At 42.1% G+C, this 72,089-nt stretch overlaps 1 long non-coding RNA gene across 1 annotated transcript; it reads right to left on the bottom strand.

Annotated features, from left to right (window-relative positions):
- Window positions 1-42,372: 42,372 nt before the first annotated feature.
- LOC148003737 (uncharacterized) lies at window positions 42,373-69,979 on the bottom strand. The gene is made up of 3 exons (XR_015629135.1): window positions 69,879-69,979; window positions 45,017-45,165; window positions 42,373-44,337 (listed from the first exon to the last, which is right to left on the bottom strand). It is a non-coding gene; the product is annotated as an uncharacterized LOC148003737 (long non-coding RNA).
- Window positions 69,980-72,089: the final 2,110 nt, after the last annotated feature.

Here is a 72,089-nt window from a genome sequence, read left to right as displayed (position 1 = left end):
ATGTGAAGAGAAATTAATAGTTCATCATATGTAAAGAAGAATGACAACCCATCAATTTGTTTTCTATTCTATATACTTTTACTTATTAATTTGGAATTCTATCATCTATTATATGCAATCTTTTTCACAATCCTCACTTCTGACTCATTTCTGACCCCATCCAATCATTTCTGGTTTTGAAAATTATAGGCATCATCTGCCAGAGAGTTGAGTATCTCCTAAATATGTGGAAATCTGCTCTGCAGAACTCAGCCGTCCACTACTGCAACTGAAAAGGCAGATCTCATTCGGGTTCTCTTGGGGAGCTGGGGTGCAACGTGATACCTTAACTCACGCATGTGCTGAGTGTTTGAATTGTGTGAGGTGTTCTGCTCTGTTGGCAGGGAGAAAAATCATGTTCATCATTCAAAGATACCAATTGTCTCAGGAACACCCAGAGTGTAGAACCCGGTGCAGCACTCAGTAGGGACTGATGGCAGCAGTGTGGTCCTTGCCCAGGACCAACCTTTACCATGGATTGGCTCACTCTCCTCCTGTTGGGCCATATTGTGATCTCTTATAAGTCACTATGTTCTTTCATAAATATTCTTTCCTTTTCCTTAAACATCACATCTTGTTACCAATTCTTTTAAAGTATGCATTCCTCGATTTTAAGCACCCACTACCCATTCCTCTTTACCAGCAGGACAAACGGTGTATTGAGAAAGTAAGGGGACCCCATGAATTAAAGGACTAGTGGAGGGACAGGCTGGGAAGCAGACAGCAGTCGATCAAGTATGTAAGAGAGCAAGAACTGATATGTAGCTCCTAACTGGAGCTTGCCTCACCAGGGTCCCAGCCCTGGGATGGGTCAGCGCCAACCACCTTCACCATTTGTCTAGCCAAATCAGGGGCCTACCAGAGGAGGACATCATGTCTTATGGGTGGCCCCACAAAAGTAAGAGAAATGATTCATTAAAAGGACAGGTGCCATCATTTAAAAGAAAATGGCATGGTAGGGACTAGATTCTGGGTCAAACAAAACAAAGCAAAAAAATCCCAAGCAAATGTTTAGATGCAGAGACACAGCATTTAAAACGAATTATATGTAATCCTTTGCAGCTACTCTCGTGTTTCCAATAATGGAAGTCCTGGAAAGAGTTCCACTTTTCATGCTGGTTCAGAAAAAGTTGTTGAGTGAAGTTTTAAAGAGCAAATGGCACAGATGTGTGGGTCAGTGCAAATCTCGTCTACCATGCCTGCTTTGCAAGAGTGTGGAACAGTGGCATGACACGGAAACCCAAACGGGATCCCAGAGGAAAGCATCTCCTGTGCGGCTTGCGGTTGCAGTTAAGTTAGCAGAAATTAAATTTTGTAGTAGCTTACCTGAGGCTACAGAGGGATCATTAGGTTTTCAAAGATTCCATAAATTTTCTAAAAGCACGTCGGTTCCATTTGGAAGGTGGGGGGAACCCAGCATGGGAATATTTTGATCACAGCTGCAGAGCGTGAAACCTGATTTAATGCTCAAAGGCCATTGCACTGGTTTATTGGAAGGGACATTTCACTTTGTGTTGGGAAGTTATAGGAGACAGTGAACGGCCTTTGAGGTGGGTCTGTATCGTTGGAGGTCTGCTCTTCTGGCTGACTGGCCTCTACCATATTGTTTGTTCTGTACTAAAGAGTTCTGGAATGAAACCACATGACAGCTGTTTCCCCCTGAATCTTCTCTGGAAATAAGATATATATCTTTTGTGGCTTTCCCAGCAAAGAAAAAAAAAGCGTTTGAAATAAATAAATACCCCATCTGTTGCCGTCCCTCAGTGTTCTCTAATCTTTGCTGATTTCTCTGTGCTGGGCTCTAACACTGTGTGAGCCTTGGTGGCAAGCAGCTGAGGTGTGGTGGAGCACCCTGGCAGCTCTTCTCTGACACAGTCGTCTCTCCAAGTCTTGTTAGTCGAATGTTATGGTAACACATCCTTTCTGTGTACTGCTTTGAGCAAAGTTCTGAAAGCTGCTGTTTAAGGGACATTGCCAGTCCGTACCCTGCATGGATGCTTTCAGGAGGAAGTGACGTTTAGGTTGACTTGTAGGGACAAATAGGGTTTATTGTGGAGAGAGGGGGCATCAAGGGTGGAAAGAAGAGAATGGTAGTTCCAGCTTATGCTGCAGACTGCAGGGTGGTCTCTTAGGCAGTGTCCTAGGACGTCGTGTATGTGTGGGGTGGGGCAGGGCATGAACATGTGGGTGAATCTATGTGAAGGTGTGTGCATGTGTAGGTGTTTGAGTACACACCTGAATGTTTGTGTGTGAGAGAGATAGGGAGACCATGTATTTTAGGGTTGTATCTTGGATGAGGAGCCTAGCAAAGAATGAGGCTAGAGTGACCGACCAATCTTGTCTGGATCCTTGATGGATACGTGTGATGTCAGTTCTTTGGAAACAGAACACTTTCCATTCACAGCCTCTGCTCCCCACTGAACCACAGGTGTGTGACTAGATTCAAATTTGATTTTTTTAATACAATAACCATGTTCAAGATCAGGCCAGATTCCTCATTCACGAAGAACCCAGAAGCTTGAGTCTACACTACTCAAGGTGAGATTTTCCTTCCTGGTAGTGTGCTCCAGAACCCTGTCTCACACCCCTAAATTTTTCCCTTGCTTAACTGACTGCATTATGGAACTAGGATGGGTTGATTCCTACTTATTTTGATTTATTGCATTTTTTAATATTTTACTTGTAGTGAGCGTTCTCTTAATTTACAAAGAATATGTATGGGATGATTAAATCTATCCATCTTGAAATAACAAAGCACACAGTAAATTAGGTTGTCCTTGACTTATACAGCACCCTTGATTAAATTTTGGGCAGGTTAGTGATCCTGAGGAACAGAAAGGGATGGATCTCTGTGCTTGCTGGTAGCACTGTTAGAGATCGCACCCTAAGCAGCTGGATAGAAATCAACATGCAGCTTTCCCCCTGAGGAGAGAGGGCGAAGCTCAGAGAGCCACCCGGATGTCCCAGGGACACCATGGCTCCACTGATGTCCCTGTCTTTGTTTTCTGCCTTGGCTCCTCACATAGTCCTAAGTTATGTGTCTTGCTACTTTTTCCCGGGTACCTTTGTAAAGCCCCTTAAATTCTTGATGGGACAAGGGAGGTTTTAAATTTTCAAAAGAGAAATAGAATATGAAAAAAGCATAAAATGCACTGTGCACTATACATTTAAGAACTGACTGTTTGGGGGCATCGTGGAGATTTTAGCTTACTTTAAAGTTGAAGGGCCTTGAAGACGGAGGCACATTGCCGGGTCCCCAGGATAGCAGTCCTGTGTGTCCATCACACTCTACTGTGTAGAGTATTTCCTTTTAGGATGTGGGGAAATGTGTTCAAGGATCCCAAAGAAGATACTAGATACAAAAAGGGCTCCTCTCCATTGTTCTATAATTCTACAAGGACCCATTCACAGCTCACTTAGCCCTGAGATCTGGGATTAGCCAACACAATGCCACTGTCACCTGCAGGGAGAGTGAGTCTTGCTCACCACAGCAGCCAGGTGATCCCAGGCAGCTGACTAGCTCATCCAGGCGAGCTGCTTCTCTATGAACCATCAGGCTTTGCTTTTACAGTCAGGCAGGGTCAGAGAGAGGACTCTGGGAGATTAAACCTCTTACAGGGCTTCAGAGCAGCCCTGGAACAGCCATTGGGCATGGATGCTCATTTGTGTTGTGAGGTAGGATAGTTCTTAGGGTGATAAGGCAGAAACACAACCATATGAAGTAATGCTGCTGTGAGACTGGCAGGCCTGACCAGTAATAAGGCAATTAGGCAGGGGCTTCCACTTCCTATGGAGTTAGACCAGGGCTTCTAACTAAACCCTCTTTCTTCTCTTTTCTTTTCCTTTTCCTTCCTTTCTTTTCTTTTCTTTTAAGTGAAAATTGTCACTATGAAAGAAAAATATATGGTCATAGATTTTGGGTTGAAAAACACCAATTTTTGGTATACTTTATTTGAGAATAAGTGCTGTTTGTCGGGGACAGTCACGCACATCTATGTATCTAGCAATGCCTTCGAAACCTGTGTGTGTGCTGTGCTGTGGTAAATGTATGTGCACAATATGTGTGTGTATATATAAAGAATATGTGTGTGATGACATACCTGTTGCGATGGTATCTGCCTTGCGTGTGGTGTGTATGCTACACATACATGTAATGTGTGGTATGAAGTGATAGATTACTTGTATGCTTGTGTGTAATATCTGTGTGGTCTATGGTATGCATGTGGATACTTCACTACAATTGATTACTTTAAAGACAGTGATTTCTTTAAAGACCAAGAGCTAGCGTGTTTGTAACCTCTTTTGTTCCCACCTTCCACTGAGGCTATCCAGGTATGTTCTGGTGACTGTGGTGTGCTCTATTTCAATCTGAGAAGGAACTGAGAATGGCTTAAGATACCACCCTTTGGGATGGGGTGGTGTGATCTGCAAGCAGGCGAGGCAGATGGGGGCAGGCTTGCATCTTCTCCTGGTGTCTTAGAAAGAACAAGCCTCACAAGAGAGAAGAGAACTGACCCTGGAGCTGCAGACAGAGGAGGGCCATAAGCTGTAGGAGTGGGGAACAGATCCGCATCATGGTCAGTGGAGAGCGATGCTGGGACCCTTTATTCTGGTCATGAAGTATCTGAAGCTGTTCTGTTTCTATGCTGCCTTTCGTACAGAAGGTCAAGAGGATGGATAAGAGTCATGCATATTGCCAAAGTCAATTTTACAAGAGATACAAAATAAAATAAAACAGATTACAATATCGTGTATACTACAGGTCAGAGAGTGTGTTGTGTCCAAAGTGTGACCTAGGCATGTTGGTAAAATGCAGGTCCTCACTGGGACCCACATTTGGGCTCAGGTTTTATCATCTGTGTTTCTAATGTGTTCTCAGGATAGGGAGAGGCTGATGGACCATGGACCACTTATGTTTGAGTAAAACAATTTTACTATATTAAAAAATAATCAAAACATTCTTTTCATATATTATTTGGCAGCCTCATAATGCATACTTTGTCCAGTAAGCTGTATCTTTATCTGTTACTGTACAATACTGTTTATTTTGTTTGCAATTATTAAAAACACTATAACGTAAAACCTGTACGGAGCAGTTACCACCTGCTAGGAACTGCCCTACATACCTTATTTGTATTAAATCATGTAATTCTCACAGACACCCTCAGGGTAGCTGTTATTATTATCCCCATTTTACAGAAAAGAACATTGAAAGGAAATGAAGACAATATATTTCTATTGGTCATGTTAGTCTTTACTGTGATTCAAGTCTAACATATAAATCTACTAATAATAATTTTGAAGTAAAACCTAAGGCTTTTGTTCTTTGGGGAAAATCTACTAAACTCTAATTGCCTCTATTTTAAAGATTAAGCACCAACAGCTTTGCCTGATTCAGCCAGAAAATGTATAAAAACTATCTAGCCTTACCTCATCCTACATGTGTGTCACAGGCTGTGAAGAGGGTCTTTCTGAAACAATCTTTACATGTATCTATTGTGTGTGTGGTGGGGGAGGGCATGCATGCTCTGGCTTGAGTATGGCAGTCAGAGGGTAACTGGCAGGAGTTCGTTCTCTCCTCCCCCATCAGACTTGGTAACTAGCACCTTTACCTACGGAACCACCTTGCTGGCCTTAGCAGTGAACTTTCTAATTGATCATTGGACATTATTCTTTCTTACTCAGAAAAAAAAATCCACCAACAAGCATAGAATCAAGTTATTTTCCCACATTAAGCTTCCATGAAATCTGTCTTGTATGATAAATACAACTGCATTCTAACTACAATAATATAAACAAGTTCTGATTTATGGGCCCAAACCATGTTACAGGCTTTATTAAAACAGAAGAACAGCCCTGAAACAGCTTCATTCTGAAGTGAAAACTTAGGTTTTCTTTGGAAAGTCAGTTGTGTTGGATGGTGTTTTGCTGGGGGCAGACACATGAACGAATGTTTTCTTGAAGTGGACACAGGTAAAAGACTAAGGCACACACACATGGAGGAATGCTTCACTGAAGCACACACAGGTGAAGGGATGTTCTGCTAAAGCAAGCACACGAAAGGACAAGTGATGGAGAATTCTTTGCTAAGGATGTGCATGTATTGGTTTGCCTTACGTCGAGTTGTTGAGCTCCACTTGTGCTGATTCCATAGAGAAATGCACCAGAAACTCCTCTGGACTTGGGCCGGTTGACTGAGTAATGTCAGTTGACGAAGACTGACATAGAGTTTTGCTTAGACAGACTTACGTGGTGAGGCAAGACCTGTGGGAGGACACATGATGTTTGAAGGAAGTATAAATAGGACTCAAGGGACAGCAACAGTGGGCTTGCACAGCTAGCTTTGCAACACTTCCTTGGTGTCATGTCTTTGTCTTTGCTGTTCTTCACTTCACTGACAGAGATGCGACAGAGAAGTTCTCCTGATCCCTGATGGCCTTGGTCGCTCCTGCTGACCTGTGCTGATTTGGCAGAGGCCTGGCTGTTTCTGCTGGGTCATGGTGTTTGCCATCCCGACATTACTGAACTGAGCTTGTGATTGATATCTTAACAGTCAGAGACTGAAATCGCTCCAAAGAACAATTCCTAAACAATTCCACTTCCTCCATGTCCTAATAACCTTTCTTTTCCACTCCCTCTGGTGGGTGGTGAGCTAGAAGGGAGGTTTTAAAAACATTTAAGAACCATTATTAAAATTAGGGTTAAGAAAAATTTAACTCAATCTTTTATCAAAAGGCAATTTGCTGTGAATAGGGGTAGATATTCCTTAACACATCAGTGGGGGATCCTAATTACATAGATGAGGTAGGTCACATGGCCAGGCTACTTTCTGAAACAAGCAATAATCCACCTTTTGTCCACTGTCATCTTCTGTTTGAGAGATTTGGAGCAGAGTGTTTGAGTTGATGAAAATAATCAGATTCCTTTGTACTTTTTAATCATGAATCCTTACATATGAATGAAATTAGTGTATATTTCTCATGATCTTCCTCAAACTAATTTTCTCTAGCAAATATAATTTTGGATTGTATCTACTGTCTCACCTCCCACTGTCTTAACCAAGCTGGAAAACAGACACATTCAACTTATATAACTCTATTTTTTATTTACTTTGTGTTCCAAATTCCCCCATACATTTGTCCAGGATAGGTGAAAATTGTGTTATATTAGTTGGCTAAATTTTATTTTAAAAGGTAAAGTGTTTATTAGGTCACATGCTCCCTCTCCTATAATGCTGACTATGGAAGACTACACATGGGTATCTTGTGGTACTCTTTTACCTCTCACTTTCCTTTCTTCTCTCTCTCTCTCTCTCTCTCTCTCTCTCTCTCTCTCTCTCTCTCTCTCTGAAACTGAGTTCAGTCTCATGTAGCCCAGGTTATCCTAGACCCCAACACAAAGCTGACCAAGGTCATTCAATCTCAGGCTTCCTTGTGGGGGTAAAAATTCATCATGGACACCAAGTACTCCAAGCCAAGCCAATCAGAGGCATCGATAGATTATTATATGTCTTTGATGATCTTTAATGAAACAGAAAACTCTTACTTAGGTGAGACAGTAGACAAAAATCTCTGTAGACATGGTGTTTCAAAAGGGAAGCGATGTTTTAAGGTTTTTGTAGATAGAAAAGAAATCTCTAAAACTTATCCAAAGAAGGTTAATACAAATTATTTTTAGAGTTAGATATTTAAAAAACAAATAAACAAACAAACAAGGAACTTGGGAAAGTTCAAGGAAAGGGGAGATTAAGAAAACCCAAGAAGGTAAAAACAGAGACAAATAAAAAGATAAAGAGGTAAATTAAATGAATGGAGACTGAAATAAAAAGTGGGAAGGACTGCACCCAGCCGCCGTGCTCCCACACTGTCTCAGCAGCCATGGGCTCCTAGCTGACCCTCTTTCTGTAGTGCTTGTCTGGAGTTGGGAAGACCTGTGTAGTTGAAGAAGTCCAAAACTAAATCAAGACTTACTATTTGGCTTGGAAGTTCTCCTGGAACAAATCTTCCTGGAACATCAGCAAACCAGCTGGGGAGCAGAGGACATGGTCATAGTCCTTAACTGCTCAAGATTCAAAGCCTTCCACTTTGAACTAACAAAAGAGCAGAGAAACATGACAGTGCAAAGACCCTGTGGTTGGGGTGGAAGAACAGTGAAGATGGTGAGCGTGGCCTTTCCTCAGCGTCAAGCCTCCGTGCTCAGACAGTGAGTGTCCTTTTAACGCCCTGATAGTTAGACTGCACTTGTGTTACTCTGTCCTGTGCACATCTGATCATAATGAGGGAAATGAGCGACCATCTTTAGTATATTATACTCAGTGTCTCAAGTGTAGCCAGATAACTGTCATTCATCTGCCCATTCATTCAGCAAACATGTTCTAAATGCCTGCAATGTGCCAGCTGCTGCTAGAGGAAGTGGGGATTCAATCACCAACAAGAACGACAAAGTCCCTGATTATGAAGTATTTACTATGCAGAAACCCAATGGGAAGATTGCCTTTTTAGCCTGGTACAATCTAATTGATTTATTCTCAGCCAGTCACAAAGCCTTTTCACTTTCTAGAACGTTTCAAAAACTCCTAAGTAGGAAACACTAGTAGGGGAAAAAGAATGATCTTGGAAGAGGACTCAAAGAAACAAACAGAGCAAAAAGCAGGATCCCAGGGGCCCACTGTAGCTAGGAGCACATTCCTTCCACGCAAGAGTCTCTGGCTTTCAGCAGGGACAATTTCCTAGCTATGGACATTTCAAAGGACACAGAAGGCCTTTTAATAGGATTATACTTAAACCTGTTTTAGATTAAATTCTCTGCCTGTTTGACACCCTAGTAACCCGGCCAGATTTGTATTTCTGAGAGACAGAGAGAGAGAGAGAGAGACAGAGACAGAGACAGAGACAGAGACAGAGACAGAGACAGAGAGACAGACAGAGACAGAGACAGAGAGAGACAGAGACAGGCAGAGACAGGCAGAGAAAGACAGACTTTCTTGAAAGAACAAGGAGACAGAAGACCCTGCCTCTCCCACTGAGGTGGGGAGCAAACCCTGAGAAACAGGAAACCTGCCTCTGATGTTATGGTCTGCGATGTTCAAACATATCAGGAACATGGGCAGAGCTACATGCCTCCCATCCCCTCCAGTGTAAAGCCCTATTGGCCATTGTTTCCTAAGGCCAGGGTCAAATCTAATATTTTTGCCTGAACATCGGCAGCAATAAATACTCACCTCTAGGTGACACAATGGTCAAGCATTTGACAGAACTGAACACAGAATTACCGAGAACCTTGCCGCCAGCTTTCAGTGACTAATCTAATGTTCTCTCAGAGTGTGAAGAAGGCTGCTGAAAGGGGAAATAAAAAATGCAAATTTGTGTTTCCACCTGGAGATGGGTGGCGTTAGGCACAGATGCAGGATGGATAAAATGAGAACATGAAGCACTGTTCTTTTAAGATTTGGTGGCCAATTCACTCTGTCTCCAAGCTGGTTAGTATGCAGATAAAGCTGTCATCAGCGTACTAAGCTTTCAGAGAGAGCAAACTCTGAGTCAGGGTCCAGGATCCTAAAAGAGGCCCTAAAATGTATTTCTGTCTTGACTTCTGTCCCACTGGGTTTCAGCATAGTAAATAAGCAAATGACACCATTTCTATCTGAGAGAATATCCTGCAGTGCATAAAGCGTTTTTAAAATGATTTTCTAATGAGCTTAAGTTCATGTTCAGGCCTTAAACTGTCTGCTAGATGACCTGGGAGCAGTAGTACACTAAGGGTTAATCTGCTGTTGGCTGAGACTGCTGACTCACTCCTGGTGGCTTCTGCTCACCTGTTTAGAAACTGACTGTCCCTTGCAGTGGTTTCTGATGTTGACTGCACTTACTGTTAGGAGCTGCTTGTACATTGTCTTATTTCCTGCCAAATTAATTCTGTGAGCCGGAGTTGTTCAAATACAGACTTTAAAACACAGCAGAGTTACTCCTGGAATGTATGACGACACCTGGCGTCCAGTGCTAGATAGGAGAGAGAGGTTTGACCTAAGATCACCCACTCTCCAGATGTGACTCGACTGAATCTGTGGCCCCCAAGGCGACCTTGTCACGTTTTTTTCTGGCTGCTGGTTGACACAGCTCTACAAACACACCACTTTGCTGCCTCCTTTATGCAGTGGGTCATAGCACGGCCTCAAAAGTCCTGGTCCCTTCAGTAATTAACTTCTCTGTTGTAGATCCCTTATCTGCACAATGAGGTCAGTTGCCTGAAGAGCTGCTATAGAAACAAGGCGAGAAGACGTGCAGAAGTGTGTGAGGCAGGGCATGTCGAGCTCTTTGTGTGGCACCCAGGAAAAAGTAAGGGCTCTGTAAAAATGATGGGTGCGATTGTCACATCAAGTCCCTCAACTCTAGTGTGCTAGAGGTTACAAGATGCACCGTTATTGATTACAGGGTCAGGAAAGGAGAAAGTTGCCGCCCTGCACTGTGAGGTCTTGCTTTTGCTACCACATCCTTCAAATTTTATTTTACGTTCATCAAGAAAGGCTTAGATTGAAAAGGGTGCCTCTCGTGGAGCGTCTTCTATCTTTAGGCCCGTGAAGAAAGGCAAGGAGAACTGGGTGTGTATATTTCTAAATTTGAATTCATACTCTGACAGCCTTAATGACTTGGTGTGTGTGAATGTGTGTGAATATGTGTGCACGGGTGCACATGCATGTGTGCGTGGATATATGAAGAGGTTGGAAGTCACCACCGGGTGTCTTCCTCCGTCACTCACCATCCTATGTTTCGAAACAAGGCATATCATTGAACTCACTGATTCGGCATGGCCGGCCGATCAGCAAGCCCCAGGGATCTTCCTGTCTCTGCCTCGCTGTTACTAGGGTTACAGCATCTGCTGCTGCTGCTGCTCTCAGCTTTTTCCTGTTTATGCTAAAGATCTGAACTCAGGTTCTGACGTTTGTATGGCAAGCCCTTTAATAATGGAACCCTGTCTCTGGCCCCATAGATGACTTGACACATCATTGCTGGTGGGTTTCATATAGAGGTTCTCTGGAGAAGCTAGTGCACCTTTGAAGCCACTGACTCCCTTCTCATAAGTTTTCATGCTCGTCTTTCCCAGGTCTTATGAAATGATGCAGCAGTAAGGTTTGCCTCTTGTAGCCACAGAAGAACATTCTTCCTTCACAGTTGAATTGCTCATTGGCTGAATAAACAAAACCAAACCAAACCCCTTTGTTTTGTCATGCTGTAGGAATGATATTATGTATATAAATAACACCCAAAGATGGTATGTCACAACTGATAAAATACAGAATTTTCCCTGTCATTCCTCTCCTTTCTTATATGAATAAAATGATATGTGTCAATCAATATCTCTAGTCAGAAAGAGAAAGTTAGACACTTTCCTACAGAATATAAGTATTGATTTTTATCAGTGTCCACGACAACCTAACACGTACTTTTTATCCACTTACCAAACATCTATTGAAAGTCTGGTCTATGGATATATTTTAGGTAAGGCTTGGAATATAAAGGAGTAAGTCTCAGACACAAAACAAAGCAATAGACCCAGCCCTGGGGAAAGCAAACACTGAAAGCGCTAACTGAAGGACATAGGAATTGTGTGCTGTGCTATCCTGTAGCACGAAGGGTATTTCCATGGGTTCTGCTTGACTGTGAGGCAGAAATATTAAATATTAGTGCTTCAGGGCTGCAAGGAAGGATACAGCGTTGCTGGCACAGGGGACATTTCTCAAAGAAAAGACTATGTTTTCCAATATTTTTTCCAATTTTACTTTAAACCTCCAGTCTTGTTCCTTGCACTGAAAGATTAAAATCACTCTTCTCTCTCTCTCTCTCTCTCTCTCTCTCTCTCTCTCTCTCTCTCTCTCTCTCTTTCTCTCTCTCCCCCCCGCCCCTCTGTTTTCCTCCTGGGAACTGCTTGCTTATACACTTAGAGGAACTTCTTACATAATGTAGATGGCAATCTATAATAATTAAACATTTTTGCAAACAGATTCTCCAATAAGTTTGTTAGTAGCAACTTGCCTATTCTGACAGGTTTTTAACTATTTCCCTAGACAAAATGTCAGTATTTTTCTATTGTAACTGAGTAGATTGGTTTTGAAAGCTTGTTCCACCCTAAGGTGATATTCTGAAACCTTCTGAGGGATTTTCTTCGGAAGCTTTCTTTTTCATGGTTAGATGTAGAGTCCAGATTCGGTTTGGAATATGACATGATGTTAGTGCAGTGTTTCCTGCTCTTCCCATCATGTATGCATTTGAATTTCAAGCGAGCCTCAGGTTTTCTTTTGGCGCTTATAACCTGGTATTAACTCAGGTGACTGTAAGCAGGCCAACTCTCAATGATTCCAGCTAATGAAGAAAGGGTACTATCACGGATGCAACCAAACCTTCTTTTAGATGTTAGACTTGCTTCCAAATAACTTTACTAAATTGTAACAATTTTTGGCTCTCAGAAAGAAACAGAGGAAATAGATCTCTGCTCAGAAATGGGAAAACTTGGAGATAGGACAAATCATCTACCACGTCTGTTCCTCTCTCTCTCTCTCTCTCTCTCTCTCTCTCTCTCTCTCTCTCTCTCTCACACACACACACACACACACACACACACACACACACACACACACACCTTCTCTTTCTCTTTTCCTCTTTTCTTACCTTTTTTATTAGTGTGTGTTTTCCCCCAACTGAAAATATATTCTTCATAGATTCTATTCTCCATCTGGTCAAAAGCAATTGGTGCATGGCATTTGTACTGGTTTTAAGTCAACTTGACACAAGCTAGAGTTAGCTGAAAGGAAGGAAGCTCCATAAGATCCTGCTGTAGGGTATTTTCTTGATTAGTGATTGATGTGGGAGGGCTCAGCCCATGACGGGTGGGTTGCCCCAGGCTTGTGGTCCTGAAAGAAAGCAGGCTGAACAAGCCATGAGGAGCAAGCCAGTAGGCAGCACCCCTCCACAGCCTCTGCATCAGCTCCTGCCTCCAGCTTCCCACCCTGTCTGAGTTCCAGCCCTGGATTTCTCAATGATGGACTACAGAGTGGAAGAGTAAACCAAACAGACTTTCCTTTCCAACTTGCTTTTGGGTTATTTTGGTCATGGTGTTTCTTCAAAGCAATAGAAGTCTAAGAGCACTGCAGACACACATTCCCTCAATTTAATGAGGGAGGCCAGTGTACTCCTAACCACATCTGATAACAGTAAATCTAAGTGAAGGGCCTAATTTACTGCCTAGTAGTTTCTGTTAGTCCTTTACCAAACACTGAGCCACTCATTCCTGGACCCATCTCTGTGACAGGAATCTCTAGTCTTGACCAAGAAGACTGGGTCTTATTCTCAGCTTGACCCATGTTTCAGAAAGTGACAGCAGGAGAAATATGACTAGGGTTGTGACTGCCAAGACAATCATTGAGACAAGTCTCTCCAATCTGTGATTTGTGGCAATCAATAGTCATAAAAGCAACACGAGCATTTACATTTCCCTATTGACTAGATTAGACTTTTTAGACATAAAATGTTCTCTCTCGTTTTTATTATCTTATACTTGCATTAAATTAATTTCCCTAACCTCAATACATAACAATTGATTCAAAGCCAGGGTTTATACCATATGATTTAAAATGAGTTGTTTAACTTCCTCTTGTTGACAATTTGTCATAGTAAAATGAGGCCTTCGACTTTATGATCTTGAAAACTACTGAAAAGACAATCTAAGACCAGAGAGACAGGAGGCAAGGCTCTAATTTGCCAAAATGAATGCTTAGTGGGCAAATGAGTAAACTGTGCCCATAGGGTCATAACCCTCTGCTCTGAATACCCATCTGATTCTGCATGTTTCTTAAAGAAATGGTAAACCCTGGGACCAGAGTCTTCTATGCATGACAACCCAGTTCAAGTTAACTTAATGGACTGAAAAAGAAGGTCATACCAATTCCAGCACCTGCCGGGGGGATATACTGCATTTATGCCAAGGCTACAGGAACCAGGTTCTCAGAAACTGGGGACCTGAAGCTACTGTGGTCTCTGTCCCCTTTGTTCATTGCTATTTCTTCTTCTCTTTGTTTCTGGGACCTCATTATCCTGTGGTAAGGAGTGCAGCTTCCAGAAACTCCAAGTTAGCAGTCATAACCAAAGGTTATATTTTTATCTGGAAGTCCTGGCTATTTATATATATATATATTACATATCATATTGATACATTAGTTACATATTTGTATAATTATAAAATATATTAATATGCAATATATTATACATGTTTTATAACCAGTATATTAGAATGGGAATTGCATGCATTTTTACTCTTGTGGCCAAAAAAAAGTGGGGTAGATATAGAGGAAGTTTCCAGGGAGAGTAAACTAAAATCCACTCTATATTTAACCTGGCAACCCTATGTAGCGAAACTTTCTATGGGGCATAATTAATAAGGACTGTGGTTGCTACATTGTTTCCTCTGAAATGCTCCTTGCATTCCTTGCCTTGTTGCTCACTGTGGTGGACATGAGGACATAGACAATGGTCATCATCACAGACATGTGACTCAGCTTAGAGTGTGGGGAATTCACTATGTTTTTATGGGTTATTTGAGAATTTCCTTCATAATTTTCCTTCTGGTTACCTATTCCATAAGTTCATGAATCTTTAGAGCTTGGTGAGTCTTGTGGCTGTGAACTATGGGTTTCATGGATATCACAGAACCTTGGATTTGAGTAAAGCTTGGAAATTCTGTCTAATCCTCTCATATAATTTATAACCTTAGAAGAACTACAGAATTCCATGCATGGTCATGTCCAGTGTTTAGGGAATTAAAGGAGAAACACAAGAGAAGAAGGAGATGAGGAGGTAGGATTGGAGGGGCAGCGCGAAGCAGCATTACTCTCTGAGGAGCCAGCAAAGCTCTTCAGTGGGAGGGTCAGGAAGTTGTGCTAAGTTTTGTAGAAATATAGAGGAGATGCTGCAAGGGACAGGACCAGAGGGAAGTAGTTTGCTGCACAGCAGTGCATTGAGCCCACAAAGCACTACCAAGGGCTCTCAAAGCGGTAGTGAAGGGAGGCAGGGTGGGAAGGAATGGAGGGCAAGAGTTACTCACTTAAATGGTTCAGAGAAGCAAGTCTGCGGGCATCAGAGATTGACAGTTCATGTTTAACCTCACTCATGACTCCTGCTTCAAGCTTTAACCAGAACCATATCGTCAGTTTCTCTGCTGTCAGGAGCCTGCTCCCAGCACACATACTAATGTTTTTAATGGTATATTCAAATATTCTGAAAGCACTACACAATTAATAAGCACATCATGTTCTTGCCATAGCTTTGAGTGATAGTGCTTCTCACACATCTGTCCTCTTAATGTCTATGTCTACTGTGGGAGTTATAGACACACAGCTGATTCCTCCATGGTGCCCGTTTAAGTGATTTTTAGAAACTCTGCAGTGATCCAAATTCATTATTTCAGCTCGTTTGATTCCCGTTTTGATTACATCTCTGTAATGTCAGTAAAGTGCTGGGTGAGACTTAGCTGGCATTCACTAGCTCCCTTGCAGCTTGTGTCTCCCGTCCACCTGTCGGTGAAATGACCATGGACAGGGGACAGGGCCCAACTGTCAAGTGGTAGCTTAAGGTCCTTCAAAATTGAATATCCTATGGCCAATTAAGACCACAGAAAGAAAAGACCCTCCAACTGGATTTGACCATTGCTGAGTAACTTCCAGTGTTGGGTGTAAGCTAAGAACAGAAGACTTAGGCTTGAATCCAGCTTCTTCCACCACTTTCTAAGCCATAGTCATTTTATGTTGGTGGTGGAAACAAACAGCTGCTCCATCGAGCTGACCTACAGAATGCATAATAAGGCAAGGAGGACACTTAACAGGGGGCTAATGGGGACCCCATGCCTCAGAACCAGGATTGCTAACCACAATTTGCATCACTAACTTAGTCAACACAAGAATTCCAATCCCTCATTCTCTTATATAAGCACTCAGTTATTCATTCAGCACATATGACTTCTGACCAGCCAATATTTGCCTGAGTATGCAATAAAAATAAGCAGAACTCTGGCCAAGGGAATTCCATGGGGCTCTTTTGCTAGTTTACCTCCCTGGCTTCCCCCAATGGGCTTCATTTGCTAGAAAGGGGATCATTTTGGAACAGTTTACATTATGCTATCTTTCAAAGTAACCAGCTCCTGGCTTTAATTAATCTCAGCCCCTGATGTTTGCAAAGGAGGGAGAGTCAGTGAGCTGCTGTATCTATTTCCAGAGCTGATGTGTTTAGTCACTTGTGTGTGAAACTGCCAAAGGCAGGCTGGGTTACTGTCCTGGGGAACATCTGCACAGTGTTTATCATCTTGGCATTTGAGAACTATGTAAATACGTGCAGACCTGTGACAACCTCAGGATTTTATTTCCAAATGTGCCATCAATGAGTAAGAGCACAAATGAACAAAATCAGCCAGACAACTATTTAGGTGGAAAGCTAAGAATGGGAATTACAATCTGTTTCTGAGGGCTCTGGGGCAGGAATCCGTTCTTGTCATTATAAAACAACAAAGCTTCTGGAAGCACAATAATGCGTAAGATCGCTTTAGAACCAGACAACGTGTTCTGTTTTGAAAGTACAGATTCAAGCCTTGCCTGGGATAATTACAGGCAGAAAGAGTTTTCTCGATGAAGTCGTTTCCATGAAAGGACACATACCCATATCAACCGCAGGGGCTAAGTTCCGCCCTTGGCAGAGCTCACGGCCTTCTTAAGCCAGAAATCAGTCCCTTTATTTCCACCACTGCTAACTTGAGATGAATTCAACTCCTGTTGTCTCTGGTGGCTTCGTCTCCTTCCAAACGATCCGATCCTTTGTCTTCAGTTGCTATCTTAGAGAGATGTACATGGGCGATTATTTTGGGCTGTCTCCTAGAACTCAGGAAACTCTGTCTTCAAAAGGTGAAAGCAAGCCTGGTCATTTAGTCTGACTAGATTCTAAAAGGCATCAAATACAAATAGATTCTGGGAAATAAATCAACTTCGGGCTTTTTTACTGCTGAAGGCTTAAAATAATTCCCAAAAAGGCTAATTATGTCTTTCTTTGCTCAGTAGTTGGGCTTAATAATAAGCAGCAAACATATGGCAGTGCTTGGGCTGCATAATCCATCATGGCCTTCTGCTAAGCAGCAGGGGCATCGGGCTTAAAGGAAATTGTATGCAGAAAGCTCACACATATTAAGAGCTGTAGAACCTGCCGTTGCCAGAAGTGATGGCTGCTAAACTGGCTTCTGAAAAAACTCTTCAACTTGCTTGGAATCAAAGGAACATGACGGAAAATAATAATGGCAATTTATCGATCATTTATTAGATTAAGGGAATAAAGTTTTAACTGTATATATTTATTGGGGAGAGTGGGGACTACATCTGCCACTGTGTACGGCTGGGAGTCAGAGGACAATTCATGGGAGTTGGCTTTCTTTTTTCACCATGTGGGCCTTGGGCCTCTAACTTGGTCTGGAAGCAAATGCTTTTGCCTGCTGAGCTTTTTGCTGGCCCCAAGATAAGAGATATTCTTTAATGTTGAGGAAGATTTGATGAAGCAAGCACATTTCTGATTCGTGCTGAGGAAACAGGGCTGCACAAGCTTTCTGGATGGCTATTTGGCCAGAGGAACAAGAGCCATAGAAACAGTTACACATTCCGAGCCAGTCATCTCGTAGATGAGTAAACCTCAAGACTTCAGCATGAATGGTAGATGAATGATTAACTATGAATGCTCAGATCAACACTTTATAATAGCAAACTACTGTGCAACAATTAAGTAAATCATCATATATACCCACTGCATTCTATGCTACATTATATTGTCATTAAAAAGGTCTTGTTGGCAAATATTTTCAAAGACAGAAGGACATGAGAACAAGACACAAACCAGGTCACGCCTAATCTTGACTGTGAAAGGACATGCCCAGTGCCCAGTGGGGCTAAAACAGTGTCAGTTTTAAAACCACCAGTTTTGAAGTCCAGGTCAAAAATGGAAATTTGTGTTGGTGTAGGATACCAACCTGGTAAGGGATGGTAAGGTCTGGGTGTATACTAATCTGAATGTAGAACTCCAACACCATGTCTGCCTGAGTACCCTCCCTGCTCCCCCACCACCATGACAATGGACAAAACCTTTGAACTGTAAACCATCCCCAATTAAATGCTTTCCTTTATAAAAGTTACATTGTTCATGGCATTTCTTCACAGAAATATAACCCTAGCTAAGACACTAGACCACTACCTTTAGGGAAATCATAAACCAGCAGAATACCCCACACACAATTGCAGTGTTCTCTTTAATATTAGCAGGACATGCATCATTGTGACCAATGCCGACCTTTACAAAGTTCCTCAGTGAATCTGATTAAGAAACATTGACAGAGCCCCACTGTGTGTTCTGGCACCGTGACAGGTAAAGAAGGGACAGTAATATGCAACATAGTGCTTTTCTACCCTCACCATGCTGACTGGGGCTGTCTTTGCCTTCATTACAGCATTTTGTTAGGGTTTCAGTACAGAGACACTGAATGGGATAGACATGGTGAATGGGTGTGTGATAGGCATAGCAATGTCGGCAACCTTTTTACACTGAAATTCTCTCTGAAGGGTTTATGGTGTATTAGACACACTGTCTTGTACTGTATGGATGTGCAGAATGACAGGAGTGCCTGGTTATTCCCACACTCTGCTGCAAAGTATCCTAGGTGTTCACAGAAGCCTAAAGAAGCATTTATAAGAGGTTTGAGGAGTGAAGTCTGAGCATCCCAGAGCGAGAGAGGAAGAGGGTAGCCAGGAAGAGCTGGGGCAGAGGTGGCCTTCTTACACGGCACTTGGAAGTAGTAAGTCAGGACTGGTTTCCCTTCACTGGCTTTGGGTGGAGTTTGAATGATTATTATTTCAATACCAAAGAGAAAGCTGGAAGATACATGCCATGTCTCCAAAATAGACAGAAGGAAAAATAGATACGATATCACGTGGAATATCATTCCACATGGTCCATATTTGTATAATCCATTAAAAGCCCTGCTCTGAGGCTGAAAAGTTGGTTCAGCTGGTGGTGGGCTTGCTATACAAGCAGGGGGACCTCAGTTCAATCTTTAGGACACATGTAAAAAGCTAGAAATAACTACACATATTTGTAATCCCAGAAGTGGTAAGGCAGAGACAGGAGAATCCCTGGGGCCCCCTGGCCAACCAATATAGTCTACCTGGAAGGCTCCAGGTCAGTGAGAGACCTTGTCTCAAAAAACAATGTGAACTTCCAGTCTCCATCTGCACCAAGAGCTGGGGCTGTCCCACAAAAATCCTGCTCTCAGAGATCTGATCTGCCAGGACCACTCTCCCTCCAGAGGTGGGATCTCACTTTCTCTCCATTGACTGTCCAAGAAGAGACATGCTGGGAGCACACAGGGCTTGGGAGCCACAGGGCAGCCTAGGACAGGATCCTTCTGGTCTCCATCTTCGCCCAAAGCTAGGGCTGTCCCACAGCCCTCAGACCAGCCCACAGAGAGTTGGTCTGCCAGGATCTCTCAGTTTGAAGATCACAGGCTCCCAGGCTCCCAGGCCCACAGCAGGGACAAATTCCAGTCAAAGAGAGCAAGATAAACTAACACCAGAGACAACCTGATGGCGAGAAGCAAACACAAGAATTCAAGCAACAGAAACCAAGACTACTTGACATCATCAGAGCCCAGACCCTCCCCACCCCAGGGCAAATAATGGATATCCCAACACACAAGAAAGCAAGATTTGGGTTTAAAAATCATATCTCATAATGATGTTAGAGGACTTTAAAAGGGACGTAAATAACTCCCTTAAAGAAATATAGAAGAACACGAGTAAACAAGAAGAAACATAAAAATCCCTTAAAGAATTATAGGAAAACACAACCAAACAGGTGAAGTAATGGAAAAAAACATTCAGGATCTAAAATTGGAACTAGAAACAATAAAGAAATAACAAAGGGAGACAACCCTGGAGATAGAAAACCTAGGAAAGAGATCTGGAGTTATAGACACAAGCATCACAAATAGAATACAAAATATTGAAGAAAGAGTCTCAGGGACAGAAGATATTATAGAAAATATTGACACAATAGTCAAAGAAAATGCAAAAAGCAGAAAGCTCCTAATCCTAAACATCCAAGAAATCCAGGACACAATGAGAAGACCAAACCTAAGAATAATAGGTATAGAAGAGAAGGAAGATTCCAAACTTAAAGGACCAGTAAATATCTTCAACAAAATTGCAGACAAAAACTTCCCTAACCTAAAGAGATGCCCATGAACTTACAAGAAGCCTACAGAACTCCAATCAATTTGGACCAAAAAAGAAATTCCTCCTGTCACATAATAGTCAAAATACCACATACACAAAACAACAACAACAACAAAAAAAAATATTAAAAGCAGTAATGGGGAAAAGGTCAAGTAACATATAAAGGCAGACCTATCAGACTTACACAAGACTTCTCAAGAGAGATTATGAAAGCTAGAAGATCCTGGACAGATATCATACAGACCCTAAGACAACACAAATGCCAGTCAAGGCTACTATATCCAGCAAAACTGTCAATTACCATAGATGCAGAAACCAAGATATTCCATGACAAAATCACATTTATACACTATCTTCCCACAAATCCAGCCCTACAAAGGATAATAACAGAAAACTCCAACACAAGGAGGAAAATTACACCCTAAAAAAAAGCAAGAAAGTAATCTTCTTGCAACAAACACAAGATAGCCACACAAATATAATTCCACCTCTAACAACAAAACAACAGGAAACAATCACTATTCCTTACTATCACTGAACATTAATGGACTCAATTCCCCCCAAAAAAGATGTAGGCTAACAGACAGGATACATAAACAGGACCCAGCATTTTGCTGCATACTGGAAATGCATATCAGTGACAAAGACAGACAACTACCTAAGGGGAAAAGGCTGGGAAAAATTTTTCCAAGCGAATGGTCCGAAGAAACAAGCTAGAGTAGCCATTTTACTATCAAACAAAATCGACTCTCAGCCAAAAGTTATCAAAAAAGATAAGGTAGGACGCTTCATACACATCGAAGGAAAACTCTATCAAGATGAACTCTCAATTCTGAACATCTATGCTCCAAATGCAAGGTCACCCACATTCATGAAAGAAAAAAGCTCAAAGTATACACAATAATAGTGGGAGACTTAAATCCCTCTCTCTCATCAATGGACAGATCATGGAAATAGAAAATAAAGACAGAGTGACTAATAGAAGTTATGAACCAAATGGATTTAACAGACATCTATAGAGCATTTCATCAAAAAAAAAAGATTATACCTTCTCAGCACCTCACTGTACCTTCTCCAAAACTGACCGTATAATTGGTCACAAAGCAGGCCTTAATAGATACAAGAAGATTGAAATAACCCCATGCATTCCAGCAGATCACCATGGACTAAGGCTGGTCTTCAATAACAACAATAATGACAGAAAGCCCACATACACATGGAAGCTGAACAATGCTCTACTCAATGACAACTTGGTCAAGGAAGAAATAAAGAAATAAAAGACTTATTAGAATTTGATGAACATGAAGACACAACATACCCAAACTTACGGGATAGAATGAAAGCAGTGCTAAGAGGAAAACTCATAGCTCTGATGGCCTCAAAAAAAGAAACTAGAGAGAGCATACACTAACAGCTTGACAGCACACCTGAAAGCTCTAGAACAAAAAGAAGTAAATTCACCCAAGAGGGGTGGACAGCAGGAAATAATCAAACTCGGAGCTAAAGTCAACCATGTAGAAACAAAAAGAACTATACAAAAAATCAACAAAACCAGGAACTCGTTCTTTGAGAAAATGGACAAGATAGATAAACCTCTAGACAAACTAACCAGAAGTCACAGAGAGTGTATCCGAATTAACAAAATCAGAAATGAAAAGGGAGACATAATAACAGAAACTGGGGAAATAAAAAAAATTATCAGATCCTTCTACAAAAGCTCAACAAAACTGGAAAATCTGGACGAAATGGACAAATTTCTAGACAGATACCAGATAACAAAGTTAAATCAGGGTCAAATAATCCATCTAAACAGTCCTATAACTCCTAAAGAAATAGAAGCAGTCATTAAAAGTCTGCCAACCAAAAAAATCCCAGGACCAGATGAGTTTAGAATTCCATCAGACCTTCAAAGAAGACCTAACACCAATACTCTTCAAACCCTTCCACAAAACAGAAACAGAAGGAACACTACCCAATTTGTTCTTTGAAGCTTTGAACAATTACACTTATACCTAAACCACACAAAGACCCTAAAAGGAAAGAGGACTTCAGACCAATTTCCCCCATGAATATCGATACAAAAATAGTCAATAAAATTCTTGCAAACCAAATCCAAGAACACATCAAAATGATTATTCACCATGATCAAGAAGGTTTTATTCCAGGAATGCAAGGATGGTTCAGTATATGGAAATCCATCAATATAATCCATTCTATAAACAAACTCAAAGAAAAAAAAGCATGATCATTTCTTAAGATGCTTAGAAAGCATTTGACAACATTCAACACCCCTACATGATAAAAGTCTTGGAAAGATCAGAAATTCAAGGCCCATACCTAAACATAGTAAAAGCAATATACAGCAAACCAGTAGCCAACATCAAACTAAATAAAGGGAAACTTGAAGCAATTCCACTAAAATCAGGAACCAGACAAGGCTGCCCATTCTTTCCCTAACTATTAAACATAATAAATACTTGGAGTCCCAGAAAAAGCAATTAAACAACAAAAAAGAGGTCAAAGGGATACAAATTGAAAAGGAAGAAGTAGGGGTTGGGGATTTAACTCAGTGGTAGAGTGCTTGCCTAGAAAGCGCAAGGTCCTGGGTTTGGTCCCCAGCTCTGAAGAAAAGAAAAGAAAAGAAAAGAAAAGAAAAGAAAAGAAAAGAAAAGAAAAGAAAAGAAAAGAAAAGAAAAGAAAAGAAAGAGAAAGAAAAGGAAGAAGTCAAAATGTCACTCTTTGCAGATACGATAGTGTGACGGTTTGCATATGCTTGGTCCAGGGAGCAGCACTATCAGAAGGTGTGGCCTTGTTGGAGGAAGTGTGTCGGGGTTGGGGATTTAGCTCAGTGGTAGAGCGCTTGCCTAGGAAGCGCAAGGCCCTGGGTTCGGTCCCCAGCTCCAAAAAAAGAAAAAAGAAAGAAAAAAAGAAAAGAAAAGAAAAGGAAGTGTGTCATTGTGGGGTGGGCTTGGAAACCTGCCTCCTAGCTGCCTGAAGATGCTCAGTCTGCCCCTGGTTTCTTTTGGGTGAAGATGTGGAACTCAGATCCTCCTGCAACATGCCTGCCTGGATGCTGCCATGCTCCTGCCATGATGATAATGGACTGAACCTCTGAACCTATAAGCCAGCCCCAATTAAATGTTGTTCCTTATAAAACTTACATTGGTCATGGTGTCTGTTCACAGCAATAAGACCCTAACTAAAACAATAAATAATAGTATACTTAAGTGACTTCAAAAATTCCACCAGAGAACTCTTACAGCTGATAAACAACTTCAGCAAAGTGGCTGAATATAAAATTAGCTTAAACAAATCAGTAGCCTTCCTCTTCTCAAAGGATAAACAGACTGAGAAAGAAATTAGGGAAATGACACCCTTCACAATAGCCACAAATAGTATAAAATACCTTGATATGACTCTAACCAAGAAAGTGAAAGATTTGTATGACCACAACTTCAAGTCTCTGAAGAAAGAATCGAAGAAGATCTCAGAAGATGAAAAGATCTCCCATGCTCATGGATAGGCAGAATTAATATTGTAAAAATGGTCATCTTGCTGAAAGCAATCTACAGATTCAATGCAATCCCCATCAAAACTCCAACTCAATTCTTCATAGAGTTAGAAAGAGCAATTTGCAAATTCATTTGGAAAAGCAAAAAACCCAGGATATCGAAAACTATTCTCAACAATAAAAGAACTTCTGGGGGGAAATCACCATCCCTGACCTCCAGCTGTATTACAGAGCAATTGTGATAAAAACTACATGATATTGGTTCAGAGACAGGCAGGTAGATCAATGGAATAGAATAACGTCCCAGAAATGAACCCACATACATATGGTCACTTGATCTTTGACAAAAGAGCTAAAACTACCCAATGTTAAAAAGACAGCATTTTCAACAAATGGTGCTATTTCAACTGGAGATCAGCATTACCCATTCTTATCTCCTTGTACAAAGCTCAAGTTCAAGTGGATCACAGACCTCCACATAAAACCAGATACACAGAAACTAATAGAAGAAAAAGTGGGGAAGAGCCTTGAACACATAGGCACAAGGGAAATTTTCCTGAGCAGATTACCAATGGCTCATGCTCTAAGATCAAGAATTGACAAATGGGACCTCATGAAATTGCAAAGCTTCTGCAAGGCAAAGGACACTGTCAATAAGACAAAACAGCAACCAACAGATTAGAAAAAGATTTTTACCAATCCTACATCTGATAAAGGGCTAATATCTAATACATACAAAGAACTTAAGTTAGACTCCAGAGAATCAAATAATCCTATTAAAAATGGGGTACAGAGCTAAACAAAGAATTCTCAAATGAGGAATATCAAATGACTGATAAACACCTAAAGAAATGTTCAACATCCTTAGTCATCAGGGAAATGCAAATCAAAACAACCCTGAGATACCACCTCACACAGTTAGAATGGCTAAGATCAAAAACTCAGGTGACAATAGATGCTGGCAAGGATGTAGAGAAAGAGGAACACTCCTCCACTGTTGGTGGGATTGCAAGCTGGTACAACCACCCTGGAAGTCAGCCTGGCAGTTCCTCAGAAAATTGTACTTAGTTGTACCTGAGGACACGAGTAAACCACTCCTGGGCATATACCCAAAAGATGCTCCAACATATAACAAGGACACATGTTCCACTATGTTCATAGCAGCCTTATTTATAATAGCCAGAAGCTGGAAAGAACTCAGATGTCCTTCAACAGAGGAATGGATACAGAAAATGTGGTACATCTACACAATGGAATACTACTCAGCTATTAAAAACAATGACTTCATGAAATTCATAGGCAAATGGATGGAACTGGAAAATATCATCCTGAGTGAGGTAATCCAATTGCAAAAGAACACACATGGTATGCATTCACTGATAAGTGGATATTAGCACAAAAGCTTGGAATACCTAAGAAAGAATTCACAGATCATATGAAGCTCAAGAAGAAGGAAGACCAAAATGTGGATGCTTTATTCCTTCTTAGAAGAGAGAACAAAATACTCACAGGAGGAAATACAGGGACAATGAACAGAGGAGAGACTGAAGGAAAGGTCATCCAAAGACTGCCCCACCTGGGGATCCATTCCATACGCAGACACCAAACCCAGTCACTATTGCTGATGCCAATAAGTGCTTGCTGACAGAAGCCAGATATGGATGTTCCCTGAGAGGCTCTGCCAGAGACTTACTGATGAGGACGGTTGCAGCTACCAACTGACTGAACAAGGGGACCCCAGTGGAGGAGTTAGAGAAAGGACTGAAGGAGCTGAAGGGGTTTGCAACACCAACTAGACCCCACCAAAGCTCCCAGAGACTAAACCACCAACCAATGAGTACACACGGAGAAACCCATGACTCCAGCCACATATGTAGCAGATGGTGGCATTTTCTAGCATCAATAGGAGGAAAAGCCCTTGGTCTGTGAAGGCTCATTTCCTCAATGTAGGATAATGTAGGTTGGAGTGGTGGGTGTGTGGGAGTGGGAGCATCCTCACAGAAGCAGGGAGAGAGGGGGAAGGGGTATGGGAGAGGGAGGAAAAGAAATAACATTTGAAATGTCAATATATAAAATATCCAAGGAAAATAAGTTTAAAAAATAAATTAAAAAATGGAAAAAAAAGCAAACAAACAAACAAACAAAAAACCCAATGTGGATGGATCCAAATGAACAACACAATTCTGACCCTGGCCTCTATATGTATACTTAAACATGTACATGCACCTTTACATATGAACACATATGAACTCATACAACTGTGCACGCAAGACCCTATCTCTACAATGCTTATGCCATTCATTTATATTCTTCTACACATTTTCTTTCCTTCTTTTCTCCTTTCTGGTCCTCCATGAGTCTTGTCAGCCAGCCTATGCTTAAGGCACCAGTTTGGTTGTTTTGTTTTGTTTTGCTTTGTTTTTGTTTGGTTGGTTGGTTTTTGGCCAGGACTCATCTTTTGTTTTGGAGTGACAATAGATATCATATACTGGTCCAGGATTTCACACACTCTGCACAACAACTTTACCGGGTAGTAAAATCATTATACTTTTTAGCAGATGTGATGTGGTGCAGAGACCTGTCCAGACACTGTTGCAGATAGCAGGACTGAGGAACGTCGGAAGAGGATGTCAGGAGTTCTGAGCACTAGATTTTGTAAGTGACATCCACAAACATCACTAAGAGTGTTAGGGCCTTGTAGCCAACTATCGCAGCACATCACAACTGTCAGAAAAACAGACTTCAGGACCCTATTAATTTTTTTTCTATGTTCTTGAGTAAGTTTCTTAAGTTTTCTGTCTAGCATCTCAAGACATAAATGAGGACATGGCCATTAATCAATTATTCAATGCGTGTTAGCTTTAGCACAATACCCAGTATATATTGTGTTCTATACTTTCCAATATCAATCATAAGCAAATATTTTTTGTTCAGGAATTTGTTTGCCCATTCATAGATTAGACTGTAAATACTTGATACCAGAGGAAAGCAAATTGTAGCCCATAGATTGAATCTGACCCACTGTTTGTTTTTATAGATAAAGTTTTATTTGAATATCACCATGATCATTAATTTACATAATCCCCATGTTTTCAGGTTACAATAGCAGAGCTGACTAATTGTAACAAAAGAACATATGGCCTAAATAACCTAAATTATTTATTTTTTGACTCTTTGCCCAAAGGTTAATTCCTAAGATAGACACAGTAGACAAAGTAACAAAACCAAACAAAACACAATTCAGGTTTTTTTTGTTAGTTTTTTGTTGTTGTTTGTTGTTGTTGTTTGGTTTGGCCCAATTTTAAATAAATACCTGTTTTGTTTATCAGGAATTAAAGTCCAGAAGGTCTGTTTTCTCAGTAAATGTTTAGTGTAGGACTAAAAATATGTATAATCATTTAAAATATTCATACATACACAAAAGTTTGTGAGATGTGAAGTGCTTTGCAATTTTCCCCATGCTTGTTCTTTAACAGGTTATTCCTGCTTTGCTCTCTCTCCTAGATACTGTCCCCTTTTACTGGGGAAGCAACAATATGTCTGCCTTGACCATCCCAAGATGAACCAATATGAGACATGGGTGTTAGATGGTGGAAATTGTAGCTTCTAGAATGAAACATTCACCTAGCGATGTAGAGGATAAATCAATCAACCAAGAATTATTCACGCTGTCTCGACCATGTGTGGGCTCTTTCTTTAGGGCATTTTGGCTGGAGTATCTCCTCTGGCCCTGTGGCTGCATATGTGGTGTTAGGTCAAGTAGATGGCATGTGGACAGTGACCGGCTGAGCAAAGGGCTCAGCATCCAGAAGTTTAGCAGATTCTTCTGCTACAGGCTGGTCCAGCTCAGAAAAGCTATGCCTTGAGGGATAAAGGCCTAAGATGACAGAAATTTCATGGTCTATGTCCCAGAACAAGAAAAAAGAAGATCTTTAGAAAGATGGCTGAGGAGAAGAAAGAGCGGACCAAAAACTGATGGCTACTCTGAATAGTTTCCCACCAAGGGATTCCTCACAACTAGGGTTTACCTTGGGCAAAAAGGACCACAGATCCTAACCAAACAGGGACTCCAGATCGCAGCTAGAAAGCAAGAGACCGCTGCAGAGACGTGGAAACGATTTAGTTTCATGTAAAAGGCTGTCTTGTCTCCAGCATCTATCACATTAACTATGGCAGAAATTACTTTCCAAGGAGGGCCCTTAACTAGAAAGGCATAATATCAGTTTCATGAGACAACATGGCAGGAGGGAAAGCAGAAGGAAGCTGACACGGGAGGAGCCTGGACTGTGTCAGTGTGCCACCCAGATTGGCAACTCACTACTGTAGGTGTCTGGGAGATCTTTTCCTCTCCTGGGATCCGGGCTTCTTACGGTCGACTTTGTTGAGGAAACAGTGACCCTCAGAAGTTGGGCTAAGTCTGTGTATTTGCTAATGCTAGACTTTGTAATTCACAGTTCTGTTGCTTGTTTCTAAAGGATAAGGGCCCTGCTTTGTCTGTTTGGTTGGTTGGTTTTCTCTCAAAGCTCCTCTTGCCCTTCCCATGTGCCACTAACATAGACAAATATTCTATTTCTTCTTTACAACTTCTTCACCTGTCACTTTGCTCCCAATTGTGGAGAGACACTTCTGTGGATAGGGTCTGAGCATTGTTTTAAATCTAGTAATTGGTTTTTTTTTTCATATTTTCCCAAGACTGTCCATTATATTTTTACAATCATAAAAGCAGGCAGATATGCATTTTTTCTTAATTCTACCTCTTACAGGCTGTATAAGCATTAACATTTCTTAGCCCTCCATGTCAGTTTGTTTCTTTGTAGGTATGAGAAAACACTACCTACTTTGATTTCAGGGCTAATGAGAAAGAATCTAAAAATAGACAAATTCAACCAAGATACTTCATCCAAAAAAAGGAAGAAGAAAATCAAAGATATTTCTGGCATACGTATGAGACCTTTTGGAGGTTGTTTATAATAACATGTAAACTTTCTCCCTTTGTTGACATGATTTTACTTTTTCCTATTTTTTAACCATTCTCTCCCTTGCCCTGTTCTTATAACCTTTCCCCTTGAATATCAGTGCATTATAAATAAACTAGTCCTCCACCGAGGTAAGGAAGGGGACACAGTGGGTATATTAGAACTATCTGGGGCCCCACACTAATTCTCAATCCCATTACCGAAAGTTCTGATTCAGTAAGTCGAGAGTGGGCCCTGAGGAAATAGTGCTGTGGCAATATTCTCCAGGTGGTTCAAATGTTCACACTTTCCGCTCTATCTTGCCTCCCAGGTGAACTCACTACTTTAAACTAGCATGCGTTTCCCAGGCCAAGTTTGAAGCCATTCCCAAGAAACCTGGGTTTACAGCCACATCCTTTACTGGTCATATTAGGTTGATACTTCTGTGGCAACCTGTGTCTACCAGGTGCCCCTTAATACCCCTAAGGATTCAGGACAACTGTTTGAGGTTGATTAAAGGATAAAATTGGTCCCACCCTGTGATAGTTTGTATATGCTCAGCCCAGGGAGTGGCATTATTAAGGAGGTGTGGGCCTTGTTGGAGTAGGTGTGTCACTGTGGGTGTGGGCTTTAAGACCCTCATCCTAGATCCCCAGAAGTCAGTTTTCTGATAGCAGCCTTCAGATGAAGATGTAGAACTCAGCTCCTCCTGCACCAGGCCTGCCTGGACACTGCCATGCTCCTGCCTTGATGACAGTGGACTGAACCTCTGAACCTGTAAGCCAGCCACAATTAAATGTTGTCTTTTATAAAACTTACATTGGTTATGGTATCTGTTCACAACAGTAAAACCCTAAGACACACCCTTTGGAAGATTCTCTACATTTTTATGCTAATTAAGCATTTTACTATCCAACTTCCCACTCTGTTTGCAGGTTTGACCCTCATATTCAACAAAACCTGTACCAAGTAGTTTTGAGAACTCTCAAGTGACTCATTAGTGATTTCTGATATTTTATTTCACTTTTTTCTTATATTCTCTTTCCTCCCTGGGTGATGCCATTTTCATTAAACTCTATCTATGGTGCTCAGCAGGGACTTGTTGTTTCTGTCCCTTATGTTGGGCACCTGGCTTAGCTACCGCCACTGCTTTGAACCTATCACCCATTTTAAAAGCTCTGCTGGGCCACCTCCCCAATCCAGCAAATCCCAGGAGTCCAGTGTTTGCTCAGAGGGGTCTTGTTCCCATACTGCCTTTGGGAAGTGAGAAAGACTCCCACCTTCCTCTAGTGTGAGGCTCAATCAGAGGGACATTCCTAAAGCAATGCTGGCCTTATTAACTGGAAAACAAAACACTGGCCATAAGTTTTCAGGAGCGAAATTGGTTTTCAAGATACATGCTTGGTTAGATTCTAATAAGGGTATCTGAGATTCTTTCTTGTCCATTTCCTGATTGTGAACCGAACACTGTGGGATTGTTGACTGCTAAGCTGCTAATCTACTAAACTTTAAGTGAGCGTTAAAATCCCGCTCTGTACACAAATATCATATGGTTCACACCAAATTGTTTCAAAGTGAAATACCACGGTAATGTAGAAAACACAGGCACCCATCCAAGGGACAAACCTAAGTGGTCAAGCTTTCTGCTGTGCTGAGATTCACCTTCCTCTTCCATGTATAAGAATGCACAGCTGACTGAAAGCATAAGACTTGGCTCCTCCTTCTACTGTGAATTTTCTCTTACGAAGTCTGTCATCTAAATAGTCCTAAGGAGACAGTAGCCCATCCAATATGCTCCCCAATATGAGTGGTTGTGGTGTCCATCTATATACAGTTCTTGAAATTTAACTACCACACTAATATGTGTGTGCCTTCCCTTTTTACTTTTTAGCCAGATTAATTTCCTTCCCCAGATTTGGCCATTTTTCCTCTAAGAATTGATTTTTATTAAATTTGGGACTCAATGGCACTGCCATTGAAAGCTGAGCTGCACTTATCAGTCACTCTTTGTTTATCTGTTCTAACCATTTTACAGATGCATTCATAGTGTCATATGAGAAACAAAGTTACTGGAAAAGTTGGTGTAGGAGACATACAGGAACACTGTATCTTCTCCGGTTTGATTGTATCTAGGAGTGACATTAGCCAGCTGGATAGATAAAGACTCTCCTTGAGGCTGGAATCTAAGGCAGTGGCTCCACCTGATACCAGGCAAGTCCAAAGGAGCAACAAGGGAGCCATTGAGAAAGCGTCACTGGTACAACAGCCACACACACTTGTGGCCTAGGGTGTAGAGCACCCTCACTGTGGTCCTCATTCTGAGTGTTGAGATATGTAGCAGAGCATGGGGGAGACTCCCCCCACCAAATGCTCTTGATCAAATCCTACATCCCAGGATGCTCTGCGTTCCCTTACCTCATATCCACTGCCCTTGGATAAATGCAAAACGTGGTTTCAAGGAAACATGGGAATTCATTTGTTCTAAGAGAATGAAAAAGGTCAAAAAGAGAGCCAAATATAGGTCAACCTTCTGTAGGGGGTCTCTCTAGCTTTCTATCCACGGGGCAACTTAAAGCTAATATAGGGTTGGCTGAGGAAGTTCTTTCCATCTCGAAGGCCTAGGGAACAAGATGCTGTAGCTGGGAAAAGGTAACTTGGAACCAGCTGTGCTGTCAGGCCTGTCTATGAAGATCAGTGTTCTCAACCTTCCTAATGCTGCAACCCTTTAATACAGTTCCTCATGTTGCGATGACACCCAACCATAACATTATTTTCTTTGCTACTTCACAACTGTAATTTCCCTATATCAGATATGCAACTCCTGAAGAAGGTTCATTCAACCCATAAAAGTGTTGCAACCCACGTGTTGAAAATTACTGATTTAGACTTTCATGTCAGTAAAGACAAACAAGAGGTAACTTTCCTGTGTCCGCCCACTTCATCACTGCTAACATTAGAGAATCTTGGACCTAAATACTAGGTGACTGTTAGAATTGGCATTTACCAGAGACAGCTCTTGGGTGCACGTGCCTGAAGAACCATTTGTTGCATACCATTCAAAGAATAGACCCAGCTCTTCCCTTGAGGACCAGAGTTTTATCGCAGGACAGCCCTGCCCAAAGCATCTGCTTAAGTTTCCAGATATACCCACATTAATCAGTATTAACCTCAACCTCATTACCACAGGATGAAGATCTGTACGTTAGCCAAAACTCTATGTGCCGTTTTAGTCCTCACACTCACAGGATGATGGGGTTTGGACACAAGCTTGGCTGATTCTAATATAAACACTAGTGACTGTTTATAGAAACCTGACAGTTGCTTGTCAGACTCTTTTCTAGTGGGCTAATGTTACAGTCTTAGAAGAACTTATTAAAGAATGATTATCTCATCCGAATCTTTAATAGTCCTTAACCACTTTTTTTAGTGATCAGCACAGGGCTCCCTCACAACTAACACTGCAGGATCACATTCCATAAGTCAACAGCCCTTCTTTACTGTAAAATAAAGGGGGGGGGGTGTCACGAGCTGGACTGCACAGCAGAAATGCCTGATTCCGTGTGCATTCCTTCAAGCTACAAAACTTAATCCTTCCACCTTCCCTCCCGCCCATTCTTATGCACTTTCTTATAAGAATGTACACTAATTTTAATTGCTTTTTAGTCACTTCTTTGTGGCATTTTGGAGTCAAAATAAAGACAGAAAAGCAAATTGTCACAGATTAAAAGCTGAGTCCTGGGGCTGGGGAGATGGCTCTGTAGAAGGACTTGCATTCCAATCCTCAGTACTCATAGGGAAAGCTAGCATGACAAGTCACTTGTCTGTAATCCCTAGGCTATGGAAGCAAAGACAGGACAGTAACTGAGATTTGTTGGCCACCAGTCTAGTTCCAGTTTCTGTCTGAAGTGATGGAGCAGGACACACACACACACACATACACACACACACACACACACACACACACACACACTTACACACTCGCACTCACACACACAAATAAGTACAAATAAAAATGAAGTTGACTCTTGCATTTAAAAAATATATTATTGCTTGATAAACTTCCTGCTTTTAACAGAAAACCTCAATGGCTAGTACTTGGCTCAGGGATCCAAATGACAACTTTTCAGAACCAAATACACATTAGAAATTAGTGGAGTCTTTTGAATTTTATCTTTTACTTTTGCTTATTTGATTTTTTTCAAAGCCTTCCCCTAAGAACAGGAATGGGTTGAGTAGAGCTGTACTGGAGGAACCATTTATATAAAATTACAGAGTTTGACTTTTAAATTTAGCATAATTCACTTGCAAGCCATCGAGAGCGCGCGCGCGCGCGCGCGCGCGCGTGTGTGTGTGTGTGTGTGTGTGTGTGTCTGTGTCTGTGTCTGTGTGTGTATCTCTGTGTGTGTGTGTCTGTGTCTGTGTGTGTGTGTGTGTGTGTGTGTGTGTGTGTGTATGTGTGTGTATGTAGCAAACCTCTGATGCACCACACCAGACTATCCACCCATGGCTGACTGAAGGACAGCTGGGTTCTTTCTAGCACTCGAGTATTACAAATGAGCCCACTATGAGCATTTGTGTAGGTATCGTTGTATGGATGTAATATTTTGTTTCTATGGGATAAATTCCTAGATTATTATTCAACCTCCAAAAATCCAAGTACAATCAAATGAGCTCATGTCTCTGGTCCAGTTCTCACAGCTAGCCTGGAGTCCGCTGGAATCATTATCCTTCCATTACAGAGAAAGAGAGGGGAATTAACGGCAGTGACTAGTTATTCTGATGTAAGCTCAGGAGCTGCAATCTCTGCCCGTTAAGACCCTGCTTGTTCTTGAAGGAATCCCCGTTAGTACCAGCTTCTCTGTGCCTTGAAACCTTACTGTCTGCTCTGATGTTTACCCCGAGGTTTGGCAACTGAGATTCTATTAGCTTTGGTATTTTTACTTAAGATAGCTAAATTCTGAACACATCTAGATGTCCGTGACTTTGGAAAATGATGCAGATGTCTATTCTCCTAATTAAGAGAGCCATGCGGTGGCCACTAACAATCAGAAATGCACTGATGCCAACTGTGGCTGAGCAGGAAGTCTGAAAAGCCCAGGGGTGGTACTAACTAGTCACCAGAAAACTTCCCTCTCCATAAGCTGCAAACCGCTTCCCCAGGAGGCCTCCCTTCACTCCCTTCCTTAACAGATCCCATTAACACCTGGTTGAGTGTGAGGCCACACCATGTGTCCAGGCATTTACAAAGGGCAGATTTCAAATTTGGCACCCCAATATCCAGCTGGCTGCAACCTGAAAAAAAAAAAAAAAACGAAAAAGCAAAACAAACAAAAAACCAAGAACGACTCCCGACTGTTTCATTTTATTCAAATGAGACACTCGCTGCTTTTATTTTGCCAATGTTTAGCCATAGAAGAGGAGATGAAAAGACTTAATGACTTAAACAGGGTGAAAAAAAAACTTGAAAAAAATTCTAAATCCATCAATCCCAAAAAATGTGCATTTTGGAAGATAGGGAGCCAGGCCAATTTAACAATATGCTAACCAGGTTAAACATTTCATCTTAGAATTAAATCCCTCAAGAGTGAAGCATGAAACTTCCCTACTCCAGAGAAGACAGGAAGTGCTCTGGGTCCATTGTAAGAGCTCTGAGTTGAGCCTGGGGCAGACAGAGATCCACATGACCCAGATCTGCCACTTTGTCCCGCTAACTTGGAGAAAATGGAGCTTCCACCTTCCCAGGACACTGGGTGGCCTCTCCATAATGATCCGGTACAAAATAAGTGATGCGAACAATTATAGCAATAACAACCGACATTTACTAAGTGCCAGCTCCAAGCTAAACGCTCCGTGGGGGTCTATCCTTGGTTCTTCAGGATAGTCCTGTAAGGTAAGTGTTACTCTCTGTTTTGTAGATAAGACACTGAGGCTGAGACAGGGGAAACAACTTGCTTGGGATTTCACAGCTTTTAAGTGATGGATCCAGGATATAAGCCAGCATGCTTAATTATAGATTCCAAGTTCTAAGCCATATGCTCAGCCTTTCACTCTGCTTTCCCACCAGAGTCATCTTTGTGAATAAAACTCTCACTCGCTATATATATTTCTCCTTTGGAAAGTACTGTATGAAATGACCTTACAGTATCTAGAGTGAATGATTATTAAGCACTAGAATGTCATATTTTATCTGACTCATTTGGTCACGTTTTCTACTATGAGTATGTGTACTCCTTATTTGTGTCTATGTTTTCCCCGGTCATTAAAATGAATGCCCCGACTCCTGGCTCTTGGGTGGATTTAATAATCACACAAATGAGGCACTGAGCAGCCTAAGACTCCGTCCCAATCACAGTTCTTCAAAGGATGGGTCCTTTCATAAAGAGATGGAGGTGTAAACAGATCCATGACAACCAAATTCATTAAGTGACTTGAAGACCATTTATTGAAGGTGTGAGTTCTGGATACATCTGTGCTAGATTTGTAGACAGTAAAAAGAAGCATACTCACATAAACTAATACTTACCTCACCTGAGGAGTCGGTAGTGAACATGCGCACAAAGGGACAACCCACAGTTCAAAGAACAAATGTGCAGTCCAGACGTCATAGGAAACCTCACATTCCTTTCCCTTCTAAAGTTTCCCAAGAGATTCCAGAGATTTCTACTTCAATGTCACTTTTGAATCATAGATTCTGCCACCCCTGGAGTTTTCATTTTTTTTTCTATCTTCCTCGTAATTGTTGACTTTGCTCTGTCACAAACTAGCAACACCCCCCACTGACAAGATGAACACAGAAAACTGTACTCGGACTTTGGGAGAACTTTCACAGCAAATTAAAAATATCAGTTAAAAAAGTATGGTGTGTGTGTGTGTGTGTGTGTGTGTGTGTGTGGTGTGGTATGTGTGGTATGTGGTGGTGTGTGTGTGTGTGTGAGTGTGTGTGTGGTGTGGTGTGGTATGTGGTGGTGTGTGTGTATGTGTGTGTGTGTGTTGTATGTGTGGTATGTGGTGTGTGTGTGTGTGTGAGAGAGAGTGTGTGTGTGTTGTATGTGTGGTATGTGGTGGGGTGTGTGTGTGTGTAGTGTTGTATGTGTGGTATGTGGTGTGTGTGTGTGTGTGTGTGTTGTATGTGTGGTATGTGGTTGTGGTGGTGGTGGTGGTGTGTGTGTGTGTTGTATGTGTGGTATGTGGTGTGTGTGTGTGTGTGTTGTATGTGTGGTATGTGGTTGTGGTGGTGGTGGTGGTGTGTGTGTGTGTGTGTGTGTGTGTGTGTGTGTGTGTGTGTGTATTCTTTATCCTTACAGCAGTTCTGGCCAGTTCAGGCCCTAGCATTCTACCACGTTTTGTTTTACTTTTCTGTTCTCTTTGCTAACCATTAATTTGCACTATGTGATCTTGCAAAGCTATTCAGCTCTCTTTGGTATGGCCCCTGGCTCTGCTGGACACATGCAAATGCTCTCCAGCTGTTAGACTCTGGGCCATCTACTCTCTTATCGATCTCTAGCACTGAACCAATATAAATACTTTTCCAGAAATATCAATCTTGCCACTTATCACTGGGGGCTTACAAAGGACAGGAATTGCTATGACTAGCTTGCATTTCAATAACAGTTTTCCTTCTGTTATAACCAGTCTGGAAGGCTCATGAGGAAGCAAAGATTATGGGTTCAGGTGGTAAGAAAGACTTTGCAGGAAGGATTTAAATCATGGAGGTGACTGTAATATAAGTGTACTATGTAAATAAAAACGTTTAGATTAGGAGTCTCTAGCAAATGAAAATGTTTCTCTTTTATAAGTCTCCCAAAATGTCATACGTAATTTCAAAAATGAGAAAAAAAAATCCATTGTAGAATGGAAACCCAAACAAGTGCAGTCACTCCAAGCCTCACCCACACCAAATCGTCCAGCCACGTAACCTTACACAGCTGGAACAGAGCAGTAGAGGACTGTACTCTCTCCATCTGGCTTTTCTCTCCCTCTTGATGTTTCTCTAAAAATTAAAGAGGGTGCTAGAAAGATTGATCAGAGCCTTCTTCTCTTGCAGAAAACCCAAAGAGGGTTCCTAGCACCCATGTTTATTGAAACAAATTGGTCTGTTACTTTATTCTCCAGCATTCACAGGCACACACACACACACACACACACACACACACACACACACACCACACCACACACACAAGAGAGAGACAGAGACAGAGACAGACAGACAGACAGAAATACAGACAAAAATAAAAATTAAATTAAAAAACATTTTTTAAATAAAAAGAAAGGAAGGAAGAACTAACAGGATAGAAACAAGGGAAGGGATGGGAGGGAAAACAGAAAAGAAGCAAGTTTCTGAACAGCAGACTCAGGGACAGCAGCCATGGACAAAACTGGCTGGACAGGATAGGCTGGGTGAGAGCAGCTGTCCGTCTGAGAGATCAGTCTGCCATTTGCCAAATAAGTGGAAACTTGAATATGGATGGATTTGGAGCATCTATAGGATGTTCACTGGCATCAGAAAAACAGGGAAGCCCAGATAACATGGGATCACTTTAAGATCCCAATGGAAAACCAAGCAACTTGGGAAATGAATGTGGTACATCTTGGCTGCTTCATCAACTGACCACAAAAGGTTCAAAACCTACTGTAGTCAGAAAAGCCAGGGATTTTTCACTGGGCTAAGGAAATGAAGTCCAGCAACCATGCCGTTCAATACAGATCTTTAAATGTACAACCAGCATGAGCCAATTATTTTAAGAAAATAAAGTCAAAGAGCAGAAGAGCTAATTCTTGAAGAAATGGAGTTAATAGCCAAAAGTCAGGAACTTTTACATCAGAAAAGGAACAGATGGTTGTGGGGACAATCTACTACAATCCCTGCAAATTGAAAAAAAATTATCACTAAAATTAAATAACAGATGGCATAAAGAACAAAATTTACATAACATAAGATAGAAGTAGTAAATTAAAATATGTGGCCAAAAAATTCTCCTAGGATAAAGTAAAAAATAATGAGCTGAAAATAAAATGGAGACAGGAAAGACAGATGCAGGAGATCCAACATTCAACTAATTGGAGTTCTAGGGGAGAAAAAGGCATCACTAATCGTTAGGGAACCACAGATCAAAATTCCAGAGACACCCTTCCATATAATGTTAGGATAGCTGAGATGGCTACCATTTATAAAAACAATATCAAAAATGCAAAACAACAAGGGTTGGGGAGGGCATGACGGGACTGAGACCATAGACCGATGGGCATGCTGGGAATATTAGTTTATTGCCATTGAAGAACAGGGTAGTTCTCTCTTAGTCACTGTTCTACTGCTGTACAGAGACACCATGACCAAAACACATCATCCTTTTTAAATAAGCATTTAATCGGGAGCTTGTTTACATTTTAGAGGGTTAGTACATAATCAGCATAGTGGGAAACATGGTACTAGAGAAGTATCTAAGAGCTTTACATTCTGATCTATGGGCAGCAAGCAGAGAGGACTGGGGAGCTGGCATGGGCTTTCAAACAACAAAGCCCACCCCTAGTAACACTCCTCCTTCTACAAGGCCACCTCTCCTAAGCCTTCCTAAACAGTTCCACTAACTAGGAACCAAATATTCAAATATGTGAGCCTGTTGGGGACATTCTCATTCAAACCACCACAGTTACTCAGAAATTAAACATATCATGGTGTGAGGTCCGAGTTGAACCTCTTCCAGGACCACTTGAATTAGACTCATGGAGGCAGTGTTTGATGTAATAGCAAGAGGAGTTTAATTCCAACATGTTAGAGTCCTCCCACCTCAAGGGGAGATGACCCTGAGCAGATTTTAACAGGGGATTCTATACCTTGCAAACAACTAGGTCAGAATTCAAGCAATTGGGGCAGAATCTGCACAATGGTAACTAGGCAGGGTACTATGTGCATTTGGTGGAGCAAAACAGCTTTCAGTTTGGACTTGTTCAAGACTTTCTCAAGGAGGGGTTTAGTAGGAAGCCACAGGTAGCTGTGTGACAGTTTGACTTGTAGCTGTTCCAGGAACTAAACCAGCATTTTTCTTCCTGGAAGGGAGGGGTTCCTTGTGCTTGGAGGTTTGTGGTGGGAATTTTCCCACTGGCCCTAGATTGGCCCCAACTCTGACTCTTTCAATGGAACCCAGCAACTCCATTTGCATGAGTATACATAAACGAATTAAAAGCAAGGATGCCAACACCCATTTTACCTATGGCAACTATATGGTGAAACCATTTCAGTGTTCACAGAAGGCTGAGCATGCCTTTAAAATGTGGTTATACACACACACACAAAAATTAAAGTATCCATACATTTGAACAGAGATACAATTACGTTTATTTAAACTTAGGAAAGAAAGGACTATCTGATAAATGCTACAAACATGAATGTCTGAAAAAGAGGTTTGGGCACTGCAACATGTATCCATGATGGTTGAATACATGTATTACGTGAATTTTCTACAAACCCAGTTTGGCTCTCTCTCCCTTCCCTGGCACATGCTTGTACATGCTAGGCAAGCTCTCTGTCACTGTGCTGCATCTCCATCATCAGATCTTGCTGTCTTAACAGTGACTTTTGATGATCAGACTCCAAGAAAACATATTCCAATTATTAGTTTGGCATTCCCCCCATTCAGGACAGTTTTCGTGTTCTCAGACAGACCTTAAGGTCATAAGGTATGCCTCTGTAGTTTTTCCTAGAAATTTTATAGTCTGGTTTTTCACTTTCTGAGTACCTCCACCTCTCCCTCTCCACTCTCTTTCCCCGCACTCTTCCTCCTGCTCTTCCTCCCCCCTTACACACACACACACACACACACACACACACACACACACACAGAGAGAGAGAGAGAGAAGAGAGAGAGAGAGAGAGAGAGAGAGAGAGAGAGAGAGAGAGAGAGAGAGAGAGAGAGAGAACAGTGTGCTTGCCTGTTGGGGAATCTAGAGATTGGCATTGGGTGTCTTTCTCCTATTTCTGTTCACCTCACTACCTCACTTTTCCAGGAGTGTATTATTGAACTCAGAGCTAGCTCACTGCTTCATGTTAGACTGACTGGCCAGGAGACCCAGGAATCTATCCGTCTCTCTCTGTCCCACTGGTTGCCTCCACAGATGCATGAGGCCTGGCTTTTCTTTCTTTTTCCATTACTTTTACTTTTTCTTCATTAATTTATCAGGGGTGCTACAGATCCCACCTCAGGTCTTCATGCTTGCACAGCGGGCACTTGCCCTACTTGAGCTGTCACCCCGGACCTCCACAGTACAATGTTTAAGTATGCAATTCTGCTAGTTTGGGGTATGTTGTGGGGTTTCCATCACAGTTTGTTTGTTTGTTTCTATACACATGTTTTCAGATGTTCCAACGCCATTTATTATTGATCCCTCAGCCTATTCAGACAGCAGTACATACAATCTTGATAATTCTGGCTTTATGGACAATTTTACAATCAGATAGTATAAACTAGCCAGAGTAGCACCTTTTAAAAGACTGCTTAGTTTATTATTCTAAAATGTTTTGTTTTATTTTATTCTAAAATCTTTATACATTTGAGTACCAACTTGGCAATTTCTACACATGGCATGTTGGTGTCTTATTGCAAATGTCAAATTGCATTGAATCTTTATATCATTTAAAGAAAGTGAAACAGAAGTTTCTCCTGCTTCCTGCCAAAGCTGCCCATGCCTTAATTCTTGGAACTTGTAAACATGTTAGGGTATACAGCAAAGAGCAATTCGGCTTGTTACTCAGTTGGTTTTAAAACATAGAGATTGACCTGACTCCACTGGGTGGGTTCAGGGTTGACGTTTCTGTTCCTTAAATGTAGAAGGAGAGAGGCATGGCAGTGAGATGAAATACCAAAAGACCTTGGCATGCGTCGCTGGCTTTGAAGGTGGAGAAGTACTTGTGAAAAAGATGTGGTGTGTGGGAACGGGGAGAGGTAAGGAAACTGGTTTGTCCCCAGAGCCCAGGGAAGGAATGCAGCTCTGGTTTGATGAGGCCCAGATCAGAATTCCAACCTAGAGAGCTATATGGTAATAAATTTGTGTTATTTGAAGCCTCAAGTTTGTGGTGATTTGTCACGGCAGTCATGGGAACAAACATAATTGATATCTTTGTGATATTAAAATTTCCAATCTGTGACGATGGCGAGGCTCATTATTTATTTAGGTGTTCCCTGATTCCTCTCTGTGGTGTTTTATAGCTGTCAGGCTGGCAGACCTGTGCATCTTTATTAACTTCATTCCCAGGCATTTCAGATTTTCTGATGCATAGCACAGATCTTCGTGCTTGAAGCAGAAGTCACTCAAGCTAGAAGCTAGAAGAAACCACTTAAATAGCACTTTGATAAATGGAGAGAGGCTAAGTGTGGACTTGTGCGAGCCATCCTGGGAAGCACAGTCTGAGAGGGACCCTTTGCTTCACCTTGGTAGAGGCTGTCTCCTGGAACTCTAACAGGGAAAAGTTAAGGAAGATCTCCTGGTAGCTGTTGAGAGAGGAGGAAAGGAACAATGGCTGTGAAACTCACCCTGCAGTGGTGGCCTGTGTAACAAGGGGAGAGACTTTTCCAGAAACTTATCCCCATTCAAAGTGTCCTTCCAACTGGAGCACTTACTAATGTCTTCTATTGTGCACAGGAGGAAAAAAATTCAATAGAGATTAAGGCTTCGTGAAACTGGATGAGAAATACTGCACTTGGGAGAAAGAAGGGGAGAAAAGTGTGCCACTATAAACAAACAAACCTTGCAAAAGTATAGGCTCAACAAAAGAGAAATTCAATCTGAAGAGTCTGGATGACTCCCCATCCCCCACAGTGCACCATCTCTACAAGGATTCCGGGGTAACAGTGGTGGACCACAGCTAAAATCGTGTAAGACACAGTTGTCCTTGGGAGAAAATATTTATGGTCACATAAAGTCTTTAGTCTTTCTGGCTAAAGAAAGAAAAACAAAAATACCGCAGGAATTTGAACCCCCCAGCAAACTGAATAGTTCAAATCCTAGGTTATCATAAATTCGCAGGTTAGTGTACCATTTACTACTTCCATAACCTTATATAACCAACTGTGGGAGGAGGGAGAAGAAAATTATCACTTTTCACTCATAAATTCATGTTGCCTTCAAGAACCTTTGGGACTGAAGTCCCTCCTGCCTATCTTCCACCATTTCCAATAGCTCAGGGGGCATTTCCTCAAAAAACAAAACAAAACAAAACAAAACCAAAAAAACCCAAAAACAACAACAGCAAAAAACTATGAAGTTTTACACAGGTCTTCCTATCAGCCTGCCAATATCTAGATTCTAGATTTACTCTGGAAGCTTCTGGAATCACTGTTCATCTGTGAGGAGGTTCTGTATGTGAGACATTTGCTCTTCAGAGTTTCTTTGTGCCCACCCGTCTTCTAGCATCCTCTTGGTGTTGCTTTCATATGATTTGAACTTTTCTGATATTACATTAAGAATAATTCGCCTGAGTCCTTTAGCTCCTCCCTTAGATTACTTGTATGGTTCTCTTCCTCACTGTGTTCTGGTTTGCTGTCTGTTGCTGTGATAATCAGCATGGACAAAGGCAATGTGGAGAGGAAAGGATTTACTTCAGCTCATGTTTCCAAGTCATAGTTCATCACCGAGGGAAGTCAGGGCAGGAACTATGGGCAAGCATTGCTTACTGTCTCTTGCTTCACTGACTGTCTTCTCATACAGACCAGGCTTACCTACCTAGGCATTGTGCTATTCACAGCTGGCTGGGTCAGCCCACATGAACTGTCAATCAAGACAATTTCTCACTGACAATTTCTCACAGGACAATTTGATGAAGACAATTGTTTAGCTGAGGTTTTTCTCTTCCTAAGAGGCTCTGGGTTGTGACAGGGTGACAAAACTAACAAGAACCCAGTGTTTACACCTTAAATTGCTAATTGAACACACGATGCTTAATTGTTCTCATTATTCAATGGTTGGCTTAAGTGTTCCTGCCTTGCACTACTCCATTGGGGCCCAGGAATCACCTCCCAGACCATATCCACACCCACCTCAGTCAGTCAGGGAGAGTTTATTGAATATACAACCCCAGGACTTATTGACCAGGGCCATGGCCCAGATTCGGGAACTGAACCATGATCCCAAGTTAAGAACCTACAGAGATTTCAAGCCCCAAATCCACAGACATCTGTGCCAAGTTATTTCACCAATCAGGATTTAGGGACAGGACAGTTCCTTAGGAACATGTCTTTGTTGGTCATTATTCCTGTTTCTTTCTACTGGTTGGGGTATTCAGCTGTGGCAGGGGACTTGTCTAATATTCATGCCCTAACTTGTGAACCAGGATGGGACTTGTCTAACATTCCTGACTTACTTGACAAAAAAAAAAAAAAAAAAAGGATGTCAGTTACCCATGTACACGTCTCTTCCTGCCAAGTAGGATGTCAGTTCCCAGGGAAGTCTTGGGAAGTCTAATTTTCTCAACCACTACTCAAAATAGAAGTCTCATTCCAAACAGTTTCTTATCTCTCTTATGTTGGGATCCATCCCTGGAGCAGCTTATACCACAAAAGCTATTGGATGGTTCGTTCAGGTCCAAGCTTATTGTGGGTAACCTCAAAACAGTTCTACTGACTTCTATCATGATTGGTTTTCAAGGACTCAGAACGTAACAGGATATGTAATCAATCTTGGTGTTAGAAAGTTTCCTAGTTTCAGCAGAAATATATGAGAACGTTTCCTTATCATGGCAGGGTAGCCAGGTAATGGTTACCTGGGCCTTAACATTCTATCTAGGCTCTAACATTCCAGGTAGGTCCCAACAATTCACTCTTTTATACTACCTCTTAATGGGTTAAATGAAAGATTTGTGCCTCTACCTGTGACATAATCATTGGGATAGCCCATAGTTTGGATCCAAGAAGCTCCTGGCTTTCTTCAGTGCTTTGGACCACATGTTTTACTCCCTTGTTCTAATCATTCTCTGCCTGTCAATCAAAATCACAATAGACCGAAGGACTTTTCTTTACCAATTATTCTATGTCAAATTAACAACTTTAAAAAGAGACTAATTTAAAATTTCTTTGCCACTTTCATGATTTCACTTTTGAGTGGGATGAGCTGAGTCTGGGCGTCACCCTCACATTTCTTCTGGGATGTTTGTCTAAAGTGACTTGGGATTTAAGCCAAAGGTTCTGTGATAGCATTTTTGATGTCAGGTTTGGAACTCTGGCAGGAAACTGTAAGTTGCTGCTGTCTTCGGAATTCTTGAAAATTAACATAGTGAACAGTTTAGTTATGCATAGCTGCAAGAAAAAATATCCACCTAAGCTAGACTAATTAAAGAGAGGTTTGTTGCGAGGACATTACAGCATCTCAAGGAGTCCAGTTTTAGCAAGGATGGCAGAATTTCGCAGAGCCGGAATGGTACCAATGTGCTTCTCTTCTGTCTTTGTCCTTCTGGCCCCTCGTGTCTGCTTGTCTGTCCCATTCTTTTGTCTCTGAGCAGGGACTTCAGTGCGGCTGGCTCTGCTTCAGTGCTTTTTCAGCCTGCACACCTGAAACCAGGAAAGAAACCGGGAGATCTGGGTGAGATTTCAGCCCTGGCCTTATCAGTTCCTCCAGTCAAGTAAGCAGGGACACATTATCCCAGTTGTCTGTCAGTGTCAAGTATGCCCTTGAGTTGGGGGATGTGGGCCAGAAACGATAGCTACATGGAAGGTTTTGGTAAGCTGATTTCTCTGCTCATTGCTACCACCAAGTATCAATATCGATGCAGTCTTTGGTTTTGTAAAGTGGAACAGAGATACCTAGGAACAGACTAATCTCTCCCCCTGACTCTTCAGAGAAAGTTAATGCACATACAATTTGATTTCCTCTTATTATATATTTTATGGATGTTGTAGAATATAAGTAGGTTTCTATGCAAACTATGTCTCCCTCCTTTTGTATTCTTTCTTCTTTTTTTAAAAGGTTTATTTCTTTTATTTCATATGTATGAGTGCTTTCCCTGCATGTACATATGTGCAGTGTGTATTCCTGACACTGACAGAGGTCAGAAGAGGGCATCAGAACCCAGGAACTAGAGTCACAGATGGTTGAAAACCACCTAATGAGAGATGGGAACGAGCTCAGGTCCTCTGCAAGAGCACTGAGAACTCCTCACTATCTCTCTCTCCAGCCCCATTTTCAGTTTTAGAAGGAGGAGAAGCCTGAATAAATGCACATCTCCATTACCTTCACAAATCATGCAGTGAAGTTTCCCACATTTGTGAACTGCCCGGGTCTGCACAAGCAGGGTGCACTGAATAGGTCTCACCACAGGAAAGCTGCCTTCATGGCTCTTATCTCCCTTTCCAAGTGGTCCTCAGTGCCTCAGGATAGTGCTGGATGAAGTCAGAAAGATAACTAGTTACATCAGATTTTATTCTTTGGTTTTGGTGACATTTTGAAACTAAGACAACTTTAGTTTGATAATCCATTGTGTGTCTTTCCCTGGACCTTAGCAATTAAATATTATAATTCTTCGTGAATCTTTGAGAAATGATAAGTCTTTTCTTTATGTGTTCTCTTCCTGCTATGTGACATTCCAACCACTTACTGTTCCTAAAGGACTTTTTTTCTTTTAGAAGTAAAAGTCCTCCCATATTAAAGGCTAGAAAGGGGTCAAAGAGACTTCAGTTCCTAAAGGTTCCTTTGTAATTCCCTTTCAGTGTTAACAAATTACCATAAAATTATCATAGAATTTCCCTTTCTCTTTCTCTCTTACATATAATCATAGAAATCAGAGACATTGTACAGTTGGCTCCCAACAGAAAATTATGCTTAAGAAAAAAAAAAACTTCAATGATCACCATGTAAAGTACCCACTAGTAATTTCCTGTGCTGCTGGTTAATCCCAGGCTGTTAAACCACTGCCCGCCAACCCACCTGGGCCATTTTTCCCATTACAAATTAGTGTGTGGCCAAGGGTAGCCAACTTTTCTGCACAGTGACTTAGAGAGCACACAATTAGAAAGATGTTGCCACAGGGAAAGAAGGTAATTGAATACAGTCCCAAACCGAAGAGCAGAGTGTTCCTCCGTGATCAGCTGTCGGATATCTCCATCTTGGCTCCCCTCTGCCGCTGCAGATGATTGGGGGGCAGAGGGGAGATAGGGGTGCAAACTAACTGCAGTTTCTTAAACCAAGGAAATCCATTCTTCTCCTTTGTCTTTACATACTCTGACCACTACAGAGTGAAGACGTAGGTTATCAGAAATGTCCTAAAATTATAAAACTAATTTAATATCCTAGAAAGGATAGATTCCCCCTTAAGAGACAATATCATCCTGACTTTCCCGTGTTTCCCAGATCTGACCCTGCATAGGAAGTGGGATGCGGTTCAAAGCACAGACGAGAAAGTGAATCTGCTTGGATAGGCTCTGTAATTGCTCACATCCTGGCTGTTCTCAGCGCCTTGGTAATAGAATTCACTTTGATCAACTTCAAAGCTTCCAATTACCTCGGGATAAGAATTACAGACATCAATTTATGATCGCAATTTAGAAACTCCGAGTATTTAAATATAATACCATACAACGAATGAGAATAATTAATATTGGCACTGCATATTTATGGCACTTCCAATTTCAGAAGACTATTATACAATATGCATCATCGGGTTCAACTTCCAAGCCCTCCTTTGCCAGGGAAGACAGGAGAATGAGCAGTGGCTCTGGACAGAAGGACCCATTTGGCCAGCTCTATGGACACTCCCTTCGTCCCCATCCAGCCTTTGGAGCTGTAGTATGCTGACCTTCCAAAGAGCACCTTTCGCCTCACCCCTCCTGCTCCTCATTGCCTTTGACCCCACCCCTCTGGCTCCTCATCACCTTTGACCCCACCCCTCTGGCTCCTCATCACCTTTCCTGGAGGAAAGGTCTGGACTTCTTTTCCTAACAGGCAATCTGCTCCATCATCACAATCTTATTTTCTCAGGTTCTTTCTGTATGTACTCCCAGTGTTAGTAAAAGTGGCCTTGCTATTGCAGGGCTGTGACCACCAATTGTGTCCTTTCTTTTTGCCAAAAATCACTCCTCCCCCCTCAATCTCTTGAATCTATTCAAATCTGGACAGTTCTGGATCAACAAGTCTTGAGAGTGTTCTAAGGATTAGTGATCAGTATGCTTAAAGCCTTTTATGGTTTTCTGCTTTTGACATTTTCTTCTATTCATTGTTTTTGGGTTGAATTCTACCTTGCTGAGTGATCCATTACCATTGCTACCTTTGTTTTTTTTGTTTGTTTGTTTGTTTGTTTTGTTATTGTTGTTGTTTCTTATATTTGTTTTGGGATACTGTTTCTAGTTCTTTGCATATTTAACAATTTTCTTTTGTCCCAATGAGTTTTCTGGTGCTTTTTCGTTATTACCAGACAGACTACTTTTCTACCTTCTGTCCCTAGGACCTTAACCACGCTAAGTGCCACCTAAGTAGAACCACGTGGTATTTGCCCCATTGAGTCTGGCATGTTTCAGTTTTAAAAATTCCAGTAGCTGCCCAGTGAGGTCTGGTCTCTGTAGAACTTCATCATTGTTTGTGAGACCCCAGCCAAGTTGGTTTTCCTCTCAGGTATAAAGTGGGCGTGTTAATGATAGCATTCACCTAGTGGGGCCACTTTGAAAATTAAATGGCTTAATGTGTTTCTTGTGCACATAGCTATCAGTATCTTAGAGTTCTTTTGCAGAAAAGTGGGTAAGAATTCCAAAGTGCAGAGATTTGCTATTGTGCAAGCACTAACATATTCAAGAAGAGAAAACTATATAGACCTTTGCAAACTTGAATCTGCCTGTACGTTTCTCTGAAAAATGTCATTGTTGCCTTTGTGAGGATCCAGCCGTGATGATTTCTATTCAAGGAAGAGGCAGCTGTGAACTCGTTGAGGCTGTTCTTCACAGAATCAAGAGGTTGTGCATTCTAGAAAGGGTTTCATTGCCATGCCTATCAAAGTCAGGGGGAAAGGATCTCTTGTGGCTTTCTTCTCATACCAGCACTGGCTAAATGCACATTTCATTAGCCAGCTGTGATTGCTACTGTATCTGCCTGACTGTTCTCAGTTACATAAAATACAAGTAGTTAGGATGCTGGAGTGGTGCGGAATAGTCCATTTGCACTCATTGGTTCATCCTTCATTTGATCAAAGGGTATGAACATCTTCGTTTCACTTTAGATTTTACCAAACACATCCATGAATTGGCCTTCAAAGTGACTACATTACCACAAACTGGATTAATCCAGCCAGCTTGCATTACTAGCGATAGTTTGTCTTTGTTCTGAGATAAACACACTGTCCTAAAAATTTGATATAGAACTCCTTTTAAAAATGTGATGAATTCCCTCATCGTACACAGCAGCCCAGAGACATTACTTATTGAAATGGATGCTGCTGTATAATGTATCTTATTGAATCACAAGTATTTCCCAGTTGATTATCAGATGCATAAATCCAATCAAAATTATCACCTATCGAACTGGAAACAGTAAACTTACAAACCCAAATGGATCACCTAGCAAATCATACATACTGCCACAACATTTACATATTGGCACTCTGTTACACGGGGAGAAGTGTTAACTCTGTAACAGAGGCCTGAATGATAGTGTTCTTTTGGATATGGCTCTATACCTCTACCAATGTTGTCTTTGCTTTGCAAAGGCACATTCCAGGTCATGGAGGCCAGAGAGTCTCCTTCACCTTCCCATTCCGTCTCTGCTGGTGCCAATGACCTTCAGAACTGTCCACAAAGCAGCTTTTATGTGGCACTTAAAACAAACAAATATCATTGCAAGGTGAGCTGGCACGACTGAGAGAACGTTAGGCTATTGTTGGTGTTCACGAGAGTGTAATGTTGAACCCTCATTAATATGCTGCTCTTGCTTTGCTGCTGGGAGGAAGTTGAATTGGGGGTTACCAGGAAAAGACAGTGCCATCTCAGGGGAGGCAATGTGGGTTTTCTAAAATCATTATAACTTTCAAGTGTCTGGTTAAGTCCTCTATTCCTTGTCTGCTCTGTGTGCTTACCATGCTTACCTTTGTGCTTTGTGAACACTTCCATATGTCATCAAGCATGATACTTATATATACACACAAATAAATGTATATACATGCATATTGTGTATATATGTATGTATTCATGTATATATGTATCTATATGTATACACACACACACACACACACACACACACACTGCTTTCAAACATGCCATATCCTCCATTCTCACATTCATACCAGTCAGCAGACAGGATTCCTACTTTTTCATTGGAAAGCCAAGGTCACCAATAGACCTGTATGTCTGCCTCCTTCCCTGTGGATTCTCTGTCTTCATTCCCTTGCCATTCAGTGTAGCAGATCTTTCACAACATTGGTATTCTTTGCCATGCTCCCTTTGTTAGTTAGCATTCTTTTTGTTGCAAGTGATAGAAAGGGTCTCTTGCTAAGTTAAGTAAAAGATGCAATTTACTGAAGGGCTGCAGAGGCAGCCTGCAGACATGAACCTGAGGGGAGCAGCCAGCAAAGTGTCAGCAGGACACTTCCTCTCCTGGGTACCACCTGTGATGCAGTCAGCTCAAGTGATGCCTTCTCTGCACACTCAGTCACAATTCCAAATTGGAGACTGTAGAGGGAATCTGATTGCCTGCTTAAGTCAGGTGTCCAAAGCCACAGGGTGAGACATAGTGACAGTGATCGCTCTTGTGTCACTGGGGTGGCTCCCTGTCACACATGGCCAGTAACTAAATGGTGGCAAAACCAGAAATGTAAAGAAAGCCAGAACCTCTCTGTCTACTGCTTTAAACAGAACCGAGCATCTAAAGCATCTCCTTTACAGTTTGCTGTGGTACTTCCAACAATAGCTATGGTTGGCATCTCTTCGTCCCCCAAAAGACATGCTCTTACATCCAAGTGTTTTTGTGGCTTCAAAAACAATGAGAGGCGTTGGGGATTTAGCTCAGTGGTAGAGTGCTTGCCTACCAAGCACTAGGCTCTGGGTTTAGTCCCCAGCTCCGGAAAAAAACAAAAAACAAAAAAAAAAACAATGAGAGGCTCTTTTCTTGAAATGGTATTGAGAAGGCAAAGAAAGCCAAGGGTGGTGTTTGAGGAATGAGATGCGGCTGAAGGCACATGTGATGAATGAGTGGTCGTCAACAGGGTTCAGATGTGAGGCTTTGGAGAAGGGATGGGATGATGAGGACTGTGACCTCATCGGTGGACTAATCTATGGGCAGACCCTCCATTTGAGACATCATTGGGAGTTGGTGGGAATGGGGATGTGCGGCTTCGTTAGAGGGGAGAGGTCACTTGAGGTGTGACTTTAAAGGGTATATCTTGACCTAACCACATCCCTCAACTCTTTCTGCTCCCCACCCCCCTGGGGCGAGTAGCTATCCTTGGAGATGCCTCTCTATAGCCTTAAGACCATGGAGCAAACCAAACTCTGAAACATTCGGAACTGTCAGCCAAAGTGACTCTTCGTCTCCTAAGCTGTTTTTCTAAGGAGTTTGGTGACAGTGATGAAAAGGTCTGACTGCAGCAGTCTCCCAATGGGCTAAAATACACCTATGCTTGTGACAGCAGAGATTTGAAAAGGAAAGCTTCTATAGCCAAGTAAGATAGATCCATTTCCCAAAAGATATAATTTAGGGTGGAAGGAAAAAGGGCGCTTTTAAAATGCCACCTGGTTAGTTTACGGCCTCTATCAGCACCGTAGAGATGGAGAAGGGAGGTGTCAAAAAAGTCAAATAGCAGATTTACTATCTATGGAAGATTAACAGCTCTGCTGGGCCTCAGCAAATGGAAGGAAAGCAGAGCAAAATCTTCCCCTTGGACTCACACTGGTGAAAAAGGCCTGGGTGAACAGACTGACCAACTTCTCTCTGCTGTGGGAAAAACCAAGGTCCCTCATGAGCCCAGTCTCATCGGGTTTGGGGGGGAGGTTCACGTGTGGACCCATATTGTCTTATGGGAAACAAACTAATCCTGATCTAAATAACCAAATTCTTTCCTCCTGTCAACACAAGAAATAACACTGACATCAATCTCATAAAGGATTTAATCAAGGCTCTCTTCATGTAGAAGAGGGCGTCAAAATATTCACAAGCTGGACTTTGGTGAAGACAAGCACCAGGAGGGTGGATATAACCAAGCCCAGTGTGGTAGTCTGACTAAGAATGACCCTCATAGGCCCATATATTTGAAACCTTAGTGATAAGGGAGTGGGCCTATTGAGAAGGATTAGAAGGATTGGAGGATTGGTCTTTCTGGAGGAAGTATGTCAATGAACACATAGCAGGCCCAGTCCTACTCTCTCTGCCTGCAGATCAGGATGTAGCTCTGGGCCACTGCTCCAGAGCCATGCACACCACCATAATGATAATGAACTAAAACTCTGACATTGCGAGCAAGGCCCCAGTTAAAAGCTCTCCTTTATTAGAGTTTCCATGGTCATTGTGTCTCTACAGCGCAATAGAACAGTGACTGAGACCCCCAGGAAAGAGTAATTTGTCCAAGACTAGAAGAAAGTCAAGACTTGAGAACTGAGCATAGCACAACTCTGCCTCACACAAGCAGATTCAAGGCCACTGATTGATGTAATCTGGGGAGGTCATACTTACCCAATTGACCTCTAGAGGGGATTAGAATAAAAATTATCAAGCAAAGGTCTTTATAAAGCTATAAAACCCGAGATTACTTTCTTAGTGCTCTATGAAAACCCCAGTCTCATCTAGTTTCTAGCAACCAGGCATCTGTCCTCCAATCTGTCCATCTTTCTTTCTACCAATGTTCTTGAGTGCAAGTTCATTGAATGAGTTGTCTTTCTCCTGCTCCAACTGCTGTTTCTGCCCTGGAGACTTAGTCTAACCTGTCTTCACTAGCTGTTTCTAAATGCTACCAGACATGTCACCTTTTAGAACAAGTGTTTGATAGTGCCTCCTTTGCTATTTTCAGATTAAAGTCACTCATAGATGATGTACCTTGCCTTTACACATAATATATTTTTAAGCAATATGATGCCATAACTTTCATTTGAAGAAGAAATTTTTTAAAAATAAATTTTTAACAAAATAATAAGTCATTCTAGTATTCAAATATGACAACATTTGAAGACAGAATGAAGTTAGAAATTTGAGTCAATAAGTGGCACTGTTATCATTTCACCTGAATGTGCCAACTGACAGAGGGGTAGGACTGGCAGGTGTAGGACCCCACAAGAGATTAAGAGGTGCAGTTTAGATATGTTGCTGGGAGTGGGCTTTAAGGTTTCAAAAGTATACAACAGGCCTAGTGTTCTTCATTTGGCCTGTGGATCAGGATGTAGCTTTCAGCTATTTTCCAGCACCGTGAGTGCTATCATGCTCCCCACCATAATAACTGACTAATCCTCTGAAACTGTGAGCCAACCCCCAGTTAAATGCTCTGTCTTATACGAGTTGCTGTGGTCACGGTGTCTCTTCACAGCCATAGAACTGTGACTAAGATACACAGCTAACAAGTGTTGGTTAACTCCCAAAAGAGTAAAAAATAATCCTCTTTCTATTTATATTACACTCATGGAAAACTCTGCATATATTTAAACTATATTTACCATTGTTTATATTTATATAGACATGGAGTTGGGCTTTAAGCCTAGATCATGACAAACAGTTTTCTCACTGATATAGATGTCTTTGGAGGGGAAAAAAATCACACAATCCTCTCAATAGATGCAGAAAAAGCATTAAACAAAATCCAACATGGCTCCATGGTAAAAGTCACAGAAATGTTTGAGAAGAGGGAACATACCTCAACATAGTGAAGACTACATGTGAGAAAGGCAACCTTGCTGCAGTCAGGAGGGAAATAACTGTCCACTCTCCCTCTCCTTTTTAATATCACACTTGAAGTGCTAGCTGGAGAAGGGAATGAAAGGGATACAAATAGGAAAAGAATTCAAACTATCCCTATTTGCAGATGGCAGGATAGAACATGTTAGAGATACCCGAAACTCTACCAGAAAGCTTCTAGAAATGAAAACAAAAAAAATTCTACATTCAATTTGCCCAAATCAATAGGTTTTTCTATATAGCAACAACAGACATACAGACAAGGAGATCATGTACACATTCTAGTTCAAAGTAGCCCCAAAATAAATATCTAGTGATAAACCTAACCAAGGAAGTTGAAGACCTCTATAATAAAAACATAAAAAAACCTGAAGAAAGAGAAGAAAGACATTAGAAAATGGAAAAACACCCGTGCTCATGGATTAGCAAGATTAATAATGTGAAAATGTTCATTTTACCAAAAGCTAGCCACAGAGTCAACCCAATCACAGTCAAAATCCCTAACTTATTCCTTACAGAAGTAGAAAAAAAAATCCTAAAATTCATATGGAACCGAAAAGGACCCTGGATAGTAAAAACAATCCTAAGCAAAAAGAATAATGCTGGAGGCGTTACTATTTCAGATCTTAAGATACATTACAAGGGCATAGTAATAAAAACAATATAGTGCTGGCACCAGAGCAGATATGTAGATCAATGAAATCAACTTGAAGACTTAAACATGAGTATATGTAACGTAAGTCGTTTAATATTTGACAAAAATGCCAAAACCATATGCTGGGGAAAAGAGAGCATCTTCAACAAATGATGCTAGAAAAACTGAATGTCCACAGGCAGAAGAATGAAATTAGACCAGTATCTACTACAGTGCACAAAATTAACTCCAAATGGACCAGAGACACGAATATAAAACCCGAAACTGCTAGGAGAAAATATAAGCAGTATTTTATAGAATATAGGTATTCTATAGAAAATAGGAGAGGATTTTCTATATAGGATTCCACTTGCTCAAGAATTAAGGCATACAATTGACAAGTGGAATTGCACAAAACCAAAAGGCTTCTGCACAGCTAGAAAAACAAACAGCTGTGTAACTATAATTTTTCAAACCTTATTTTTAATGATAGTTCTTAAAAGCTTTAATCTCCTTGTAGTCCACTCCTGACCAGAGGTAGTGGAGAAGAAAGGATATGGGGGTTGGGTGTGAGTGGACCTGTTTTGAAAGGTTCTTTGGAGCAACTGCCTTCTGTGTTGTCTGGACATCAGCAGTTCAGTTCACAGGTTAGCAGGCGGTGACAGCTCAGTCTGCTTAGCAAGCACCTCATGGATACTCTAGCAATCTAGTTCGGTAGAGTCGGGTTAGCAACAGTGATGACACAACCTAGCAGAGACAACTAGGCCTTAGCTCAGCTCGAGGCAGCAGGAGGGACCAACTGGAGCACCAGAAGTTCTCAGCTGTGCCTTTCTAAGGGAAGTGAAGATCAGCAAAGAAGCTTTGCACAGCTAGCCGTACCAGCAAGCCAAGCCCTGTGTTCATCACTCTGTGGTAGAGTCCTATTTATACCCTCCAAACATCATGTGTCCTCCAAGTCTTGCCTCAGCACATGTATCCAATTAGCCTGAGTTTGTGGAAGAGGCAAGAAACTGTGCACAATATCTTCACAAGTTTTTTGGTGCGTTTCTCTTTATGGAGTTCAACTACTCAATGTAAGGAGGATCAATACATGCATGTCTTTAGCATAGAATCCTTCATCGTGTGTCCTTTTATGTGTTTGCTTTAGCAGAACATCCTCTCTCCTGTGTCTGCTTCAGCAAAATGATCCTTCATGAGTCTGCCTTAGCCTTTCACACCTGTGTCTATGAAATGTTCCTTCACATCTTTGACCCGACAAAACACCAAATGACTTTCCAAAGAGACCTTATGTTTCCGCTTCATGACTGGGTAAAAAGGAGGCCCACAGAATGGAAAGAAATCTTGTTAGGTGTGCATTTGACAAGAGATTAATATCAAGAATATATAAAGAATCCCAAAAGAATCAACATAAACAAAGAAATGACACATTCAGGAAAAAAAAAAGTGGGCCTGGGACCTGAATAGAGAATTCTCGAAAGAAGAAATACATGGCTAAAAATTCTCTCAAAAGTGTTCCCTTTTTCCTATCAATTACAGAAATACAAATCAAAGTAACTCTGAGATTTTATTGTTTTCCCCAATCAAAAATGAAAAAGATCAACAAAACAAGTTACAACAGATGCTGGAGTGGGTGTGGGAAAGAGGGAGCCCTCATTCACTGTGGGTGAGGTTGCAAACTTGTCCAGCTACTCTGGAAATTAGTGTTGAGAATTCTCAAAAATATAAAAATAAACTTACCATATGACCTAGCTCTACTACTCTTTAGCATATGCCCAAAGAACTGGACATCTTATGCCTCAGATACTGGCTAGGTCATGTTCATTGCTGTTCTGTCATCAACAGCTAGGCCATAGAGATATCCTCGACGTCTGTCACCTGACAGCTGGGTAATGAAAATGTGGTACGTGTACACTACAGATTACTACTTAGCTGTACGGAAGAAAGAAACAATCAATTTTTCAGCCAAGTGGATGGAACTAGAAAAATATTGTACAGCATGAGGTAAGCCAGACCCAGAGAGAAATATTGCATGCTCTTTCTCATTGCGGGCTCCAAGCTCCAAATCTTCAAATGTGAGCCCATATCCTGCAGTAGTAACAGAAACCAGGAGTGTAAGAAGAGACCATTGCTGGAGTGAGGGAGCAGTAGAGAGGTTCCCCATGATAAAAGTGACATGATCAAGGAAGGAAAAAGACATGGTGGCTAATGGTGGAGGGAGGGGAAAATACAGAAGAATGATGGAGTGGGAGAATATCGGTAAGGATATCTGAAAAAGTCATAAGGAATCATACTATTAGCTACTTACCTAAAAATACCTGTAGTACATGCAAGTATATGCACAGAGCTTAAATCAAATCTTCCCATATGGATTGAAAATGTTCCCTTCAAGTCCATCCAACAAAAACTCCAACATCAGAGGAAGCACCCAGCCTTGCAGAGACTTGAAGTGCCATGGTGAGGGAATACGCAGGGGACCCTCACTCAGAGGAGGATGGAAGGGCTAGGGGGAAGGATTGTGGGAGGAGTGACCAAGAGGGTGGCAAGAGTGGGATATAAAGTGAATAAGTAAATAAGTAAGTAAATAAGTAAAATAAAAAGAAACCAGAAAGCATTTTTTAAATGCCACCAAAGACACATACATACAAACTCCAACACCTGGCTCAAGAAACCCCCTTTTGTGTTATTGGTCAGAGTTGTCCAAGAGGCTCTCAAAACATTACAGGCTATTAATGTTGTCCTTGGTTGCACTTCCTGCTCAGATATAGAAGGTAAGTCTTTATTGCTGAAGACACTATGCATTTCAGACACAGGGTAAAAGGCCTTCGAGCTGGGACTCACATGAATGCTTCCTCCTGGAGGACCAGCTTTCATGGTATCAGAAGGTGGCATGGAAACTTTCAAAGGGAGAACCAACCAACAGAACCAACCAACAGCCCTCTCCAACTATAGTGCCTGCGAGCCACCACACCCACCACACCCAGCATGGCATAACAACCATCGAGGTGCAGTGTGGCACTCACATATTAGCAGTAACCAGAAATCTAGCTAGTGAACCTAGAGCTGGTGAAATCATGGATCTTGCATAAGAACCCATAACCATGCCAGTACTAAATCAGCATGATCTCTAACTATACTCTAAATATCTAAATATTTGTCCCTTTTTGTCTTTTGTTTTGTTTTGTTTTGTTTTGTTTTGTTTTATCTTATTTGAGACAGGGTTTCTATGTGAAGCCCTGGCTGTCCTGAAACTCACCTATAGACAGGTTGGCCTGGAACTCACAGGTATCTGCCTGCCTCTGTGCTTATATTCAAAGATGTGTGCTCCTCAGCCCTCATCAGGGAAACTTCTCTTTGCAAAAGACAGAGACCATTACTGAAAATCACAACTGACCAAAGCAGAATTGTAGATCCCAATCCCAGTGGAGACATCTACCACATAACTCTTGTACCTAAAGCTCGGGGATCATTGAAGGAGAACTGAAAGATTGTAAGAGCCAAAAGATCAGAGAGCCTGTTGTGTGTCTTCTAGGAATGTCAGAAGCTGTATCAATGAGGTGTTGTCAAATGTTATGCTGAACAAGGGCAAAATCAATAGATTTGCCAATGTGGATGGAGGCCGCAATCTTACACAAAGACTACAGGCAACCAAGAAACACTGAAAGTAGGAGACAGATTCTTCGTCAGGGAAGAGCACAGCAACTGGTTATCAATACCAAAAGTCAGCCTTGAAAACTTACAATCAGTTTTAACCAAAATCTAAAACTAGAATGTGCTCACCTATTTGGAGTTGGTTCATCTTCCAAAGTGGCCACTGACGATCACTGGGTGTTAATGTGTGATGCATGTCATGCCCATCCTTTCAAAGAATGCTGGCATACAGATGTGAGGAGAGGGCACAGAGAGCATTTATCCTTCGTGTTCATAGACAAGCTCCCTAGAGTAATAAGTGAGGAACCTCACTTGCAGTTGATCCTCAGTTAGACAACAAAATCTTGCACATTGAGTCTGACCTCACAGTAAGGTGAGGCTTTTGAGGAAGAAGGTGGGCTCCAATAAGTCACCACCTACGTAGAGCAGGGCTTTTGAATAAGATTCTGTCTGAGGAGGCCACCCACACTCTTGGAGGCGAGAATAGGGTTCCAATATCCTGGAATTGGAGATACAGATGGTTGTATGCCATGTGGGTGCTGGGAATCCAACCCTGGAAAAGCAGCAAATGGCTATTAACCACTTAAGTTCTACCTCCAGATTGCTCGTGTTTAAATAGCTATAGAGAGAGGCTGGTTTGTTACACAGCATAGATGAACCGCTATAGTAACCGGAGAGTCCATTGAAAAGGAACCCTCTGTGAGGGCTACCTAAGGCTTCAGCTCCTCACTCTCTGGAGACATCACAGGTGCCGGTTTATCTGAAGAAACACAGCCCCTTTGACTAGTGCTGCATTTTACCCCACTAGCTTTCACACAGTAGGTCTCTAATTTTGCTTATCAGATTCTGAAACCACAAAAATAAAAGCTGTCTTTGGTTCAGTACACCTGCCCATAGTTTTAAGCAGTTTCTCTAACTTTAATTTTTACCCTCAGCTTCTGAAATCTTTGGCAGTGGATCATTTGTGCACTGTGAAAGCTTTGGGATGTTAGCAAATTACATGTCTTTCGTTGACCCTTCTGCATTTCTCTCCATTATCCTGGCCAACTGCAAGGTACATGTGATTAAGTATCATTAGCCAACCAGAGCTAAACAAGCTACATAAATAGACATGCCAACCTTTGACCAGGTACAGGTCCCTGATGCTTTCAGAAGCGGGAGGCTGGGCTTTATACCTACATTTCTGTTCTTGAACTAGATTGGGTTTATGTGGAGTGATGAGGGCACTGAATGGGAATTAGTTGGCTGTGGTCCCCACCTAGACCTTTCCTTCTATTTGCTAGGGGCTCTGGGAGTTCCTTTGTCTCACTAAGCCTGGCTTCTCTTGTCTGATGATGGAATATTGAAACTATCTTGCCTCTCCCCAAAAGGTAAATATGGGAAAACCACGATAAGGCTTTCAAGGGCTCATAGAATTGCAGGCTGGTCAGCACAGGTCAGCAAATGCAGGTGTTGCCCTTCCCAAGGCTTTGCGTCTGTGTGCTTAATGGTAATATGTTACTTCACTGTAGTGTTATGGCTGGTGGAGTGGCCAAGTGTGGTGTTTACCACGGAGAAAGAATACAAATGGCTCTGACACAAAGTCCTCATGTCCTGGTGCTCTAGCTGATAGAGCACTCCTCTGCCACCCAGCCTCCGAGCTGGCTGTGGAAGGACTCTTCAGTGTGTGCTGCGTATACTTGGCACGTCAGGGCTGAGAACAGTACTTTACATTTGCATGGTGCACCTGAATGGAAAAGCCTGCCGTGCTTTTTGTATCCTAGTAATAGATGATTGTGATGCCCAGGACAAGAAGACAAATGAAAACACATGTCTCCTTCACTTCTCAGGATGGGAAAATATTAAGGAAGATAACATATCCTAGCCTTGTATCTTGAGATATACCTTCACGTTGACATTGAAAGTTCTTCGTACTCTCTCTCATTTCTATCCCACACCATGAGCCTCTCACATGGGTGGATAGCTCCTGCACCCAGTCCGTGCTTTCTTTATCCATACGCCCACCTTTGTCACTTGTTATGCTGGAGAGTGCATTGGGGCGAGGCACGTTCCAAATGCCAGCCCTGGAAGTGGATCGACACCTCCTGGGCAGAGACTTCTTGGGTCCTGTACACTGGAGTGTGGTCCCAAATGAGAAGCAGGGGCTTCGGTGACTGTATGTCCTTCATGCTGCCAAGTCATTCACTCTGACAGGATCCTGAAGATATAGCTCTCAGATCTCCACTCTCCCTCCAGCTTCAAAGCAAGGCATGGCCACAAAGAGTATGTTGACAACTAGGGGTGCCATTAAAAGATATTTTTAAATGAGCTTGGTCTGTGCTCCATCCAATCACTCAACCGTGCTACAAGTAAGAACAGACACAGGTTAGAAACAACCGCTATGTCCACAATTCACCGAAAACTGACATTGCCTTGAGTCTGTGGCCAAGTTATCCTCTGACTTCCTTTAATCTGTACTCTAGAACAGATACTTGGGAGCATCTGGCTAGCCATCCGCCAGGCCTGGCTCAGTTGGACTTTTACACACACACACACACACACACACACACACACACACACACACAGAGAGAGAGAGAGAGAGAGAGAGAGAGAGAGAGAGAGAAAGAGAGAGAGAGAGAGAGAGACCTCTATGCCCCAGCTACATTGGAGCATTCTAGATGGAAGCTCACATACCATGAGTCTAAATGTTTAAAGATATGTGTTCAGCCAAGATAATGCTAAATAAAACATAGCCTGGTCTTTCACTTTGACAAATACACCTTCATTGTGTCCTTGAGGCCCAGGCCCAAATAGAAATGGTAATTTGTTGAATTCTTTTGGGTTTTATGTCAGATTGTGTAGCCAGCATAATTAGCCCCAGCCTTTGCTGAGGATAGGCAATACCCACCCCCTGCAAATCACCCTAGTGAGGCCAGGCAATAGCAAGTATAGACAGCTACTCACATTCACTTCTATCCTCACATTCAGATTCTATCCATACTAGCTAGAATCAGGTGGCCCTTGCCTAGCCTAGCCTCAGAGTAACCAGTGTTGAGAGCAATCTGGGAACCATCTAGGCAGGTATCTCCAGGATGCTGGGTACCTAAACTAAACTCTACAAGTACAGAGGGTGTGACCTTCTGGATGGAGACATCTTCTGCCCTCTAGATTTATCTAGGAGCAGTGGGGTGCCAAAATTGGGTGTGGCTGAAGTTCTCTAATGCTTTGTGCCGGAGACAGGGCTCCAGAGGGAGAGGGAAAAGAGGGTTGACTTTCAGATATGTAGAGGGCAGACTTTAGAGAAACCCATGAGGCAGTAAACTGCAGGCCCTTGGAAATAGGAACACAGTTAAATCAAGGAGATGTACACAGTAGAAATCCAGGTACTAATGAGCAAAGGACACTGGACTAAATGAGATTTCTCATACCAACTGATAGAAGGAACAACGTTATTGATAACAAAGAGCCTCACAGTGCCCCCAATCACTGTCTCTAACCGTGCAAAGGTTGTTGCTGCATTATCTGTTGGTAAGGCTGTTTAATAAAACAGCTGGTTTGTCAGGGGTCATTAGGGACATTTGAAGGTACCTAGACAAAGTTACATATAAAGCACATTAGCAATATTTGTAAATGCCAGAAACATGATAAACTGCTTATGTAAGAGCAGTTTCAACTACCATCTGATGCCACAAACTTTACTGGCCCAGTCTCCTCCTGTCTGAATGATACCTTCTGTATATTTGGGAAGATAGTTTCTTACCTCACAGTTCAATAGAATTGCCCAAGCTCTAATCATGTTCCACATTCCAGACAGAAGGAATACTTAAGAGTAGTTTTCCTCAGAAGTTCCTCCTGCCAGTTCTATGTCCACCTTGCCGTCCTGAACTTAGACAATATCTAAGTAGAAGAGGTACGGAATATAGAAATACTACAATTAGCTAGCATTGCCCTTAAGGGTGAGTGATGTTTCTATTACTATTAAAGAAACAATGCAAATCTGAGGAACTATGCTCTGCCTCTGCCATAGGTTTAAAGAAAGGAGTGACAGAGTTGCTTCTGCAGAATGATCTCTTGCTTCTGAACGAGTGAGCCTCCCTTAGCAATGCCCAGGTTAGTCCTGGCCCTACCCTTCCATTAGGAGAGTGGCTGAAGCCTGCCTGCATCTGGTCCCCTTTCTTCTCAGGCAAAGTCTGCAGCAGTAGGCCAGTCTAGATACCTAGTGAGAGTCACGTCTTAATTTGTCCTTGCACAACTCATCAAAGGCGATTTCTCTCTTTGAATAAGCTGAAGCTGGAGCCATTATTATGCCCGGAAAGGCTGTGAAGTTTCCACGGATCAGCAGTTTTGGTCGTTGACTCTGCCTGATCAGATGTAGAGCAGATCATAAACTATTCAACACGTAAACACTGGCGGATGTGCTTTGCATGGCTAAGTCGCATGGAGTGCGGTGAGTCCTGAGAGGCCTTGAACCCATCCCAGCTGGCTGGAACGGTGCTTGTACATCCTGTCAACACAATGTGACAAAGCTAGGGAGCAAGAAGGCACTGAAGTGGGAAGGTACTGAAGGGGGCAGAGGTAATGAACAAGGTGTCTACTGTCCATTGGAGAATTGTTTTAGTCAGGGTTGCCTAGAGTAATCAAACGTATACACTGAATTTATATACAGAGAGAGAAGGGACAAAGAAAGCCTACCTCACAAGATTATGGAGTGTTAAGGAAATCATCATGCAAAAAAGCCTACTTCAGGTCAACTCCTTTCCATCATGATTCCACTCCATCTTCTTTGCTGGAGCACAGAATTGTGTGTTGGTCCCACCATTGAAACTAGCTTTCTCTAGTAACTTCTACCTACTTGGTTTCCTGAGTTTTGAGTTGAACACAACTCCACCCATTTCTTTTCTCCCCAGTTTCAGAATGTCCTTCCTCAACAACTGTCTGGCTCTGATCAGCTTCTCCCTGCCATACAGAGACCTGTTGTGAAGGTTTGAATATGTATGACCCAGGGCATGGCACTATCAGGAGGTGTGGCCTTGTTGATGTGGGCATAGGCTTTAAGACCTTTGTCCTAGCCACATGAGAGACAGTCTTCTTCTAGGGGCCTTCAGATGAAGCTATAGAACTCTCAGTTCCTCCTGCACCATGCTTACCTGGACTCTGCCATGTTCTCACCTTGATGATGATGCACTGAGCCTCTGAACCTGTAAGCCAGCCCAATTAAATGTTGTCCTTCTAAGAGTTGCCTTGGTCATGGTGTCTGTTCACTGCAGCAAAACCCTAAGACACGTTCGGAGGAAGGATTTAAAAGGCTTCCTATCACCCAAAACCTACTTGTTTGGGTAAGTGCCATTCTAGCCCAGGGTGTCAGTCAATACACAGTGTGGAAACACCCAGAGCCTGACAAGCTCTCTGGGACTCTCCATTGAAATCCAGATGGCTAAATATTAGAAAAAAGGCAAATCTCTGCTTGAGTCAGAGAAGGATGGAGAATTAAACAGAGAGACACAACCTGTCCTTCTTCCCCGTTGTTTTACTTTGCAGTTCAAAACCCTCACTCCCTTCTCACTGGCCTTTTAGCTGTTAACATCAACAGGGACCAGAGCAACCATGTTGTATTAACTTTAGTCAGCTTGGAGTCTTCGCAAAGCAAAAGCAAAGGAACTTGGTCTTAAGGCTGCTTTGCTTCCTCAGTCAGACTAATGTGGAGAGGCCCCCCTCTGCTATCATCCTCCTCCTCTGCACAGTGGATGGTGCTTCCCCAAGGCTGAGCTGCCTCAGCTGCCTCAGCTGCCACTCAGCTTTCTTCTTGGCTCAGCCTCTCTTTGTCAGCATCAGTGCTTCCTCTCTTGGATCACTCCAGCATGAGATGAATATACTTTATCATCTTCAATTTAGTAGACAGAAAACACAAACTTTCTCCTGACCTGACAGCCTCCCCCAACTTCTACCACATGTCTCAAAACATCCCAGAAAGACCATTCTCTCTGTCTCTCCTTCCTTGTTCATGCTCGGCCATGACAAATCCAACTCCCCACACTTTCCAGTCTTTTCTTTCTGTTAAAACTGTTTTTGTTGTAATCCCAACAGTCCCAGAGCCAACAGGCCAGGAAGGACTTCCTGTTTCCACCTGCTGGCTTCACACTGGTTTTCAGTGCTGTTCGCCTGAAAGGCCACCATGTCTCTGGCCGTCTTCCCTCACCCATCACCCTCTCTCAATCTCTAACTCTAGCCAAGCACTAAACATCTACTGTTCAGCCCAGAGCTTTAATTTCCTTTTTACATGCCTTATGTATTATTTATGTTTTCTGTTACTGAGACAAAATACCTGAGGGTTTTGAAAAATCCGAAACAGGGAAGTCAAGATTTATTTTGACTCAGTTTCAGTTTATGACCACCTTGTTCCTTCTAGAGGAGGGAAAATGTCATGGCATCAGGAAGGCATATGACAACAAAGCTGCTTATCCACAGTAGTCAGGATGCAGAAAAAGAAAAGGAAAGAGTATTCTTCAAAGTCATGTTCCAGGGACTCATTTCCTTCAATTAGACCCACCTCCTAATATTCTATTTATCTAGGAACCAATCAATGAACTGATCAATCGACTGATGAAGACCAATCGACTATTGTCCAATGGTCCCACCAGCCTGGGACTGTACCTTCAACATAGGATCCTTTTTGGAGGACATTTTATATGTAAACCACAACACACTATGAGGATCTAGATATGATAAATCCATTCTCATGAGTGTAGAAATATCATTAAATGACATGTCTATGCTTATTATTCCTTAACCCTTAAACATTCTCTGGGATCTACTCTAAACTAACTGCTAGAATGCACCAGTGGATGGCTCGTGGGTGTTGTGAAAAGTTTAGAATTGATTCTCTGATTCATTTCAACCCATATTTTTCTTCATTCTTCCTCAACATAACTCACAAAACTACCAAGTTATTTGCTCAATCCAGTGGCCCATGATAAATGTAAGAACAATGTGAGAGACACTGTCTCTGCTTATTGTGATATGTCCCAAATAACTAGACCAGTAACTTTCACACAGTAGACACTCAACATTCAGTTGCCAAATGAATAACGCTTTTAATTTGTCTCATGCCCTATCCCATTTTCCAAAAACACCAATTCTTTATTACACAACAACTATACCCTGCAGGGCCCATCACCCTTAATTTCTAGGACTGTTTTCTGGTCACTTCTTACTTGGACTGTGGATATTTTCTCCTACCATCTTGTTGCTTCCACTTCTGTTCCTTGTCACTCTGTCCTTTATAGCACAAATTGATGTCATTCCTACCTTAAAAATCCTCCAGGCGGGCTGGAATCGCTCTTAACTTAGCAGTTAAGAGCACTGACTTGCTCTTTCCAGAGGTCCTGAGTTCAAATCTCAGAAATCACATGGTGACTCACAACCATCTGTAATGGGATCCAATGCCCTCTTCTGGTGTGTCTGAAGACAGAGTCAGTATACTCATATAAATAATATAAATCTTTAAAAGCAAATCCTTCAGTCTTCTCTTCAGGGAGTGGTGGGAGGAAAGAATTCTACCCAGTTCTGCCCAGCTGTGACACATAAGAAGCACAATGACCAGCATGACAAGATTTGCATAAGTGCACTAAGTGGCTGTCTAATTAGACTTAAGGCCCAGTCCACAGGTGGGAAATCATGTTTGGTACTGGAAACCTACACAGCTTCCTAGGGCCGGTGAGGGCATGAATGTTAGAAAAGAATCTACTGCCACCATTTTGTTGGACCAACATAACTCCTTACTATAGTCTAAACCTTATTCTTAAGCCCCCAGATAAGTATAGCTACCACCCCTCATCAAAAAAGATCATATTTACAGCAAATGGAGACGATCCCCCCAAAGCTATAGTAGATACAATACAGAAATCCGTAGACTACAGGGTGCCCATCTGTAATCAATATATCTATGTTACAATGTCTCCATCTCTGGCTCTGGGAATATCTCAGAAGAGTGGGGTAGAAAGATTGCCAAGAACCAGAATACCAGGAAGTCAGCTATGAAACATTCTTTCTTAGAAATCTGCGTAAACAAGACGACAACACTGGCAATGACATTTAATAAGGGCTGGGTTACAGTTTTAGAGGTTCAGTCCATTATCATCATAGCAGGAAGTATGGCAGCATCCAGGCAGATATGATGCTCTAGAAGGATCTGGGTGTTCTACATCTTGATCTGAAGGTAGCCAGGAGGAGGGTCTGACCTCTGCAATGAGTGGAACCTGAGCATAGAACCACCCCCACAATGACACACTTTCTCCAACAAGGCCACATCTATTCCAACACGGCTATACCTCCTGCTAGAGCTCCTTCCCGTGGGCCAAGCATAATCAAAGCCACACACCATCTTACCCCAGTGCCTACGGCACAAAGCACTTGTTCTTCATTTATTCAATGAATGATTCGAATAAACTTCATCGGATAATGACATGTGTGTTTCTGAGGTGTCTGGTTCTATCGTGCAGGCATGTGAATGCTAACAACCCAGATGTCACAGTTGCCTGTTCTTTGAGCCTTCCATATAGCCTTCCAAAAACACAATGACCTCCTTGGGATGTTTGTGAATTCTTGGCATCTTAATTTCTCAGAAGAGCTCTGGTTTTAATTTGCCTGCCCTGTAAATTCTTGGTCTCATTCACATCTTGACTCAGACAGCTGCTCTCGGCTTTCTGCTCCAACATATGGAGACAAGAATTTCCCTCTTCTGCTGGCACCAGACACAATTGACCAAGCATTTGAGGATAAAACTGGGTTTTCTTGACGTGTTGGAGCACTGCCGGGGATGGAGAGGAGGCAGCCAGAGGACAGGGTGTTCACACAACACTAGGAAATCAACACGTTTTCTCAATATTAAGCATTCTGTCCTTTCAAGCCCTTCAGCCCTTGCCAGCAGGCTGCCACTGTGATTTCTCATAGGAGAAACTTCCTAGCCCCTCCCTCTCCTTTCCACAGCTCTCCTTCTCTTCCCTTTCACAGAACAGTTTCCTGTTCTCTTCCTGTCCTTTCAGACCAGAGTTGTGATGGGAAAGATAAAGAAACACTTAATTTCAAATAAACAGAAAGCAATCTATTCCTAAGTATCTCAGCGCCTTAGACAGGGAGCTGATTTGATCTGATATGGTTTTGTTTGTTGGTTTGGTTTTTGCTTGTTTCTTTTTTGCTTTTGGAGACAAAGTTTCACTGTGTATCCCTGGTTGTCCCCCAACTCACAGAGATCTGTCTGTGTCTGCCTCTGCCTCTCTAGAGCTGAAGATAAAGCTGTGGGCCACCATTGCCCTGCCACATGGCTTTAAAGAACACATCCTCAAGCTCTACCAACACATCCTGTGGACCAATCAAGGGAAGGATATTATTGTTCTTACACCAATGACTTTGGTAGTTTTTTCAAAGAATTCTATGGATGGGCCAGACTCTGGTGAACCCCACCGTTTGAGCACAATTTCTTCTTCATTGGGTCTGCCAACTCCCATGGCCTAAATGTAGCTTGATTTGGTTGACCATGTAGGAACCCTGGTAGAGGCAACTAGAGGAAAACCTCTGAAGTTTCACATGTTACAAGTATATTCGGAGCCAAAGAGGAAGAACGTTTCCATTTGGATGTGAAATATGTCACACCAATGGGGATGGCCTGATTTGATTGACAAGGACGAGCTGAACACATAGAAAGCTTCCTAAATCTCAGACACTATAAAGAAGATAATAGCAAACTGCACTCCTCTGGAGAGAGAGATTGAAACCATTTCCTCTAGATGGAAGAATGTGGAAAGGTCATGCTTGGATTACTCAGGGAAAATGGCAGATGACTCTCCTAAACTCAGAGAAAAATGTGTTCCCAGGCTTCAAGATGATCTTTACTCTAGGCTGATCTAAACCATTCAGTCCAGACAAATAAAACAAAGCAAAGCAAAACAAAACAAAACCATTTGTGTCTAAATACAGAACTGATTCTTTCGAGAGAGGTCTGGTCCATTGTCAGCCTGCTCAAGTTCAGGAGACGTGATGGGACTGTAATCAGGACAGTCTTTGTCAATGTCCCCATGGGTTACTAAGTAAGCTACGAGCCACGTCCTGTGGAGGAGCTAGAACTGGGACTTTGCCAGCATCTGTGGCAGGATAGACACTAAGAGGCTGCTTCTGTGGCTTTCCTTCTCTCCACAGCAAAGCTGGCCCAATGAGGGCCCTGATATTCAACCCAAGTTTCTCTCTCTCTCTCTCTCTCTCTCTCTCTCTCTCTCTCTCTCTCTCTCTCTCTCTCTCCTGAGAAGTCTCCATTGGAAGCTAATTGTGCAAAATGCAGGAAACAGATGGATTCTTTGTCTTGGAAGGAAGTTGGGCCTGTCCATTGGGCCTGGCCCAACCCCTCTGCTGAGAGCTGTGTACTAGCTCTCTGAGTGTTTTTCTTTCCATCTTGCCTTACAATTACCTCCCTGGCTGAGGCCTTACTTGGTCAGAGTCCATGACCAGATGGATGATTCTTGCTCATTCTCTTCTCTGCCTTCGTTTGCAACTTGCTCCAGAGGTCTTGAAGTGAGCTTGCAGGGCTTCTGCACTCATGTCTGGGCTCCATGTATGGCCCACAGGCCTTGCAGCCCCTCCAGGGAAGCAGGTTGGTTTCTTGTTTGTTTGGTTGGCTCTGCTTTGCTTTGTTTTTCAGAATGGACGTTAGTAAATGTTCCTTCTTTAACTCTCCCCAAACTCAACACACAGGCAGGGAATAGGCAGGTTTCTCTGTCAGGCTGGCTTCTCCTTCTGCCTACTGCCACCAGCTGAGCCCAGTTGCTGCAAGGTTCAATCCACCTTAATCCATGGGAGCCCTGTTTTCTACACTAGCCAGAATGATCTTCAAGTGCTTGGTAAATTACCTCACTGTCTGCTTAAGTTCCTCAGGCATTGGTAGCTCCAGAGCTCTATGTGGGGCTATGGTGGAGGTGGGGGCTGTCTAGAGTAAATGGTAATTAAAGCAGGGAGGGAGCGGAACTGGTAAAGGACATTCGCATAATGGAGACCCCAAGTCACTTTGAATAAAACCTGTTTTCAAGTCTTTAGAAGACAACCTAGCTCTTTTCTTTTACTCAGCCTTCGGATAGTTACACCTTCCCTTCACTGGCTTGGGAATGGCTGTAGCAGATCCTTCTAGAAACTGAGCTCCAGGCTTAGAATCCTTCCTACACTCAAACACTGTCAGATTTTGAAGATATATAACTTTCTGTTGTGAGATCTGCCATGTACAGTATAGAAAATTCAGTTGCAGCTCTGGCTTCTACCCACCAGGTGTCAGGAACACCCAACTTCCATTTGTAAACAATTAAATGTTGGCAGTGGAAGATGTCTCCATGGTTAAGAGTGTTTGCTGCTCTTGCAGAGGACCTGAGACTGCTTCTCAGCACTCACGTTGGGGCTCACAAACACCAGGAGATCTGACGCTTGCTTCTGACATCTGGGGGCTCCTCCATACATGTGGTGAACACAAATGCATTCAAGCACACACATACAAAACTAAATAAATGTTACAAAAGAAACTCTATCAGAAATGTCTCCAGAAATTTCCCAAGATGTCCTAGAGGCCAAATTCTGGCAAAGAGCCATCAGTCTAAAGGAACACTTACTGTCTTCTGGTGGTTTTCATGGTTGGACAGCTCTTAAGAATCACAGGTTAAAAAAAAAAAGTTATCGTGGTATCAGGGTAAATTTATCTGCTATGAGGAGGGATACAAAGTAACTAAAGGCCGGATGTGTAATCAATTTAACATTGGCTTCAGAAATAGACAAAAGATCTACAGGATGAAGCCTGGAGCTCACAGGAGAATGCCCGAAGAAGAACAAGGAAAATTAAATATGACTAGACAAAATAATTCACGCACCACTGACAGAATTTAATTACAGATAACTATGGTCTATGAATGTGAATCAAAAAAGTACCAAAGGCAAGGCATGCAGTGATGGCAGAAATGATACCCACCATGGACTTGCTGGGAACGCAGGACAAGAGCTGTATCTCCCCATGGTCCTAATCAATAAGCAAGGCTGGGTAAGCAGTTGAGAAGCTGCTTACCTGATGGTATCACTGGCCCATGGCACTGGGCATAGGCGCTTTATAAATCACCTCGACATCCATCCAAGCACGAGAAAAGCCAAACTGAGGCATCAGATCTCAGGTCTTGGAAGGATGTGACAAGCGCTCAGATAAACGGAGCAGAGAAGAAACAATAGGGATGAGGCAGAAGTGAGATGTCCCCTTCCCATAGGAAGCAAGCAATGAAACTGTATTGCAGGGGTGCAAATTTGGACACCGGGAAGGCATCAGAACAGTTAAGCAAATCGGCCTAGGCAACTTGGAATGGAAAAATGATTACAGTACGGAGCTCTCCCAAGGAAAACAGGAAACACGCTGGAAAGCACAAAGCCTTTCTCAAGCAGACAATTCCCACATGGAGGTGGAAACTTGAAAGGAGATACAGCGCTCCAAACACTCCGTAACCACATAACAGCTGCCTGATGCAGAGCAGGGCTCTGTGAATATGTCTTTGAAACTATCAGCGGCAGCAGCTGAATAGGACGGGCGCTGTGAAGGCTCCTTACTCTGTAAAGAGAGAGGCTTTTACAAGAGAGCTGGGAGACCACGGACTTCATGATTTCAGCAGCAGGGGAAAAGCCTTTTGAAGCTCTAAACCACAGCTTGAACATAAGAATCTCTAAGGAAGTTATGTTTAATTACAAAGAAACCGGCACATTTTTTTTTCCAGTGCGGGGAAACCATCCCGCAAACCTGTGAGGTTAAACTGTAAAGAAAAATGTTAATGGATGGAGCGGCTGAGCCAAACAATTTAAACACCTTTCTGGAAAGCATTTGACACCGTTCTTCATAAAACCCTTAATTGGCAAAAATATTTTTCTGGCATTTACAAGGCAAGCTATTTTAACTACATTGAGAAAAAGAATCCCACCAACCAGTTTTGAGACAGGCTATCATGTTATCGTCAGTATTCGGGGAAGGACAGGAAGAACACCGAGGCTCCCTTGAAATACAGTGCGCAGCTCCAATAAAAGACAAACACGGAGAGGGCGGGGCAGGGAGCAGCCAAGTGATACCGAGTCTCAGAGAAGGCACACTTAACATTCGCATGTATTTTGCAAAATCAGCAACTGTGCGTCACTTGGTCAGCAAAGAAGGGAGTTTATGAGAGAATGTCATTGAGACTTTAAGAAAATCTAAGGGGATTACAGATGATAACGCAGGAAGGCAGCTTGAATTGAATGTAAGATCGGGGCCCACATATTCTGTAAACAACAACTACGTTGTAAGAAGTAAGAAGACTTCCTGTTTGTTGAGGGAGAGTTTGGGGCTCCCGAGGTGGGAAAGAGGGGCTTGGGTAATGCTGGATGGGAAAGTGGGACGATGAGTAATGCCCAACTCTGTGCAAAGGAGAAACAGAGATCGTCCATTTTATAGCATCTTGGACATGCATTCAAGAAGTGTCGCTCCCCAGACTGGTGAGAGACACCATTTATGAATAGGTAGCTGCTTTCTTGGGTCCACCTCAGAGGAGAAGTTGTGTAACCATGCTCTAGGAGGCAGGAAGTGGCTCATTTCACTTATAGAGCATCTGGACTACATAAATTAGACTTCTTAACACTCTTTTTGTCTTCTATTTCAAATCCAAACCACCCTCCCATGTTTAGTCCAAATTCCATCTCTTTCCTCTGCAAAGTCCTTACTGGTTCCCCGTGGTGTGACGTCTTCCAGCACATATTGCCTCTCACATTCACTTGGTATTGTTTAACTGTCAGGAAGGGTCCTCGACCAGAGTGTAGGCAATTTCAGAGCAGGGGCAATGTCTTGTGTTTTTCCCTTGATTCCTCACACAGGACATTTTGTTAATGGACTCAAGAATAAGTTGGGTGTTAGTGAAGTGCACGCGGGCATCCTTTAATGGACTCCATACACCTCATTTTCTTAGGGGTTGACTTTCAGAGTAAGTCAGGCAATGGGCTATGTTGTAATGACATTAGTTATCTTTCATTATGTATCTAAAATTAATATAGCAAACATACTAAAAGCCAAGAAAGTTAGAGAGAGGAGGTATGAGGCATAGTATCTTGAGGGGTGAAACAGGGAGAGATTAGGGCTAAAGAACTAGGGCCTATTCTAATTAAGACTTGAAAATACTGAAAGTTTTCTTTAAAAGACAGAAGATGGTAAAGGGCTAATGTATGGTAATACACACCACGCACACGTTTTTGTGTATGAGTGTTTTGTCTGTGCACTTAGTTATATTCCTGGTGCCTGCCGAAATTGGAAGAGGGCATAGGATTCTCTGGAACTGGAGTTCTGGATGTTTGCGAGCTGTGGGTTCTTTGTTCCAAACCCTAGTCTTCTGCAAGAGCAGCAAGTGTTCATAACCACCCAGTCATTTCTCCAATCCCCCAGATACATGTTTGTAAATGTTGTTATTGCTATTGTTAAGTTTCTGAAGGGGCAGAGAGCTGATGATACGTGTGGAGTTTCTGGAGACCATAAGGGAACTGGGTGACAGGCACAGTAAAAAGACGACATAATGCTTACAAACACCACATGACGTGTGAAAAGGAGGGGCTACTACTCGTGACTTTCACTTGCCCCTCTTTTTATTATTATATTGTATAATATTTTATATTATATGTAAATATACATTTGTGTGTGCACCAACCAGGATCCAACTTTAAAAAAAAAACAAAAACAAAAAACAAAAAAACACAACACACCAATCTAATTACTTCATCCATGGGAATTTAGTATAAAGAAACATTAACTAGACAATAAAGTTTTTTTTAAAGAAAAAAGCAAAAGTGGAACACTGAAATAGGAACACAAAAAGTAATGACTGCAGCACACAGTGACTGCCTCAGGCAAGGGACAAGGATTGGGATGGGTAGACTGTAGTTGCTTAGAAGACAGTCCTCGTAGTTCTGGTACATTCTGGTCTCAGGAAGTCTGTACCCTGGTGGGAGGGGTTCTGTAAGCACTGCAATCTGGAATCAGCTGCTTGCTGTGTAGAAACAGGAAGCAGTTCATTCCTCCCCACAGCTGTACCCCTGCCACCGTCTCCCCCATGGCACCCCTCAATAGAGACAAATGCATACTGTTCTCTCAGCCCAGGGACATAGTATTGGTGAACCATG

The sequence above is a fragment of the Rattus norvegicus genome, chromosome 9 (genome assembly GCF_021556685.1).
Source record: "Rattus norvegicus strain SHRSP/BbbUtx chromosome 9, alternate assembly SHRSP_T2T, whole genome shotgun sequence".
Classification (NCBI taxonomy): domain Eukaryota; kingdom Metazoa; phylum Chordata; class Mammalia; order Rodentia; family Muridae; genus Rattus; species Rattus norvegicus.
The sequence above is the reverse complement of the archived record's forward strand: the minus strand, read 5'-3'. Positions and strand labels throughout refer to the sequence as shown.